This window comes from Macrotis lagotis, chromosome 3 (assembly GCF_037893015.1).
Source record: "Macrotis lagotis isolate mMagLag1 chromosome 3, bilby.v1.9.chrom.fasta, whole genome shotgun sequence".
Classification (NCBI taxonomy): Eukaryota; Metazoa; Chordata; class Mammalia; order Peramelemorphia; family Peramelidae; genus Macrotis; species Macrotis lagotis.
The window spans coordinates 260827414-260886144 of NC_133660.1; the positions used below are offsets into that span (position 1 = coordinate 260827414).

Genomic DNA, 58731 nt, shown 5'->3' on the forward strand with positions numbered 1-58731 from the left:
GTAATTCTCAGGTTGGGCCTGTGGCTTTCTCTAATTCTTTTTCATTTTGCTGAGATCTGACGAGTCTGAATCCCAGTGCAGTAAGCCAGCAAGACATCTGTCCATGGAAAACAGTAAACTGAGTCAGGCTCTTGTGACTATGAGCTCTCACTGCTTCCCAAGGTCGGTGTTGGGATCCTCATAAGTGGAGGAATCCACTTCTGGTTCAAAGTTTTAATGGCTCTGCAAAGATCACAAAAGCACATTGCTTATGGCAACTGGACCCCCAGTAGGGCAGGGCAGACTCCAGGAGATGAAGCAACCCATCCTACAAAAAGTAGTAGATTGGAAAACCCAGATTCTGATTTTTATTCAAAATGTGTACAAGAGAGGTGCGGAACAGGGGTGTGAACTGGGCCAAGAGGTGGAAAATCATTACCAGCTGAGAGAATTAGAAAACGGTTTAAGTGGCGGTGGTGGCATTTGAGAGAAGTATGCTTTTTAATTTTTTTTTAAAGGTTTTAATGGTAGGAAACCAGTGAAGAAAGGGATGGGAACAAGAAGAGGATTCTAAGCATAGTGAATAGCATGGGCAGAAAAACAGATTGTCATTAAATATTTAGTAAGTTCTTACTATGTTGACACATGTCAGTGCCTGACGGCACCAAAGAGACATAAAAGACAGTCTCTGACTTCAAGCTTACAGTCCAAAGGGGGAAATGTGTGCAAACATTGTGTACAGATAAGCTATAGACAGGAAATATTTGGAAATAATCTGCAGAAGGAAAGTGCCAGAATTTTGGGGGGGTGAGGAAAGGTTTCCTGTAGAAGGTGGGACCTTAAATGGGACATGAAGCCAGGGGAGCCAAGAGATGGAAAGGACAGAGAATCCAGGCATGATGGAGTCTTATTCAAGGGGCAGTAAGGAGGCTGTTTCTCTCTCTCTCTCTCTCTCTCTCTCTCTCTCTCTCTCTGTGGGGGGGGGGGGGGGGAGGGCATGTAATGAAGGTCTTTGGAAGCCAAACTGAAGATCTTATATTTGGTCCTAGACGTGATAGGGAATCATTGGAGTTTATGGAGTAGGGGGATGGGGGCGACATGGCCAAATCTGTGTTTTAGTAAGGATGGTCTAGAACAGGGAGAGACTTGTGGCAGGGGTGATCTACCAAGAGACATTCCAATAGTTCAGGTGTGAGGTGATGAGGACTTGCCTCAGAATGGCAGCAATGTCAAAGAATGTATTCAAGAGATAACTCAAGGGGGCAGCTAGGTGGCACAGTGGATAGAGCACCGGCCCTGGAGTCAGGAGGACCTGGGTTCAAATCCAGCCTCAGATGCTTAATAATGACCTAGCTACATGGCCTTGGGCAAGTCACTTAACCCCCATTGCCTTGCAAAAAATAAAGAGATAACTCAAGGACAAAATGGGCAGGCCTTGGCAACAGGTTGGGTGAGAGTGAGTAGTTGGGACACCTAGATCATGAGCTGAAGATGGGGGTGCCCTTGCCAGTCATGGTTTGAAAGGGGTAAGTTTTGGGAGAAATTATGAGTTCAGTTTTGGGGAAAATGAATTCAGTTTCGGACAAGCTTAGTTTAAGATCCAAGAGGTAGAATACAATGGAGTCAGTGGAGTCAATGGAATATTATGTATTAGAGGCAGAATAAAATGGAAATACAATGGAGCCAAGAAATCAGGGCTGGGTAAGTAGACTCGAGAATCATTGGCAGAGATCATTAAATCCCTTAAATTGATTAGATCGAGTGAAGCAGGACAGAAGAGAAAGAAGGCCTAGGACAGATCCCTGAGGGACACCCAGGTAGTGATGTGACCTGAATAATGATCCAGTGAAGGAGTCTGACGAGTGTCAGAGTAGAAGAGTCAGGAGGGGAAGGCAAAGGATTAAGCGTTTATTTACAATAATCCCTACCATGTGCCACACATCAGGTCAGACACTTTACAAGTACCTCATTTGATTCTCCCCCATGGGGAGATTTAATTAACCCCATGGAAACTCAGGCAGAGGTTAAGCGACTTGCCCAGGGTCACATAGCTAGAATGTCTAGGCTGGATCGTCTTCCTGACACCAGGTCAGTAAGAAAAAAGGGTGATCATCGGCGGCAATCATCAAAGAACCGGCTCCAGCAAGAGTGTGGCTAGAACACGGGATGACAGTGTGAACCAGAGCTGAAAAAGAGTGATCCCAAAACACGTGTGTATTAAATGTCGCATTAGGGGGTAAGCAAAGAATGAGCCACTGGAGGATTTTGAGCAGGGAAATGCCTTGCTTGTAAGAAATGTGAAGATAATTCATTCAAGATCAGTAACTAAATGGGTGAGGGGCAGACTAATGGAAAAGTTAAGGTGTTTCACTTCTAAGCTTCTCACATTCTGTTCATCTAAGAGCTATCTTCTAATCCCAGTCTATAAGAGGGCAGGCAGTTGAGAAATAAGAATAAGGCTTGACAATCCTCCAGTATCTGAGTCATTTTTAGACTATATATATATATATATATATATATGTATGTATAGTTAAATTATTTGCCTCAGAGTATTGATTTCCTTGGAGGGTCAGAGGCATTTTCAAATACAAATGCTTCGGGTTTCCCATGCTTGTAATTATTTATCATTGGTCTCTCCATAAGCATGACTAAAAAATTGATTCCTTATAATAACCCTATGGCCATTTAATTTTATTTGGACTTTTTAAAGTAAAAATAGCTTGAGAGTATTTTAAACATTACAATTTTTAGATGACTTTTCTTGGAACATTCACTCCCAAAATCTTGAAAAATTCAGCTTTCCTATGTCTTAAAAGTGTTTCCATCACTCAGGTCTAAAATTAACTGATTGTTTAAATTGAGGAGGTGCTGATACTTAAGGACTATACAAATGTGTCTCCCTGCTATGAAAGCAGCAATTCCTAAAAAAAGAAAAAGAAAACCTTAGACCCTTTCTAAAACAGTTCATGAATTTGGAGCTGTAAGGTGCCTTAAAAGTCTTCAATTCTAATCTATTAATAAAGAACCTGAGGCCCAGATAGATTATGAGGCCTGTCCAGTCACACAAGCAAATCATTAGAGGCTAGAACTCAAACCTAGATCTTTAGATCCAATTGAAGACTCTCTACTATATCACATCATTCTTGTCACGGCCAACTACTCTAGGCCTTTTTTCTACAGACACTTTCAATGAGTTGGATAGAGGATTGAGCATCTTTGAGTGCCTCATAAGGGCCTCACCATCACCTACTGCAGGACCCTGAGCTGTTCCTATACTCTCGACTCAAGCCTACTCTGTTCTGCAAGAACCCAGGACAGTGATGAATCCATTTCCACGAACACAATTTCTGCTCAACTCACAGGAGGTACAATGAGGGACCTGCAGTACAAGAGGTAATTCCAAGGTCTCTCCCCACTCACTTCTTCTGTATCTCTTCCTTCTCAATGTATTTGCATTGCCCCACCCCAATCATGACAACTCGATCAACATAAAACAATTTATTTTTTAAAAGTTTTCCAGAAATACTGGCTAAATTTTTCAATTACAAGGCAAAACACAGACAAACCAATACACGTATTTATTGTGGGACGAGTGCAATGGATGGACGGGGGGGGGGGGGGGAGGGCAGAGGTCCGTTCCCTTTGTCAGTGACACGTGCCTTCCACAAACATTCATCAAGGTGAGGTGGGCTGGGAAAAGGAGGGGGAGATATGCCAGTCACTGGTTGTTAGACGTCTAAAGTCTTAGTCCATCAAGTCGTGTGTAAATGTCCTATCCAAGGGCATCACGGTCTCTTCTGATTGAGATCTAGAAGCACAGGTTTCTTACAATGCTCACTAAAGGCAGGCGAGAACTGGGATAACTAATTACGGGGCTCCTTCAAGTCTCCAAATAAAGATTAAAACACACATATGTTTGGAAGGGATTTAGAAAAAATAATTTCCCCCCAATCTTGCCCTTCAAAATTTAAATCAGCATCCATCCATCCATCCATCCATCCATCCATCCATCCATTCAGGGGCTACAATCGGAGCCAGACGACAGACAGGCCCTGCCCAGATAGAGAGCACAACACTGTTCTTCCTGTGACAGGTTACTATACATAGGCAGCCTGTTCCAGGCTTCCACAGCCACAGCCTGTCTTTCTATAGTACTTACAGCCCATCATTCTTTTATCTTATAACGCCCTCAATCCCCTCAGAGGGCTTGTATGCCCTTGTTGACTGAGAGCAAATAAAAGTTTTATTTAGGGGATTTTAAGAGATCTAGAATGATTATAGCCTCAATGGGTTTTAACAAAAACAAGTTTGATTAATTCTGCATGTGATCACATATAGTTAAACACACACACACACAAGTATCTTTATAACATAAAATGAACAATTTGTAAAGGATTACAGGTAATACCTAAGAAAAATAGATCCCAGCAGTTTTGTGGTAAGTTTTATATAGAAATATGAACTTACAGGTATAGATCCATATAGCTATATGCCCATATACCTAAATTTATGTATATATAAATACATACATGTGCATATGTCTAATAACCCAGAAATTTCTAAAGCAGCAATCTCAAAAGATAAAAAAAATGCAATTAAGACATGTGATTGATCAATGGCCATTGGTGTGTTAATGTGCATCATTTCATTAAAGGACTGATCAATTCCTGGCTTTTCTCACCATTTATGAATTAATAATTACTTTTTAATTCTTTAGATTTATAAGGTGCCTTTTCTTTTAAGGGCATATAACATTTTCACAGGCATGTGAGTTCCTTGTTCAAAGGTCACAATCAAATCCTTTGCCTTTCAATTTGACAGTTTACCTGCTCAATTCTTCATTTCTCCTGATACAGGATTTGGAAACCTTGGTATTTTGCAAAACCAGTGCAACAAGCTCATTAAAATCATTATTCATGACCTAGAACAGCAGTTTACATCACAGTAATGTACAAAAGTATCTCTTCGTGCAAAAATATAAATAAAACCACAAAATGCATTAGCTATGTTAAACATTTTCTAAATTAGTTTTAGAAGCATTTAATAATATGTCAAATGTACATCCCTGTTATTTTCCCAAATAATAATCCTCTTCTGCAGAGGAAGATCAACTCTGTTTCATTTACATTAGCAATGGAATTTAAAAGAAGTTGTCTCATTGAAAGAAATCTTTGAAAATGACTAACATTTGCTTATGTGGGAAATTATGTGTCTCTTCTTTTTCCCTCTGAAAGTAAGATGGTGCTAAGTTCCATCTCTTTCTGAGTTCCAAGGAGGGGCAAAGTCTCTTAGAAGCAGTCTCTCTTTCCCCACACCTACCCCCTTTAGGCTCCCCCTGGAGAAGCCGTGGGGTAGATGCAGGGCACCAATAGGAAAACAATGACGATAAGCCTCCCCTTTCAGAGAACTGGTCTAGGAGTACCACTGGAGCATAGGGGAGAAAGTATGCCCTTTGTATTGAATATGTTGTGTTGGAATAAGAGAAAATAATCTTGCACAAGTCTGTTGATTAAGACAGAAAGACTGGGGTGGAATTAAAAAAAATCAACTAGGTATCTCTTTACAAATGTTCATTTCTGACTGAAAATTAAGGTTGTACTGCCTGGGCATAATATGGATCCATACTGATTTAATTAGACCACCCCACTTTTTTTTTTTAAGGCAGTTGGCTACAAGGTACCAGGAAGAGTGCTGCAGGAATGATGAATGAAAAATTCTAAGAAAACAGAGGAAAGGTGATATAAACATTATATATATATATAAATATTATATAGCATATATATAGTATATAATATATAGTCTTCGTAATTAAATTATATTTGCATAGACCAGTAGTTTACAAACTTTCACATATGTATCTTGTTGATTCTCATAATCTGTGAGCGAGGCAGGCAGCTAGCTGGGGGAACAAAGTAAAATTCAGGAGAGTTGTGCCTTTCCCAAGATCACACAACTACAAAGTCAAAAACATCACATAAACGATCTTCACTAATTAGTAGAAAAAATATTATATGCAAGAATCTTGTTTTAGAGAATTTAGAAAACGCCCAGTTGCTAAGGCATAATGGAAACAGGCATCATGGAAATACAGTATTGCAGCATCTTATTTATTTAAAAGAAAAAGAACTGGAATGGGCTTTTAGGGTATATTACTTCTCCAAAAAGACAAAGAGGGAAGAGTTTCAAAAAGGGATTGACTACATGAGTTCTGGGCCTCTGCAAGTCTGTTATCAAATAAATGGAAAAATGAAAAAGATTTTAAAAATTTGCTCCAATAACATAAAACATTTATTAAAAAAAGAGAAAGAAATGAGAATCCCTCCTGAGTAACTTGTAAAAATGGAGTGGGCAACTGGTGAGGCATGAAATTTTTGTTCTTTTTATGCTGACAGTCTGAGTGATTCCTAAACATAGCCCTAGTTTATTTCCAACTATTCTGGTTTGAAGATAATGTTTAAATCTAGTAAAGATTCTAGGTTTTGTGGCAAATGTACCTAGAGACTCATTTTTCCTCTTCTCATGTTCAATAGTCCTAGCAAAACTATACAAGTTTCCATCATCTTACCTTCCCTATTCTCCAGGAAAAAAGTTAATTTTGGTTATGCCACCAAAGTGGGGGTTTGGTAAGGGTAAAAGTAATTACCTCTAATTACACTTCTACAATGTCAGTCAATAGCAAAATGTGTGACTTACAGCAAACTGAATATAAACACTGACTTGGACAAACTCTCTCCAAAGAGGAAGTGGCATAAGGCGCTTTATTTAACAAAGTTCCAGATGATGCAGAGGCATAAATTTGAGGGCAGTGATCAGTCAGTTAATAAAACACAAATACCGCCCCATCTCTTTATATGCCAACTTGGTCAAACCAGGAAACTCCCATTTTTTTTTTTTTTTGGCACAGGAAGACTAATGAAGGAAATGAGCTTGTTGTTTATTGGGTTCTGAGTCAAGGTCAGACTGAAGCTCTTACAAAAGGATCTCTCTGTTCTGGATGATGCTTATATCATCAGCCTTTGTAATGATCCTCAAATACATTCAGCATAGAGTAATTAGCTAGCTAAGGGAAAGAGCATCCACCTAAATAAAGAGGCAGCACAGCTGATGGTCATTTAATACACTCAAAGCCATCACTTTGTTAGTATTAGCAGAGAGCAAAGATAACTCTCTCCAGATTGAAATGACCAAATTAAATAGTCTTCTTCAATGCTGGGATAGCTTAAAATGAAAATTGTCAAAGGGTTAGAGAGAACTTATTTATGAAATCACTGACTTCCAGCTGTAAGGCATCTTAGAAACAATCTACTTAACCTGGAGTCCATGAATTTGATTAAAAAAATATTTTGAGAACTGTATTTCAGCATAATTCATTTTATGCCAAAGGAATCCCTAACATATGCAGGGGTCCAACATACTGAAACCTCCTCATTTTAGAGATGAGGAAACTTGAAAAACCAAGATACTGTGGCAATAAACTAACATTTGGTGCCTTCTGGGGACAGAAAGAAAGGATGAGGCAATTCTATCACAATAATCACACACTGCCTCAATCCCTTCTGGCAGCCACTACTGTCTGATCAAAAATGCAGCAAATACATTCTTTGCCAAGTAGATAACAAAGACAGTGGGTGAGGGGTAACAAGAATGCCGTACTAACAACAGATCTGCAAGATGAGGAGGTGGTGGTCCAGGGTCATGAATTGTGTCAGAGATAAAAAGGGAAATCTAGACTTTCGTTTTGTTGCTGTTGCAATAGAGAAAAGTGGTCACTCTCCTAAGCTTCTTTCCCATCCTGAGTCTATAAATCCCAACAACATGAGGCATAAAGGAGAAGTCTGGGTTTGCCTGCAACTCAACAAGAACACTATTTTAGCCTCCTGGAAACAAACAGGGAGTAGACAATTATTGAGAAGCATTTTCTAGCACAGTCATATACAAAATCCTAGAGGGGGGACACCTGCTGCCTCTGGTTTCTGAGAGCCAGTTCAAAAGGCAGAAATGGGGAGGGTTCTATTTACCTTTCCTATCACCAAATGGTGATCCAGGTTGGGTAGACTAGACCACACCAGGCCACTTCTGAAAAGACAACATGGAAACGTCATTAGGCCACTAGAGTGACTGATCAATCCGTGAGTCTAGACACTGCAGAATTCTATCAATCCTTGGCTTTATCCTTAGTGACTTTAATCATGAATGGTATTGTCACAGGTACTTGGGGTATCTGTAAAGTTCCAATAAAGCTCTTTGTTAACTATAGCCATCAGCTGGAGCCCACCTATGTCTGGACAGAGGCAGTATCCTAGCAGCATTTAAGCCAACGACTTCATTTCGCAGAACCAAACCAAAAATGGGATCCAGACTGTAGCAGTGAAGACTCATGTCTTTTTATTATTTTTAGATGACCATGTCTACTGGGGGCTTGTACAGTATTAATAAACCCAGCTATTAGATCAAGTGAGGAGGACTACATCTCCACTTCTTGAAACTCTAGAAACAACTAGCACATCAGGAGCTTGGGAAATGGGTACGGGGGGGCCTTTTGATGGGTTTTTATTGATGTGATCACTGTTGGGATTTCACCAGCAAAATATGTGATCCCTAGAAAATTTAATACAAAATTTGGCCAGTGGTCTACCTGATCAGTCACAACCTGCTTCACTCAGCTACTCCTTAAGTCAGTACTTTTAAGAGGAACTTGTCATAATGACTAGTGTTCAGAACTCAATTTCGTTCCAATATGCAATGTCCAAGGAGTCTAAAATACTACTGAACAGATTTAAACAAGTAACTTTGATGGATCTCTAACAGACCCTCTCCTTATGCCCTTTACTATTGTCTTAGGAGAGTGTGTAAAGAAATACCATTTTAGGATTTCTTACGCAGATCCTATGGTTCTGAGGAATTAAGGCAACCATTTCATATATAGGTCTATAAGAAATGTCTCCACTGACAAATTCCAACTTCTACTTAATGATTCTCAGACTCTCTCAAAGGGGGTACTGAAAAATTATCAAAATTCATTTTAATCCACCTTAATGTAAAAAAATGTAATGCGAGAAGAGACATAAAAAATTCAGCCATAAATATCCCCAAATAGCTTTGAATCACTGTCTTACACTGGGCAGTGGGCATCCATATTTGTCAAAGATGTTACCATTTTGTGTGTTGTGTACCTGCAAAGAAACTTAGGGCAGTTATTAAATTTGTGTGTATGGAAATGCCTTTTAAAAGTCATGATAATTACATACAACATATGCATTTCTATACACACATTTTAGCCTCAAACTTTGGTTCAGATCACACAAAGATGCAAGTCATTCTTTACATGACCCTTGACACCAAAACCTATCATTACAGAAATATGCTTATATGTACTCAAGAAAATATGCACCAAAATTAAGACTCAAGACTATTCAGCAATGAGTTTTCAATGCTTAACATTCACAGGTACAGTGGGGAAAAGCTCTTTACAAAGTTCAAAGTCCTTTATAAAAATATATATACTTTCTTGGTGAAAAAAAATTTTTTTAGCCAAGTCTAAGACTGTTATAAATCATTGTGCTTGCAACTGGTAATTCCCTGGGAGGAAAAATAAGCAGCAAATGGGAACTTCACCCCAGATTTATTGACCGCTTAAAGGAGGTCAAAATTTTGAGAACTTAAATTTCTATCTCTTGTTCAGAGCACATAAGGCAGTAGTGATTCTAAGTTTACCTAAGTCTAATACCATTAAATCAACCTGGTTTGAAGGAAATTTCTGATTATCCAGGGAAAAAGAGGAAAAGGAGGCTTTCAATTGCTCTATTTGTGACTTTTGGATAATAAATAACATATCTTTTTGGTAAAGTTCACGGGAAAAGCCTTTGACATCAATCTTCAATCTTTGTCTGAGAACAAGAGATAGCCTTAGAACTAACAAAACAGCTAAAATATATTAAGGGACCTTGGATTCTAGCCTTTTGTAGTTGTGGACAAAGTGTTCATTCCTAAAGGAAAACTGTTTCAATGCAAACTGTCACAGAAGCAGTGAGGACTTGGGACAGTGATACAGGTTTTAGGCTTCTGATTGATGAATTTATGATAGAGTAATGAAGATGACCCCTTTTTTACTCACTGGTTTGTGTTTCTTTTTCAGAGGATTGAGACTCTTGAACTGATTTCTCAAGCCACCAGTAAGAAAGCTTGGACCATACCACTGTGATGTATAAACCTCAACCAGCAACCGGGACAGGAGAGACCTCCAGGGACTGCTCACTATACACCTGCGTCAGTACTGCGAGGCTGAAAGCCCTCCCTCCGTAGACTGGTCATATCTAGGCGTGTCAAAACCTCACAGCGCACAAGTAAAGTATCATCTTTAATGAAGGTTCTTTGCCTAAGGGCTTGCAAGTGCATGAAAGTTACGTAGCCAAAACCTTTGGGGTTCCGGGGGATGGTGGGCCTCTGGAAGGCCAGCAGCTCTGGTTTGGCATCCATGATCTCTTCATGATTCTGCCTCACCGGTGCTTCAGACTGATCAAGGATAGTAAGGCGGATAGTGCCCTGGAAGGGCCAGGGCAGGTGGCTGTCATACTCCCCTTGCATAGTGTGGACAAAGAGGGAAATGTAGTTAGCACAGCGCGCTGCACTGGGCAGCTGGAGGTGAAGGCGCATGCAGAGCTTGTAGCCAGGCTTGCCAGTATAGAACCCGGGGCTGTGGATGACCACAGGCTTCTCTTCTTCTTGAGACTTCAAGTGCATCCCAAAGTTGTTGATCTTCCAGATATAGATGCCATTGCACTGTTGGGCCTCCATCTCGGCGACTCTGTCCTCTAGGGTCCGGATGGTCCGCTTGAGGTCCCCCACGCAGGCACTCTGTGTTTCCATCTTGGCAGTCAGCTCACGGATTTGATGGTCCTGTATCACAAGGCGACTCTCCAGCTGCTGGATGGTCTCGTGGAAGTTTTTCACCTCTGGGGGGGCCCCTGAGGAAGGGGGTCCGGGGTCGAAAGCTGCGGCACTGATATTCTGGATGGCCCGGGCCATCATCCGCATGTGGGCCAGAATGTCCTCCTGTAGGTGGCGTGCCAGGTGATTCCTCTGCATCTAGAACAAAAACTTGTGAGAGTCAGTGACCAGAGCAAGTAAACTGAAAAAAGAATGAGGAAAAGTCAGAGATGATTCTAAAGGGATGAAAGAGGAAAAATGAAAATAATAATGAAAACATCGATTATTTTGAAGTTTGCAACCACCCCATGAGTTCGATACTCTGCTTAGTATCAACAGCACTTGAGAGAGGGGCTGCCTGGACCTCCGATCTCATGACAGGACTGGAACTTGGCTATTCCTGAACTCAGACTCCTGTCGTCTCTGGTTTACCTGGAACTTCTAATGACCTAAGACTAGATTTCTTCTTTGAAGCATCTGACTGGGTAATGGAAATGCCACAACTTAACAGAAGAGTTTTTCTTGATGGTTATAAAGAAACTCACCTTTTCAAGACACCCAAAAGCACTGAACGTACATGGAATTGGAGCTACTGGGCAATCTATTGCGTAGTGATTAGTCATCTGGAAAACAAAACAAAACAATTTCCATGCAAGACATGATTTTCTCTAGACAGTGAAATAATATTAAGATAGACTATTTAAATTTCCAATAAACTATTAATAAGCATAATTTCAAGGTCACATACTACAGGTGAAGTATTAAGTCCCACCTTATTCCAAGAGATTTCACATATAATGGATTTTTGGGAAGATAAGAAACTCAGTCCTATTGTAGGTCTAGACTTCCCTCTAGTGGTGTTCAGAGGAAAGAGACTTGTTTGCACTCACTAATCAAAATCAGAATCAGAAATCTGAGCTGTCTGTGTATGTGTGATAGGGCTCACCACCTAAAGCAGGGCTGTTCCTGACCAGTGCTGGGGACACTAGCCCTGAACACTAGCAAAGCTGCCCCCCCCCTTTTGTTTTCTTCCTTTGCCCTTGGGCCAGTCAGTCATGTTGTGGCCTAGCTCAGCTCTATTGGTCAATATGTAAATAGAGTTCCTTGCTGAGTGACTCAAGTTCTAAAGTTACAAGCCCAGTTCTTGTTTCTGATACCTTCATTTCAATGTAGCAGAAACCTTAACAGATAAGAGGCCTCTCTGAACAGTACCTGAATGGCTTCTTCTTCCATTTTAAATGAAAAATAAGACTGTATTTAGAAGTCAAGGTTGGTACAACCATAGTTATTTGTGAGATCTCAGAAGTGATACTTTTTTTTTTTAAAAGAAAATAAATTTTGAGAAGGGAATTGGGGGCAGTGATATGTGAATCAGGAAAAACTATTAAAATGAACATTGTTATCTTTTAGAGATAAACCCAATCGATCATTTCAGCAGAACAATCAATCAAATGGCAAAGTCTACTGAGTTTTCATTACTACATGCTGATAGATTTCATCGTTGTAATAAAATATCCTACCAATAATTCAATTTTTGCTCTTGAATTGCCCAAACATTTTAAAACAGAAATAAGGCAGAACTTTCTATCCAAACTGTCAAAGATACTGTCCGGTCCACCACAGTCATTCCATCTGGGATGCCTAGCATTCTCACAATACCTTAGAATGTCTTATTAGGCTTCAGGATCTACTGATGTCAGAAAATGATTAAATTTGCTTTATCTTATGCCTTCCTCTTTCTCAGATGGATACTAAATTCCCAAGGGACACTTACTATGGCAGAGGTATATCTGACATAACATTCTTAAATCTATGAGCTTGAAGATATGTTTGAAGATGGGAATGCTCGGTTCAAATAACCCTTCATTTAAAAATCACTGATGTTTTGGAGGGGAAGATAAAGACAGATAGATAGACAATAGATACAGATAGACATTTGTGTGGGTTTATGTACAGATAGAGTTGGAAAGGCCTTTAAGAAGACATTTAAGTCATCTAACCCAGCCCTCTCATATCATAGGAAGAAGACATTGAGGCCAGAAGTGAAGGATCTTGCCTAAGGTCATGGCACTTCAACTTCAGCCTTTTCTTCGTGGCAGAGATTTGGGGCTGAGTTTGTGCCTCTTCAGAGTTCTGAGCAATTCAACAAAAAATGACTGATACTGTTGACCTAGCTCAAGCAGGCTCCCTTATCACTCAAAAAGAATTCCATGACCCTGTGCCACACTATGGAGCATCTCTATTTAAAACATTTTTTTGGTATTTTATTCTCAACTCTGACACAGATCCCCTTCCTGAGAGATTTCAGTGAATGATTTGTATTTGTGAAAAAGAATGAAGTTGCCCTACCTGTTCCCGGATAAGCATGGTATTACAATATTCACAGAAGACTGTTGCCAATGGGCAATTCTGGTCATGAAACTGCATTTTGAAGAAAAAGAAAAAAGGCATAATCTATAATGTATATTTTATCTCAATCCATTAGCAATTAAGCAAGTGTGAGGTAGATTTTTCTCCCAGTCCACATTACACAGAAACAGTGAGATTTGTATAGCATCCACTACTTCAATAGTTTCAAGAACTGATTTTTCCCTTTTTCCCAGGGCACTCATGAATTTAAGTGTTCTACTTCTCTGAACAGAATACTGTTCAAAATGCAATAGTTTTTCAATTGTTACTGGATGACTAGCTACAAACAGCTGGGGCTAGTGGGATTTATGTTAAGCATTAATTCCAATTCCTCACAGACAATATTTTTCCACCAACAGCATGAAGCCACCTAACAAAGCTCTTGTATAATGGGATTATTAAATGTAATCGTTTCTGATTTTGGTATGTTGGTATCTTCATTGTTCTAAGTCAAATCCCATTATTAGATTTCCTCATCACCAGATAGAATCTCTAAGTCTCTATAGTTTGGAAAACCAAATCCCAGGCTTCAAGTTAAATGACTAGTCACAACACTGGGAAAAAAATCCACATTCCATGTTGATTCTATATGTACCTCGGTGGGGACAAAGTAGATGGGATTTTGCTCTAATTATGGCTTTTCCTAATTTCACTTGTCTCTCTTTCAAAATAATAGCCAACACTAACATACCACTTGCTCTTTGCCAGGTGCTCCAGAACTTTACAATCACGAGCTCCTTGAATCCTCACAACAACCTGGAAAGGGAGTTGCTATGACTCATTTTACAGATGAAGAAACTAAGGCAAAGAGAGAGTTACATGACTTGCCCAGGATCTCATAGCTAGCAATTCTCTGGGACCCATTTTTTTGAATTCAGATTCTCTTGACTCCAAGCCAGGCCCCTATCATTGGCTGCCCCAAACATTTTAAAGAGCAGCAAACTATACATAAGGAGAAGTTTGACAAAGTACATAGGGAGCAACAGTTACAAGATAATACAAACTCTCTGAGGCTTGGATCTTAGTTCTAATTTTGTCAATGGCAGCATAATCTTTACTCACACAAGCCTCTCCACTCAATTTCTTGCTATAAAGTCAAGAAACAACCTCCTTCACTATCAAGGCATTCTAAAAGTAAATGGGAACTGTTTCAAGTTTGGTACTTTATAGGCCTAACCAAAGAAATACCAAAGCATTATGAACTTTTGTTTTTTAAACAGTATTTCCTCTGTGTTCTTCACAAACTTGATCCTGAATAACCTAGATATTTCCAAGATGAGTCTTTAAGAAACAAGAGGTGGGAATATAGATCTAAACACCTTTCCTATAACTTTGTCCCTGTGAAGCTTTTCAATGAGAAAAAAAAATGTTTCAATGTGAATTAACCTTCTTTAAGTTAATATCAATGCATTTAAAACCTTTCAGTCACTCCAGTGAGAATATATTTCAGTCTTCTTAAGCATCAAAAGCTAACTTGCCCAGAGTGATAATGAAGTTAAAAGGTTCTATTACATGAAGGATATGTGATTTCATCAATGGGAACCCCATCCACCAGTGCAGACTGCAATCTTTCACACAGCAGTTAAAACCATGGAATTGCCTGGAGGTGAAGGGCCTTGTCTTGGCATCACAAAAATAGGTGACTGAAGCTAAATTTGAACCCAGATCTCTCTGACCCCCCAGGATCAATGCCCCACTCATTATGTCGTGATGCCATATTATGGCAAAAAATTTCCATCCCTTCATGGTCCTTCTCAAATGTAGACAGATATCGATTTCCAGGCCACCTGTAAAAGGTCAATACATACCTCTTTCTCTTCAAATGGCATTGGCACTGCACAATTCACACAAGACACTTGTCGTCTTGGACACTCCATGAGCATATGATTGTGAAGGACATATTTCCGAAAGGAAAGGTGGCACTGTGGGCATTCTGCAAGGGCAAACTCACAATGTATCTGGTGATCCTGTAAGAAGAGCAAAATGAAAATCAATTACTGTCTGTTAAGATGAAAGGTTCCACCTTATCCCAGCACATTGAGTTAGCCACTATTCAGATATGAGAGAACATGGATATGGTATGATCTAGCACAGGACCATGAACAATAAAGCTACTCTAACGAGTACTTTCAAATATTAGGATTTTAAAATTCATAGAGTAAGTGCAAACGGGTCATATATATGCAGAGGCAAAAGAGCTAACCCTCCAATCAGAAGGAACTGTATTCAAATCTGCTTCTGACACATACAGGCTACATGACCCTGGGCAGGTCCCTTTATTGATCAGTGCTGTGGGCAAAAAAGGTGCCAACCTGCACTGGCAGAGGAGATTTCCTTGCCCAGGAATTCTCCACACCCAGAAATCCCAACCCTAGTCTCTATCACAACTGTCACACATTCAGTCAGAAAGAGATTCAGAGTCACAGAACAAAAGTTCTCTCCACGTTCAGGTCTTCTCCAGTAAAGCACACTCAAGGAGGAGCTCCTCAAAGGACCAGTCATTCACCTTGGAGTGTGCAATCAGCCACTGGCTGACATGAGTGGTCTCACTTAAACTGACTTCCCAGAAAAGCAGATGCTACTGTTCATGTCATCACTTCATTAAATCGCTAGCTACAGGAGTATCCCATCTAACAAAGAAATGCACAAGTGCTGAAAGCCTAGAGATCAAAGTACAAGGAAGACAATGATAAAGGGAGGACAGTAAAAGATTCTCAGGACAAAACTGATTCCTTCTTTCAAAGTGGGAGAAACGGGGATGGGCGTTCAGTATGGTATTGTATGACCCAGACCAGCTTGGCTGCAGATCAGCATCACACAAAGATAGTTGTGGCAGAAGAGGAGGGAAAAAACATTGCCTTCTCTTTCACTGCTGGATCTCTATTTTTCTATGGTTATTTTCTATGGTAGACCACAATCAAAGGATTACCAAACTAAACTGCTTTGGAAATACTACAGAATAGAAAATAGATTTACAGTCCACCTCGAGATGCCTCAGTTCCATCTTCAGCAGACAACCTTCATTTGGACATTTCACCATAAGCGAGAGGATTTCCCGTTTAGCAAAGTTGTCAGGAAATAGTTGATTTTCCATCAGTATTTCATTGTCCACAGGACATTTGTGACCTGCGTCTCTACCAAAAATAAAAGAAAAATGGATACAATTATTAGTGGGCAATTCAAACTTACTTCTCATTCGACAAATTTTCTATTTCATATCTATTACTAAAACAATTGATGACAACTACTGGCAACAGGCCAATCCCATAGTACAAATCAATAAGGGATTTTTTAAAGTGGGGCTATTCAACACCATCAGAGAAGTGTAGACTTTGCTGGATAAGCTTACTGGCAGATGGTTGAAGAAGACTAAGGGATGACCCTGAGTAGTGTGGACAGTCACAACAGTGCCATTCCAGGTCGATTCATGGAAATAGTATAAGAGTGCTTCCAAGAGTTCATCAAACCAACCAGTTTTCCTGGGGCATGCTGAAGACTAGGCACAGCTTAAACCCAATTGGGGGCACAATGGAAGTGGCTTCAAGAGGACCAATGGAAAAAGAAATGGATTTGTGGAGTCAGCAGTACAATGTCAAATCCAGCTGGTGTCCAAGAACCCAAAATGTGAGTAGGTCACCAAAGGGTTCAAGGCCTGTTCCTTCATCTGAAGGACAGTGGCTGGGGGGAGGTGGGGTAAAACCTTTATTGATCTCCTTATCCTTACAGGGTCCTTGTAGTGAGCAGTCAAGTACCCACTTGGGAGCTATTCTCATCAGGGTGTATACATCCCCTGGTGCCATGGGGTTGCCCTTAGCCCTCAGTCTCAGACTACCTCATTCCTTATAAAGGTAGTTACCACTTCTGGCCTCACTTATCTGCTTATTATTATCTTCTAGCCTCTGCCCACTCATTCCTATCACAAGTTTTAAAATGACAAAGTGCTTCTTGATGCATGTTCTCAGATCCCTTTACCTAGGCAACACTGAGATTTCCTCACAGTGAATAAAGTGGTATTTGAGGCATGAAATTGCAGACCTTTATTTACTTTAAAATTCAAGGACTCTAAATCTGGGAGACCATATACAGGATGCCCACAAAACATATAGGATATCTATACAAAATATAAAACTGTTACCTGGAGTACCAGAATTCTTTTGGAAATAAACAGAATTAGATTTACAGGGACGGATATACTTTGTTGGTTAAAGGAATCACAGAGAGTTGGAAGGAACCATAGAGATCACTTTGCACTCCCTCTCATTTCATAGATGAGGAAACAGAGACCTAGTGAGATGGAAAGGATTTCCTAGACAATGAAATGGCATAACTGGGGTTTAAACTCAGGTCCTGACTCTAAACAGTTGTTGGTAATGACCTTACATGATATCACTTCTATGAGCATTAATATAAGTGGAAGTAGATAGCTGAAGTTTTAAAGGGGAATATAGAAAAAGAAAAACCTTCAAATTTCTTCCTGTGGGTTTTGCTTCCTTTTCTAGTTCCATCCTGTGCAGGAAAACCTCACTATATATTTAAAAAAAAAAGAAAAAAGTTTCAGCTAGCTTTCTAAGCCGGCATGACATTTGGTGACACATTCTACGTCACTAGCTTCATAAGAGGAAACCCAATACCCACACCCTAGTTCTATTTACTACATATATCTTGTGAAGAAGCACTGGGGGAAACGATGAAAGCAAAAGTTGAGCCAACAAGATTGGTTTCCCAGGGTTTTTTTTGTTTTTTTTTGTTTTTAGGTTTTTGCAAGGCAATGGGGTTAAGTGGCTTGCCCAAGGCCACACAGCTAGGTAATTATTAAGTGTCTGAGACCGGATTTGAACCCAGGTACTCCTGACTCCAAGGCTGGTGCTTTATCCAGTACGCCACCTAGCTGCCCCCCAGGTACTTTTTCAAAGCAATGACCCAACAGTTTCTCAATCCACAATGCTCATGTTTGTGTCACAGAAATAAAGTTCCTTGAAGTACTAAAGAATAAATCTTCAGCATAGTATTAAATTAGAAACTTAGAGAAGAGCTAGGTTTTATAGCTAGAACCCTTAATTTATTCATGTCTCAGGTTTCCCACTTGTAGATAAAGATACTAGTTATTCAACTACTTCACATGGATCTCAGAATTTAAAAAGGAAGAAAAGAAAGAGGGGGAGAGGAAGGAAAAGAAAGGAGAGGAAAAAGTCATCGTTGTAACAGCTGCTGCTACGACTACAATACCACGGCTGCTACCACATTTTTTTTAGTTCAAGTGATACAAATTATCCCCTGCAATTTGTAGTTAACTGGTGAGTTAACCATCTACAGCTGACTCTGTGTTACTGTAGATTTTATAAAGAAAAACCCCCTAAAAAGTTTAGAGCTACCTCTGGTATACATAGGTGAAGTAAAAATGAGAGATTTCTTAGAAACCTTTAATCCATTCTTGGAAATCCTCTCCCTAACCAGAGTATCACTTACAAATGAAAGGGTGTGAGGGCAAATCATTCTTACTGTTGTGCATAAACATGGCCAAGCTGAGTTAGATATTTAAAATTAAAATGATAATTCATTCCCCCCAAAAAACCCAATGGTTAGGAGTTTGATTTTTTTCACTAATGTTCTCAACTTGTGGCTCCTATTTTCTGTTTTGGTCTTACTGTCTGAGAGAAAAAAAATAAAACTTCTATGTCCTTTCTCAGAGTATAGTGATTTTTCTGTCAATCTTTATAACAAGATCTAGAAGAAATGGCTTTATAAAGAGGGGGGAGAAAGGCAGTTACCTAATAACTGTGGCTGGAAACAGAATCCAGCTCTCTCAGCTTACTGTCTGGTATCCTACATTACTCATGCCACTTCTTACCCGGTAAAATTACCTCTTGAGAAACTAAAAGCTCTATGTTTTGTTACCTTATTGACTTGACAATGCAGGCTTTGCAGAACCGATGGCCACATGGGGTTTGCACGGCTTCCCGTAATGCCATCAGACAGATGGGACACTCATATTTGCTTTCGAGGGGCGGATCAAACTCCACATCATAACCTTGAATCTCTTCAATCAAGGAGCTGGAAAGGTTCCCAGGAATGGTGCTCCCATTTACACTGTCCTCCTTTGCAACAGTGCCACAAGCATTGGCCATGGCAGCACAACAGTCGCTTTCTGACTGGTTGGCACCACAGCTGTCTTCACAGTTTAGCAGACTCATCTTTGCTAGATGGCCAAGCAACTTCTCTACAGAAACAGCAAGAAGAAAACAATGCTTTAAAACTAGATTTATTTAGCATCCATTCTCTTTGTCCAATTTTTGACTTTAAGCAAAGGGATTATTTCTTGAAATCTCAATTCAGATATTATTTCCTCCACTCAGCCTTCCCTGATACTGCCCACTTACCCACTCTTCCTCTCAAACATTCCCAGGGACCCTCTCTCAAATATATATATATATATATATATACATACACATATATGTATGTATATACACACACACATATATATTTAAGCTCTTTGACAGTAAATATTATGCATATCCGTAGATGCTTAATGAAGTCAATAAATAAGCACATGGTTCAGCTAGAGAAGTCCTCAATGAAGAGGAGGCAAACCTCACTGACTCACCATTCTGCCCTTTACTTGGGCCCCTCCCTCGATCTTTCTGGACCTCAGCTGAGGGGATTCAAAGGAGATTATCAGAAGTTCTGGTTCCAACATTGGAGAGCTGACACACAAATATATTATTTCATTGATGCTCACAGGAGGCCCACCTATTATTATTCCCATTCCAGGGCCCAAACTCCCAACAATCAGAGGACTTAAGTAACAAAGTCACTATGTCAAGTACCTAAGATGGTTTCTTGCCTCCAAGTCTATCAATTTTCTTTGCTCCCTCAGGCACCTTCATACATGACTTAGCTCCTTGAGATTTTGGACTCTCTTCATATTCTCAGCCCCCTGCATTGCCTTGTTGTGGACATGTGCATCTGTGCTGGTGTTTTACATATACATGCATTTCTGGATGTATTTTTAAATTAAGACCAGCTTCCCCAACTTGCCCAAATACCAACTTCCCCATAAGCCCATTCCTATTACTAACTGGAGGGAGCTTTTTATTGCAAACTCTTTTTTCCTTAGGCAGGCAACCTGATGGACTTCTACTCCTAGGGGCTCTGATGTCAAACTTTATGTGAACATCCACTCAGTTTGGAACGTATGTGCCCAAGGGATCCAGTAGTAGCTTTAGCTGCCCCTGTGTCACTATTAAAACTGCCCAGACAGTATTCACTAAGATCACTTAACCAGACATCTACTACTATGCCAACCCTAGGGACAAGAAGCCAGGCTCTCCCTCTAATGAGAAGAAACAACCTGAATACTGATAAGCTATATCTAAGGTACATACGAAACAGTGGGATGAGGGTGGGGCATTGATCATGAAAGGCTTCTCATAGAAGGGATATGCACTTGAAGGAATCATGGAGGTTCCAAGAGGCAGAGGGGAGATGAGGAATTATTGTTCTGACTCGGGAGCCAGAATGCTATAAAAGCACAGTCAATAGGCCAGTGTAACTGGAATCTGTGTGTCTTTCATTCTCAAAGAGAATCAGGGAGGTGATGCCATGACAAACATGTGAAGTGGATTTGAGTGAGGCAAGGTTGGGCTAAGTCACCAGCCTCACTTTCTCCTCCAGAGCCACTTGGGTCCAGTGGCCAGATATAGATCTGGACGATTGGAGATGGCCCAGGATTATCTAGAATACAGAAAGTGCTGAATGACATGTTTATAAATTTATATGGTATCTGTGTTTAAAAAGATTTTAAGGTTAATCTCTGAACTATTCATCCAGAGAACAAACTTATACTACAGGTGAGCATCTAGTGTATGACATCAACTGTAATGAATAACTGGCAGTCTCTTTTCCATAGTCTTTCAATCATCTTAAATCTAGGAAATACAAGACCAAGATTCTCTATGAAGTCACATAGTTTTGACTTAGCCTTATCTTACTCAAAAACAACAACAAACCCAAAATTTTATCTTTCACCTCTCCAGTGTTCTAAGAAAATCATCACTTATAGTTCTAAGAGCCAGTAAGTTCAGCAGTAAAATTATAAGTCACTTTCATTTTATTGAGAATATTTTACAGCAAGACTTGGCATTGAAGGTGAGAATACAATGATGCTATGAATCAAAAGGGGTTCAGCTCAGGACTCGCTGGCTACTTCACCACAGTCAAAAGGCTTCTCAAACTAGCAAAGCCTTCACTCTTGGCCCTTCCTCTTCCAACTGGTGAGTTCCTCCCTGGAAACCACCACCCTTTAAGGAAGTGTCCCTTTCAAATCTGGTTCTGCCACAAGACTACTTTTCACCTTCCTCCATCTTTTTCTCAGCTCTCCCTTTTATTTTATTCTATTAAAATGTAACCTCTTTGAAGGCAGGGACTGCCTTTGGATACTAACAGTATTCCCAGGGTTTAGTAAGATACTAATATTAATATTACAGAGTGCACAGTACACAGTAAAACCTATGTTCTTAATATTAAGAAAAGTTTTTTTGCTCTGTCAGTCTTACCTGGTGTTAACAGTTTGGAAGTAATAGTCACCAATAAATGATGTTTATAGTTTACCTTTTTAAAAAAAACGAGTACCTGTCTAAACAGTTTGTTTTGCTTTGACTGGTGACATTTTGTCCTTTGTTTACATGATGTTACACAATGTCTTATGAACCTGAAAGTCAATTTCTCTTTGTAAGCAGTTTATTTGTTGTTGAGCAGCTGCTTAGGAACTGGAATGAATTTTTAAAACAGATCATTAGATATGATCGATTAGTTATACAATGATGTTTCCTATAAACAGAGGAGATTTTATTTTAAAATGGTTAAATATGGAGCAAAGGATCAAATATGCTAGCTATTATTTTATGTATAAAGACAAAAAAAAATCTAATATTATTTCTCAAGAATCAAGAAGTCTAACCCAAAGAAACGAAATCAAAATCAATCAAATTGAAAGTAAATACATATCAGAAGATTAAAGAATCACAGATTTAGAATTAGGAGACAGGCCTTAGAGGCCACTGAATTCAACCCTCATTTTACAATTGAAGGCCCTGAGGTGCTGAGATGAATAGCTTGTGCAGCATCAATCAGAAAGGGTCTGAGGCAGGGCTAGGGTCCAGGTCATCCTGAATCCTGTTGGATGGTTTCAATGTTATTTCATTTCAGAATCAAAAAATATTTTAGGAAAGAAAGATGCTTCCAAGGTTGGGAAACAAAAGATACCTGTTTTGGGTAGGAGCCATCTTGTTAGTTCTCAGTATAGCTCTGTTATGAAAAAGGTGAATTTTTTTTTAAACACTTATGATAAAAACTATTATCTATTACTTTCAGGCTTGCAAAGAATGTCATATAGTCTCTCATCTCATTTCTGCCTCACAATCATCTTGAGATAAGTACTCTGGTGATCATTCTAACCTCTTTTTAAGTAGCAATATGTCACCAAAAGAAAACCCAACCCCAAATCACTCTGGTTGTGGAGTCTAAATACTCCGGATTCAAGTACTGGCTCTGCCTCTTGCAAGAGTGATTTGGGACAAATTGTTGAATTTCTGTGGGCATCAATTTCTATACCTGGAAAATGAAAGGGTCTGACCAATGACTTCTACCTCTACAAGCTAAGACCCCTGAAGAATTTGCAGTTCATCTGAAACTTGCCCATCATTACAGATATCATGAACTGAGGTCTCTCCTTCATGTGTACTTGCCTATCTATGAGACCCCTGGATTTTCATCTGTTACCTATTTGCCATTACTGAAATCAACATTTTAAAAAGTCAAGCAAAAATGTAATTTGCCTTAAATGGCATTTTGACGAATAAATAAAGCAAAATTAACAGGTAAATTCATACTCACATGCTCACTACAGGAGAATAACTATTTTTACTGGTCCTACTAAGAAACATAGTAGGTTATGCCATATATGACATGTGTAACTTCATAAAGAAATCCTGCTATATCTTAAACTGAACATGGTGTTTTATCCCCCAGGTGTATTTTATATGATTAAAAGGCAAAATTTTTTTCCCCTGGGGTGACATAGCTCTCTTTAGTCTTAAGAGAAAAATATGAATGTGCTTTCATATACATATGACTAATGTAGCACTTTATTGTTTACAAAGCAGCTTATATATATTATCTCATTAGATTATTTTTAAAGACAATAAAGGGGGAAAAATCAGCAAAACAGAGCAATATATCAAAAAAGCCTGAAAATACATTTAATGTACACCACTGGAGGATCTTATGATTTATAAAAAGCCCTGTTAGATACATGAGGTAACTGCTTTACATATCAAGAAACTGAGGCTCAGTGAAATCACACTGCTGATAGAACCTGCGTCCTTGGCCAGTGTTTTTTATCCACCAGGCCAGCAATGACATGCCCAATTTTTCATGAAATGTATCTGAGGTGGTGTTGCTGATAAAGCCCCAAACTCTGAAAAAATATTTGAAAATTAGTGCCAGAGAGTAATGTTCCTAAATAATAATTCATTCTTTAAAAACCAGCAGTTTTTTCACTGCATATGTTGTCTTCCCTCTGTTGGTACAGATTCAGACTTGTGACCCAAGAGCTGCTCTGGATGCAATATTCATGAGCCTTTAGCCTGGCTAATAAAACAACACTTCCAGACTCGTGATGCTCCCCCTCCAACAGTAAACACTTTGTCACCTGCCCTGGACCAGCCTTTCCAGCTTGTGCTCTGATGACCTTTGAGAACTCAGCATCATTTCTAGACCACAAGGAGGCACCCAAATATTTGAATGGGAGATACTTAGGTTTTTATTTCATATAAATGAAAGGCAACAATAAGCCACACAGCAGACAAAAGTTGCCAGGTATATAGTTTAAAGTATATAGAGGCCCTGCTCTTATATAGTGTACTTATCTCTTGCAGACAGCTATTTGTAGGTTGTCTCCTCCATTCAAACCTGAATCTCCAGAATGCAGGGATCTGTTTTTGTCTCTGGGTTTAGTGCGGTCCCTGTTAGACCGCAGGAGCTGACTAAAGGTCTGCTCACCTAGACCAAGAAGGAAGCCTACTTTCTCCTCCTCCCAATATTCATCTTCTACTCATTTATCAAACAATTCCTTTTTGGGGAAATCTTCATTTTCTCAGCCTGTGCAAACAAACTCATAGGTTTTTCCACAATTTAAACACATCTTTTCTGACTAATGCATTTCTAAGAAAGTTATTCAATCAGTTACAATTTTGGTGGAAAAAAATTCCAGTAAAAATGCAGTTTAAAGATATCAATCAAGCATTAAAAGAAAATACTAGTGACTTACATTTTCTCAAAAAAAAAAAATACTCCTTGCTTTAGGAATTAAGGCCATGTATCCTATCTATCACTGTCTTTTCCTGAATACTAACTCTCTTCATAGATAATGTTAAAAGGCTGTTTACTCCACCTTCAAGGGAACACTGGGAAAGGAAGAGGCCCAACCCAGAGCAGATCAGTTTTTGGTCAGTTTTTTTCCTCTCTGGTTTTCCTGATGAGCAAAATAATTAAGACTTGGTAGTTCCTTCAAAGAATGGAAGAATAAACCACCAGGAAGGAAAGAACCAAGTCTTTATGAAGTACTATGGGCTATGCCCTTTAGGTTTAGTATTTTAGTATTTTATAATAATGATCTCCACCTTCATAATCAACCTAGGAGGCAAGTACCATGATTAATTGTTCCCACTGCACAGTTGAGGAATCCAAGGCAGAAGGCAGGGAAGGATCTGCCCAGAGTCAAGCAATGAGTAAGTGTCTGAGTTGGTTTTGAGCTCAGGTCTTCCGGACTCCAGACCCTGGACCACTCCTGCTGCCTTTAGGCAGCGTAGGGCACTGGACAGGCCAAAGAAAGGGGGGAAGGCCACATGGGAGCTCTCCCTCTGGCTCCTCCGACAGTCATCCCTTGGGGCAGGTGGCTTCGCTTGTCTAGGCCCCGGTTTCCACATATGTAGAAATAAGGGACCAGATGAAATCATTTCCAAATTTTAAAACTATTTTGGAAACTGAGGTCAGGTTATGCACCTTTTAGTGATGAACTCAACAAGGAGACATTTTAGACATAACCAATAAGGAAAGTTGTTTTGCTTAACTGTACATATGTTACAAGAGTTTTTTTGTCTTCCTTTTGGGTGAGGTGATGGTGGAAGAAATATGTGCTTGTTAACTTTGAAAAAACAAACAACAAAGAGTAATAAAGAGAGAAAAGAAATAAAACTGCTTCTGATTGAATGGTTATTTTCATCTTCCTTTGTAGCTATCTTCTATTTATCTAAGACATACAGCCTCCTTCAACAGAATGAAACTAGAGGACCCAGTTGAGGAAACTGAGGCAAAGGTGAAGTTCCTTGCCCTGGGTCACCTGAGGCCACAGTTGAACTCAGGCCCAACACTTACTTCATCCTTGGAACCAGCTGTCTCCTAGGCAAACTGACTTGCCAAGGTCAGGAAATATTTGGAGCCACTTTTGAGCTCAGCTTTTTCTGCCTCCAGGCCCAGTCCTCTCCACTGCCCCACTGCTCACTCCAGCTGGACTGGGAGGTAGGAGGTTAGCCTACAAGACAGATCATTGGATTCAAGAGTCAAAAACACTTGGATTTGTGTTTGACCTTGGAAACATCACTGACCTTCTGGTAGTCTGCTTTTTTCCAACTAGAAAATAGGGACAATTTGTAGACTAGCACCTACCTCACGGTTTATTTCAAAGATGAAATAAAAGTTGCAGAGTACTTTGAAATCCTTATGGGTCTATAGAAATGTGAGACATTATTTTATCAGTAAAGCTCTGACCCCATTGTTATTCAGTTGTATCTGTCTCTTCATGACCCTATTTGGGGTTTTCTTGGCAAAGATCCTGGAGTGGTTTGCCATTTCCTTTTCCACCCCAAGTGAATAACTAACGGGGAGGGGAAATAACTCCCTTTCACCCTTTCACCGATCTGCTGGAACCATGAACTAGTGGTAGCTTTCTTTCCTGCTGGGTCTCTGGGTTTTTAGTTCTGAATTAGAGGCAAAAGAAAGACTTTAATTGGCTAAAAAGTTGTTAGGCAACCACTACAAGCTTCTTTTGGTTCCACTGTGCATAGAAATACCATTGAGAATATGGCCAGACACCAGAGGTTCCCATAAATCACTAAATACTGAAGCACCCAATGATACTTGTTAGGTTTCCCAGGTTGGGAAAGGAAAAGACAACTGGTTCATGCAACAAGAGCTGCAGGTAGGGATAAGGTGAAATAAAGGTCAAGAAAAGCTTCAAATAACACTTTCAAACATGATTTTTAGCTCAGATCAAAGTTTTCACAGGATGTTTTTTAAAAATATCACATCTGACATACAAAGAAAGAGACAGGAAGTAGAGGTGTAAACAAAGTATTGTCAAAGGACCAATATTTTTTTTTTTGGATTAAGACTCCTAGAGAAGTTGTTTCCCATAGATTATTCTATGATGAAAGGACAGATTTGATTAAACAATATGAATTTTTTTTTGCAAGGGCCACACAGCTAGGTAATCAGGTGTATACCCCTGACTCCAGGGCCAGTACTCCATCCACTGTGCCACCTAGTGGCCCCTGAATCTTTTAAAGCAATGAAGGGGGGGATTTAAAATTCAAAAGACTGAAAGTAAATTTCAAACTTGTGAGTTAAAATGAAGACAACAGAGGGAGAAGAATTAGAAATGATTGTCATCATCCAAATTTTGGAATAAGGCTTTCTTAAAAAATTTAAGTACGTGAGTATTTAATTACCTAGCTGTGTGGCCTTGGGCAAGCCACTTCACCCCATTCCCTCGCAAAAACCCTAAATAAATAAATTAATTAATTAATTGAGCCTAACTGTGCCAATATTAAGGCTGCTATTCTAAAGTATTCTGCAATGTGATGGTTGGCAGCGGGTGACCTGAGCTTGGATCATTAATCTGACCCATTGGAAATCGGTTTGCTCATCAGTAGCATGAGGGAGTTGGACTCCCCGAGATCTCTAAGGTCCCCTCTTGTGTGAACATTTTAGCCTTCGTGAAGGCTGTTGCTAAAATGTACATGTAATACGGCACAAAGACTTCAGGTCCGCTTCCCTCTGACAACCGGGTGAAGAAGGTGGCACAAGGATTATCTCTTTTATTTTATTTAGGTTTTTCTGGCAAGGCAATGGGGTGAAGTGGCTTGCCCCAGGCCACACGGCTGATCATGATCAAGCGTCTGAGGCTGGATTCGAACTCGGGTCCCCCGACCCCACCCCCTGCGCCAGCTGGCCGCCCCGCCGGGTGGGGCCCCCGGGATCAGAACAGTGAATGGCCTTCCAGGCGTCACCCCGAGGGTGCGATTGCCCGCGGCGCCGGGCACCTGTGCCAGCCCCGTCGGCCTCGGGGCGGCCGCATGGCGGCTCGCTTCTCCGAGACCCCGGGCGCAGCCCCGCCGGGCCGGAGGGCGAGGAGGCCGGGCCGCGGGCGCTCGCCCCGTGCCCCGTGCCCCGGGCGGCTGAGGCGGGCGCCGGGCCCGTCCCCTCTCCGGCAGGGCCGGGTCTGCCCCGGACGGAGGCCCCTCCCCGCCGCCCGCGGCCCCGCACTCACCCGCGCCGCTCCGGGCTCCCGCCGGGCCGCCCCGCCGCCGCCCGAGCTTCCGCCTTCCCGGCTCCCCGGGGCCGCCACCGCGCCTGCGCCGCCGCCGCCGACGGCGCCCGAGAGGGGACATCCGCTCCCCGGCGGCGCAGCGCCCCCTGCCGCCGCGGCGGTGCCGCCGCCCCGCGCCCCCCCCGGGAGTGCCCCCGGCGCGGCGCGGACGTGACGGAGCCGGAAGTGACGCGCGGCGGCCCGGAGCGGGGATTCCCGGGCTGGGGGAGGGGAGGGGGTGTGGCCGCGGCTCCCGACCCGGCATGGAGCTTCATTCGCGCCTCCTCCCCATGGCCAAGCGTCCCTGTTATATTAGTTCTTCTACCCATGATCATCACTTGCTATTAAATTACATTGTCCCCCCCCACTATCGGCGCTTGTCGAGCTTTATTAGCGCGTCCTACCCACGATCGGTGCTTATAACTTGAGTTCTGCTCCGCGGGCTCCTCCTCCCAGGAGCATCCCCCGCTACTCCTCCTACCTAGCACCAGGACTGGTTATTGGAGCTAGATCCACCGCTCTTGCCCATCAACAAGGCGTGTTCCTCCGGTCATTTACATCTACCCGGCGTCTCCAGACACAAAACCGCGTCAGACACCCATGGCGTGGCGCCTACAGCCGCCATCCAGCCGAGCCTCCTCTCGCCCTTGCTCGCCACGCCCACCGGCGCGCTCTCCCTCTCCTATTGGCCGCTCCCCCGGGGGCGGGACGCCCCAGCCAATAGCTGACCTCGTATTGTAACTCATCCGTGGAAATTAACCAGTCTGGAGAAGTCATTCAGTTTCACCGGGACAGCCTAAGGAGGGCACTGCCCGGGTGGGAGCATGGTGGGGTCTGGCAACACTCTCCTCCCCAACCTCCCTTCTGAAGGGCTCAGAACGTTTTTACTAACTTCCCCTTTTCCAGAATCTCTCTATTTTCTTCTTTATATCCTACTGCTAAACTAACGCCTCGGACAAAGGAGGGGTTTAATTTTTTATAATTTATGGCTTTTTAAGTTAGATTCATATGATACCTGAATATTTGAATCTCAGCGGATATAATCTCAAATCTTTTATGGCCTCTGTAGTCATTTTTTAAAGATTTTATTCATTTTCAGTTTTACAATGTTTCTCCTAATCTTACCTCCCTCCCCCACCCCCCACGGAAGGCAATTTGCCAGTCTTTACATTTTTTCCATGGTATATGTTGATCCAAATTGAGTGTGATGAGACAGAAATCTGAAGTCATTTTGAATGGAATTTCCCTTTGTACTCCTTCCCACTGGGTTTTGTTTGTTATAGAATAAAAATGCTGGTGATTTCCATGAGTTTATCTTCTTTTTTTTTTTTTAGGTTTTTGCAAGATAATGGCATTAAATGACTTGCCCAAAGCCACACAGCTAAGTAATTAAGTGTCTGAGGTCGGATTTGAACTCAGGTACTCCTGACTCCAGGGCCAGTGCTCTATCCAATGCACCACCTAGAAGCCATCCCCAGTTTATCTTCTATCCTGTAACTCTGAAGAAATCATTTTTTTTTTTTAGGTTTTTGCAGGGCAAATGGGGTTAAGTGGTTTGCCCAAGGCCACACAGCTAGGTAATTATTAAGTGTCTGAGACCGGATTTGAACCCAGGTACTCCTGACTCCAAGGCCGGTGCTTTATCCACTAAGCCACCCAGCCACCCCGAAAAAATCATTTCAATTAATTTTTTTCTTATTTGACTCTCCAGAGTTTTCAAAGTACACTATCACATGGTCTGATTAGAAGGCAACTTTTATTATTATTGCAAATGTTTATGTAGCATTGGAATTAACTTTTCAGCGTTTTCTAAAATTGACTTGTTAATTACTTCTGGTCTTGGAGACGTTTTTCCTTTGGAAATTAATTTTCTGCTTGTTCAACTTCTTTTTCTAATCTGAGATGATTTAAACAGCCTATTTAGGCTTTTGTGAATCTGGGTATTTTATATTTTTATTAAGTATTCAACTATTTCTTCTAATTTATCAATTTTGATAGCATATAACTGGACAAGATAATTTCTGATCATTTCTTTTATTTCCTCTTCCAGTATTATAAATTCTACTTTTTGATTTTTGGTATGAAAAATATGTTTTCCCTCTCTCTTCTTAAAAAATCAGGTCAGCTAGTTTAATGCCTAATTTATTAAATTTTTTAGCAACAGCTCATTTTACTTAGCATTCCAGTGGCACTTTTGTTTTTCAATTTTTTAATCTTCTAAATTTTCCTAATTTCTACTTTGCTATTTGTTGGGCATTTTTGATGTATTATTGTTCAAGCATTTTTTAAAATTGCATACCTAATTCATTGATTTGTTCTTTCTTAGATGAAAACATTTAAAGATATAAATTTTCCTCTGAACTATTTTAGGTGTATCCCATAAATTTTGCTTTGTTATCTCATTGCCATTTCCTTTGATGAAATTTTCTATTTTCTTGTAATTTGATCTTTGAAATGCTAGATGATTTTTAGTCTCCAAATACTTTTAAAAATACATTTGGGGGGGCAGCTAGGTGATGCAGTGGATAGAGCACCGGCCCTGGAGTCAGGAGGACCTGAGTTCAAATCCAACCTCAGACACTTAATAATTACCTAGCTGTGTGGCCTTGGGCAAGCCACTTAACCCCATTACCTTGCAAAAAAATTTTAAAAATATATTTTTTGTTTATTCACTGAACATTTCCCAATTACATATTTAGCAATTTTTAACATTCCTTTTTAAAATTTCTGAGTGCCAAATTCTCTCCCTTTCTCCCATACTTTAAGAAGGTATGCAATGTTATCACTTATGCATGTGAAGTCATACAAAGTATATCTCCATATTAACCATGTTACAAACACTCACAGATCAAAAATACAAAATCACAAAATATCAAAAAAACTCAAGCCTAGGAAAAAATAAAGTGAAAAAAAGTATTTTTCAATCTATAATCAAAGTTCATCATTCTTTCTCTGGAGGTGGCAGCATTTTTTCCTTCATGGATCCTTTAAAATTCCCTTAGAACAACTCCCTTGGATCAATTAAGCGACCAGAATGGCAAAGTCTTCCCCATTGATCATCATACAATGTTCCCACTTCACTTTGCATCCATTCATAAGACTTCCCAGATTTTTCTGAAACCATTCTGCTCCTTATGTTTTCTGGCATAATCATATTCCATCATAATCATATACCTCAGCTTGTTCAGTCGTTCCCCAATTGACCAGCATCCCTTGATTTCCAATTGTTTTCTATCACAAAAAGAATTTTTGTACATTTGTTCGTTTATATCTGGTTCTCTGTCTGTGGGAGTTTTTTTTGGGGGGGGGTGTGCTGCAAAGATATCCAAGTGGTTTTCCATTTCCTTCTCCAGGGGATTAAGGCAGAGTTTAAGAGATTTGTCCAGAGTTATACAGCTAGTGAGTATCTGAGAACAAATTTAAAATCAGATTTCCCCTAACTTCAGGCCTAATGCTTTATCCACTGAACCATCAAACTGATTTGAAACCTTCAGATTTTTGTATAGATGGGTCCTTTTTTTCTTTTCTTTGATCTCTTACCCAATTACTTTTTAATTCATTTAAAGGCTCTTTAAAATATGATTTTTATTGCATTGTGATCTGGAAATGATGTATTTAATATTTCTAGCCTTTTTGACTATTTCTGAGTTCTTTGAGCTCCCTTTGAAGCAGCAAATAAATGAAACTAACAGTTTTTACACACAATCAAGGTTTTTTTATTTGTTTATTTTCTCTTTAACAGGAGGAAGGAAAAGTAATGAGTTCTATTTTGGATATGGGTTAGAAATGCCCATGGAACATTCTTTAAAGAAAAAACCCCCAACAGTTAGAGATGCAGGGCTTAAGCTCTGCAGAGAGGTGAAGATTGAATATGTAGTTTTAGGGGTCATTTATCTAGAGACAATAGCTGAATGTGTGGGACCTGGAGACATAGGGGAGAGAAAGTGGAAGAGAGAGAAGAGAAGAAAGGAGGAGAGAGAGAGAGAGAGAGAGAGAGAGAGAGAGTGAGAGAGAGCAAGAGAGAGCCCTTGTTGAGTATTCATGAGCCTTGAATTGGTGCTTTTTGTAGTCACAGATTCAGGCCTAATCCTCTGTCCATTGAACCATCAAACTGATTTGAAACCTTCAGATTTTTGTATAGATAGGTTCTTTTTTCTTTTCCTTGATTTCTTCCCAAATTACTTATTAATTCATTTAAAGTCTCTTTAAAAATATGATTTTTTTATTGCATTATGATTTCTATACAGGTCTTCTGATGTCCTCACAGTTTTGCTGAGCCACTCCTTGATGGCCACAGGTGGGTGGTGGCTGCTGCCCAGTGACGCTCCATTGACCTTATGTCCCACTAGTCCCTGCCAGGCACTCCTTGGCTGAGCTGCAAGTTGTATTAGGCTTGCCAGCTTCCGCCTTCAGCTAAAGAACTCAACTGAGATGCCACCCCTTGGCATGGGAGGAGGAGCTGACTCTGTTATTGCATTTTGAAGGCAGAAATTCTGACACATCTAATCAGTGGACCAGGGAGAAAATCTTCTAGGGCTTTTCTTCCCAGAAGGAAGCTCTTTCTATATCTCCACCCATTGCCTGGAATGGGTCTTCATTTTTCAGGTGATTCGCTGTTCTATGATTCAAGCTCTTTGGAAGTCTAAGCCAGAGTCCCCTAGGTAATTAGTACCTTAAGGTTTAATGATATTTTTTGACAATGTATTATCTTGTTTCTGAGAGCCAGATCTCTATCAAAAGTCCTATTTTGGGTCAGAAAATCCATAATTAATTATCAAATGTTAAACTGCTCCCATTTGTCATCTGTTTTCTTCTAGAAAACTGCTAAGGATTTCCTTGGTTTTAGGTATAGGGTCCTCTCCAGTGTTTCAACCCAAGAATTCTCCTGAAAATGCGTAAGAGAGGAAAAGGTAGAGAAACAAATCTTAAACAGAGGAGTCAGGGCCATCATCAAACTTCGTTAAGATATAATGCCCAACTATCTTTGAGCCCTCTCCAAAATAACAGACAGACAAAGGAGATGACTCTGACAATGAATCTTAAAGGGAACTAAGGACAAAAGGGCCTTCTAGCCAAGAGCACCAGCCTGTGAGAGAGCCGGGGGTGAGAGAGAGGATTCCACTTTGGGGAACAGAAAGTAGACCTAAAATGCAGGGGAAGGATCAGCTGCAGCCAGATTGTCAAGAGTTTTAAATGTCAAGCTGAGACAATAGAAAGCCACTGAAGAGCCTTGAATAAAAAAATTACCTGATCAGCTCTGTGTTTTGGGAGATTTGAGGAGAATGAGAAGAGGGGAAAGACTAAAATCATCAAGTCTGATGAGGAGTTGATGACGTTTATCTGTCATTCTCAAAGAAGACCATGACATTGGGGAGGTGATGCCATGACAAGCACATGGATTTGATTTGAGTAAGGGGGGTACTATGCTAAGTCACCAGCCTCACTTTCTCCTCCAGAGTCATCTGGGTCCAGTGGCCAGATATGGATCAGAACTAGAGATGGCCCTAAATGGGAGGCAGTCAAGGTTAAGTGACTTGTCCAAGGTCACACAGTAAGAGTCAAGTGTCTGAAGTACTGTATTTAGCACTATGATAAAAACAAAACCCTATTTAAAATAAGTTGCCCAGTGGCTAGAGAGCCAACCCTGGAATCAGGAGGTCCTGAGCTCAAATCCAGCTTCAGACACTTGAATCTTACTAACTGTGTGACAGTGATCACCTCACATCATAGGATCATCTGCATTTGTTCTGATCCATATCTGACCATTTAAAAATTGTCTCCAAGTAGAGAGGAATGGATGGAGAGAAATACAATAAGCAAAAGCAACTGTGGGAAAAAAAAACATGGAAGTAACTTCTCTGATGGACTTAGGATAAAGAATGCAGTCCATCCAGAGACAGAGCTGATGGAATTCAAACACAGACTGAAGTACATTTTTTTCCCTTTTCTCTCATTTATTTTTCATGTGTTTTTTCTATTTTTGTGGGGGAAAGGGGGATCATATTTACTCTTACAGCAAGACTTTGGGTAATGTGTAAATAAATAAATTGGCTCAAAAACACAAAAAAATAAGATACTAGGCAACAACGAGGAGTTATAGATTGGGGGAAGGGGGTAAAACCTTGAATTGGGGGAGAGAGGGTGACTATGTAAATGGAATAAAAGGGTTGATCAGAAGGAATGATTCTGTGAAGGTAGAATTGACAAGACAAGCAGGTAGGTGATGAGAAAGAGGAGTTTTTCACCCTGGATGTGAGATTGGTCACTTGTAAGATTGGTAGTGGCTTCATTAGAAATGACAAAGGAAGGATGACATGGACAAGATAATGAATTTCATTTAGGAAATTTTTGAGTTTGTGATGACTGGTTCATCTAGGGGAAGATGTCTAACAGGTAATTGGAGATGGAGATAGGTTAGAAAAATATATGATTCTGGAGATAGTCACCTGAATAGAAATAAACATTAAACTTCTAGGGTTCATTGAATTTTAAAGTTGAAAGACTTTTCAGAAGTTCTGTGACTCTCTGCATGAATTCAACAAGACAAGAGGCCATCCATCAAAAGGTACTCACTACTTGCCAAAGTAGACGATCACGTTTTTAGGTAACTGATTATTAGGAAATTTTGATTTAAAGGTAATCAAAATCTAACTTTTTTTGGTAGCTTTCACCATATTCCTGCCCTCAGGTCAAGCCAAATACATCTAACCTCTTCTTAAAAAAAGTTTTTATTGATATCTTTTGTTTTCACATTGTCTACATTTCTCCTAAATAATTTCCCAAACTCTTCCAATGAATGAAGATAGTCATAATGTTCTTCCTTCACCCTACCCCCCACCTAAAACTGCTTTTCTCAGTCTCAACATTCCCAGTTCTGTCAACTGATTGTGGTGTGGTCTAGTTTCCAGGAACTGCAATCTCCTGGTCATAGTCTTTGCATTTTTCCAGTTTGTCAATTTTCCTAAAATTTGGTATGCAATATCCCATATGTTCTCTTATCGGAAGAGTTGCCACATCTGTCATTCTGGAAATAATATTTCCCTGAAGCCTGCCCAAGATCCCTTTTGAGTTTTTAACTGCTATGACATCTGCCCCAGGGTGCTAAAGGGGTGACCCAGTTTTCCCAAAAGCCAAAGTTCCTACCAAGCTGAAAATGCTTTCAACCTTTCAACCTTTCAACCAAGGACCAGTTAGCCTTGTTAAATGCTGGAAAGCTCATCACCTGAGGCTTGGTCAACATATAACAATTTCAATTTATTTTGGCCACAATTACTCAGTAAATTGTCTGCCAGCATATGGAGAGGGTTGTAATGTCTCTCAGCAAAGGAAAGACCCAAGCAGATGAAGTCACACAGCCCTGGAGTCAGTCACACTGTTGGGCTTGTGATGAGATTGAAAAAACAACAACAAGCCAGTATGTAAATGCCTCCTCACTGACAGGTAGTACATGAAATGTCATTTAGAGCCATCACTTCTTGTACAGACAATGTGAAAAGAACAAGTGATTTGGGAACTCTTCTTACAGATAAAACTGCTGATAGGGGGGAGAATCCTGTCCTTTGTTTTGCTGAATCTAATTGAATTCAACTGGAATTGCTGAGGACAGAGGTATTTTTCATTATCTGTTTTCTAGACTTAGATTAGTTTTTTACAATTAATCAGTTTTATTGACTTCTAACATCACTGTTTTTGTGGACAAATATTGAGAGATGAAAGCAACCTTGGAGGTTATCTAGTTCAATCTCTTTTTATAGTTTGGAGGAAATTGGGGCTCAGAGAAGGGATGTGAACTTGCCCACAACCACACACAGAGTGACAGAACTGGGTTGTGAACCCAGTTCTTCAAAAGTAGAACCAAGGAGCCGTGTGGAACCTGGAGTCCCGATGTTGATGTTCAGTCATATGGATTCTGGGACCCCCATTTCTTGGCAGAGATACTGGGGTGAGTTGTCCTTCCTTCTTTAGCTTACTTTACAGATAAGGAAACTGAGGCAAACAGTATGAAATGACTTGCCAGTAAATGTCAATGTTTGAGTCTGGATTTGAACTAGAGCCTTCCCAATTCCAAGTCTGACTCTCTCTCTTCATATATGTATGTGAGTGTGTTTATATTTAGACATATATTTATATATGTGAATATAAGAAATATGTATTATATAGCCTCTTTGTAATAGGCAAAAATAATTAAGCCCACCTCTAGACTTAGGTATGACCTAGACCTAGACCTACTTACTCAGTAAGTAATTTGGAATCCTGTAACCTGGCCTTAGACCAGGCAGGTATCACCTGAGAGAGAATCTCCTGGGGAAGGGGAGAGATTTTCTACATTCTTCTTCCCCTCTTCACTGCTCTGCATCCCCCAAGGGAACCAGGGGAGTTTAGGAATAGCCACCAACCTCAATGGAAGTCTCATTAGCTTGCAGGGCTTGGTAGCTCTATCTTGAGTGCAGTGAGCCAACCACTCAATACAGGAAGACCTTGTGACTTCATGGGATTGCTCCAATCTCTTGAATGTCTACTCTCAGTGAGCTACTTGGTATATGTTTGTAAATTATGCGATATAGACCAATACGTTCATATATGCATTCACATATTGTCATATATCTGCAGTGCCCACATGTATGTGGATATATGTCTGAATCCACATATACACATATATGGATCTATCTACACACATATATATTTACATGGACATATATAAACAGTAAATGTATGTGTAGATAATGATCACATATATATATATATATATATATATATATATATATATATATAAATATATTTGTGTGTGCATGTATAGATGTAGAGATAGATGTAGAGGTACATATGACTTTACAACCATTTCCTTCTTATGTTGCCTGCCCCCTGGAACCTTGGGCTCTAATTGATGAGAATTTACTTTATTTTTCCCTGGACTCTCCTTCCTGATCATCTGTGTACCATGGTACCTACCTGCTCCTCCATAACCAAATCAATTCCACCATTCATATAAGGACATGAATTCAATTGCCATTTGTGACATCTTTGACATCTCCAGCTACTACTCCTATCTTGTTGATAAGTATGTAAGCTCCTTGAAGACAAAGAATATGTTGTTTATTTTTATTTATATCCTTAGCTCTTAGTATAGTGCCTGTTATATAGTAAGAATTTAATAAATAAATGCTTTTTAAAATTTATTAATCAATTGATTCATCTTGTCTCCCTGAGAAAAGTGTAAGTTCCTTAAAGGTAAGGTCTATTTCATTTTTGTCTCTTTAAACCCAGAAACTAGCATACTTCTTTTTTTTTTTTAGGTTTTTGCAAGGCAAATGGGGTTAAGTGGCTTGCCCAAGATCACACAGCTAGGTAATTATGAAGTGTCTGAGACTGGATTTGAACCCAGGTACTCCTGACTCCAGGGCGGGTGCTTTATCCACTGTACCACCTAGCTGCCCCAACTAGCATACTTCTTAGCATATTGGAAAATTTGGTTCTGATTGATTGACTGAACACTTATACTCATGAAATCACAGATTCTTGAATGATAGGATTGTGACACCAGAGTAAGAGGCCTCCTCTCAGGCAAGTAGCACAGTGACCCTGGGCAAGTCTTTAGAGGCAATTGGTTACACAGAGGTAGACTATTAAACTTGAAATTAGGAAGACTAGGTTCAAATTAATCCTCAGATACTTAATAACTGTGTAGACCTGGGTAAGTCAAGGAGTGTCTGCCTACCTCGGTTTCCTCATCTGTAAAATGGAGAAGATAATAAAAACACTTCTCGGGTTTGTAGGGATTAAATGCAATAATTTATATAAAACCCTTTGCAAACCTTAATACTTGCTAGGTATCATCATTATTATTATCATGTAACCTTGCCAGGTCCCAGTTTGTTTGGCATTTTTTCTGTAATGTAGAGATGATACCTATAATTGTTACAAGCAGTTCGATGTAAGACTTGTATTAGTTAATATACATAAAATATTTTCCAAATTTTAATACAACATTTGGACGGAAGCAATTTGGAATGGAGAAAGAATCAGGTACCTGAGTTCAAATCTTCCTATTTACATTCGTTATCTAAGTAAATCACTTGCCCTCCCTCCTTATATTTCAGTTTCCTTGAAATGGCAAAGGTGGAGATAGGGGATAGGAGGGGAACTATTAGCCCTGAGAGGTCCCTTCTAGCTCTTGAACTGTCATTATACCCATTACTGATAATAATAAATTTATAAAAATAAATTTGGGACATTGTTTCTATGTGCCAAAAATTCTAAATAGCCCTCTTAGAAATGAAGATTTGGGTAAATAACCTGTCTGTTAGTTGAGAACTGCCTATACTGGAGATTTATTGTAAGCCTTATATAAAGTAAATAAGACCCTGACTTAGTCTATAGGGGGATCGAGGATTTTTATAAATAGCAGCCCAGACTTTGTCTTTGTCTCCTATGTAGAAATTTGCTCCCAGACCTCAAAGCCCTTTCTTTTGGTTGGCTGTTGCTACAGCTAATACCTGGAAGGGGCTTTAAAAATAAAAGAATTTAAAAATCCCAAATTGACTTTTCAGCACTCTGGAACTGGACCAAGGGAACTTCTCAATGAGGAGACACTCTGTTATGACATTATGATCTTTACTTCCTTACAGAAACCCCTCTCCTGAATCCTGACCAACTGCCCACACCTACCTTCATTGCCTTACAGGGATATGACACATTCTTTTTAGTGAATTTGGATCTTGAAGCAGAAATCTTTGGTTGAAGTTGTGGTTCTGAAATTTCCTAGTTTTGTGACCTTGGACATATTACCACCTTTCTTAGCTTTGGTTAATGAGGATAATGAGAATGAAACTACTTGTATTACTTGTCAGACAGGTTTTTGGTTGATTCAACTACTCAATTCAGTTCAACAATTAAGCAACAATTTGGTCTGTACTGTGGACATAGAGATGAAATGAAAACAGCTCCTCCCCTCAAGGAGCAGAGAAATGTATTAACCAATCAATCAACCAATAAGCATTTATAAGGTTTTATTAAAAACCAAACATGTTAGGGTAAAGAATGAAAAAATAGTCCTTCTGCCCTCAGAGAGCTTATATTGGAATAGTGAGGATGACATATAAATAAGTAGGTTAATATTTGGAAGATGTGTGTATAGATTAGATTAAAGGTAACAGAGAAGAAGGCTCTATAAAAGTAGGTGAAAAATAAATACAAAGTAAGTTACTTTGTAAAGAGGGCAGCTATCTGGCTATAGCTATAAGGATGCAGGAGGAAAAAGTTGACAACTCCATCCCACCCATCCAGTATAGCTCAGGTTTCAAGGTAATTTGAACAGTCTTGAACTAGTTGTCACTAAAAAGGAAATAAGAGTCAATCAAAAATACGGGTTTAACCAGAGGAGCTTTTGCTGAATTGACTTGGTGTGACTGCCAGTCTGACTCACAAAAGAGTTGGGTAGGGTCATAGCTCTAGACCTGCAAGGAACCTCAAAGGTCATTTAATCCACCCCCCCCTTCTTTTACAGAAGAGAAAAGAAGAGAGGAAAGTGATTTGCCCAGTTGTATATAATACATATTTAAAAGACATCAGAGATGGGATTTGTACTCAGATCCTTTAATTATATAACCATTAATATTTCTACTATACCTTAATAACCCTTGGGCCCATAGGCTGACTCACAAAAGAGCTGTAAATACTTTCCTCTGCATCAAGTCAATTAGAAGCTTCATTCCTTTTTTTAAAGAAAGATTTTATTTATTTTGAGTTTTACAATTTCCCCCCTAAACTTGCTCCCCTGCCCCAAGAAGGCATTCTGTTAGTCTTTACATTGGTTCCATGGAATACATTGATCTCAGTTGAATGTGATGACAGAGATTAGAATCTTCATTTCAATGGAACCTCAGGGAGCAGCAAATGGCAACTTCAAAGAGCGAATGGTATTCAAGCTGGGACAAAACCCTACTATCCCTGCTATGAGGGTTCCCCCAATTGTCATGGAGAATGTGTAGAAGACTGTACCCTCTATCTATAGGAAAAATTTCCTCCTGGTTTACCTTTTTTCTATTTATTTAAATGACTTTCTTTTAGTTAGTGTATACCCTGATTTGGTTTGGAAAAAGAAGAACATTCAATAGGGTTTTCTGAGATGTGCTTTTTGAAAACATACTTTCTCAAAAGATACCTTGACAACTTCATCACACCCATCCAGTATGTATCCAGAGTGTATCTTTTGTTTTTGGAGGTCTACATTTAACAAGAACTCTGGTTACTTATACAAAATCCAAGCATTCACTATTGTATTTTGGTTTTGTCTAACCCATTAAATTTTAAGTTACCATATTTCCCCATGTATAAGACATACCCTTTTTCAAAAAATTTGGGTCTAAAAACTGGCAGTGTCTTATACAGTGGTTATAGATTTTTTTTAAACTTACATTTCTTGATTTTTCCAAACTTCTTGTCTTTGTGCTCATTGTTTCACAATTGTTACTGATGAATTGTTACTGATGAATTAGGATAACATTTTTTTGCCACATTCTCTAACTTCTTTTTATGCATTATTTTTCCTCCATTAGACTATAAGCTCCAGTGTGGGCAAGAACTTTATTTTTGCTTTTATTTTCATTGCAATGTCTTGAACAAAGTAAGTGGTTAATAAATGCTTATTGATTTCCTTGACTTGTTTTGCCTTTTTTTAACTCTCTAACTAGATGCTTTCTTTAGTGAGCAAGTTATTTAACCAATCTGGACTTCAGTTTCCACATTGGTAAAATGAAGGGGTTGAATTCCTAAGATCTCTCTCAATTCTTCTGTACACAGTACTAGAGAGCACTAGGAAATGTGGTCTTTCTTTTCTTTGCCAACTGATATATTGGAAGGGGAATGTGACTTATAACTTATTGAAGTTGGAGAATTTAAAACAGGAAGGAGCCCACATGAAGAAATGAAATCTAACTAATAAAATTCTTCCCCACTCCTTATGATATCTTTAACTGTTAGACTAGATCATTCTCCTGGATTTACCAGGAGGCTCCTTGAATCTCTAGAGGGGTTCCTGACTTCCAGATGCAAGCATTTTTCCTCTTAAAATCTCAGGGAATAGATTAAAATAGGATGCCACAACTCCTTTGAGGAGGATGCTGAAATTGTGCTCTAGAGATGACCTTTTGTGGGCCATCTCCTTTCTGTCTTTGTGATACTGGCATAGACATTTTACCTTCTCTTCTGTATTCAGGGCAGATGATGTGGTGTTGTGAAAAGAACCTTTGGAAATCAGGATTACTTTGGTTCTACGTAGTTCAGTGATGCTGAGAATAGAGTGCTGGGACTGCAGTCAGGAAGACCTGAGTTTGAATCCAACATCAAATGCTAGCTATGTGACCCTGAGCAAGTCTCTCAACTTCTTTCTGGATCAGTTTTCTCATTTATAAAATAGAGAAAAATAATAGGGTAGTTGTTGAGAAGAAAATGAGATGATAATTATAAAGTGTGTTGCAAATCTTAAAACACTTATATAAATGCTATTTATTGTTATTACTATATTTACTCCTCTGCTTATATATTATAACCTTGAGTTTTATAAATATACATATATATATATATATATGTATATATATATATATATAACATTTATCCTCAGGCAGTAATGTCAATTCCTTCAAGACAGGAGCACTTTCATTTTTGTCAGGGTCTGGCACAAAGTGTTCACTTAGAGTTTGTAGATTTGAATTGATTTACCTATGTACTTATAACCTCCCAAAACCTCAATTTTCTTCACTTATAAAATGATGGAGTTAGCCTGGATTTTGATATTATGCAGTCATTTTTAGTTGTGTTTGATTCTTTGTGATCCCATTTGGAGTTTTCTTGGCAAAGATAATGGAGTGGTTTTCCAGTTCCTTCCCTAGTTCATTTTACAAATGAGGAAACTGAGGCAGGCAGCTAGTAAGTCCTTTGGCAGTCTAGTGAAGCCTATAAACTCCAATTTTTTAAGTAAATAGAGAAAATGCTAAATTTCAGATGCAGGTTGGTATAGATAAAGATGTAACTTTTCCCCCAGTCATTCACATACCCCCAGAATCTATCCACAGACATCTTGGGGGTAGTTATGAACTCCTAGTTATGAACCGCTGTTTTAAGGCTTCTTTTAATTATGATGGTCTGTGTTTTAGGTCAATGGATGCTGAACCTCCCAAGAAAAGAGAACTCCTTCTGGTTTGATCTCATCCTTGAGGGTACCATGTTGGATTTAGAGCTAGAGGACCTCAGTTCAAATCTAGGCTCTACTATTTACCACTGTATGACTTTGAGTAAATCAAATGAGTCTCAGGTTTCTTCTTTCTAAGATGAGAAAAGATTGAACTCTAAAGTCCCTTCTAGATCTAGATCTATGATTCTATGTCCATTTGCTGCTCTTCCTTCTCCTTTCTTCTTAGAGCCATATGTAAGTGGACAATTGTCATCCTGGCATTTCTCAGCATCATGTGGATTTGGTCCTATAACCCCTTAGAAAGTAGGTCAGTTGGACTCAATGAATCCTTGAAATTCTCTGATCTCTTTTCTTTTTTTTTTCCATTGAAGATTTTATTTATTTTGAGTTTTACAATTTTTCCCCAATCTTACTTCCTTTCCCCCACCCCCCATAGAAGGCAATCTGTCAGTCTTTACATTGTTTCCATGTTGTACATTGATCCAAATTGAGTGTGATGAGAGAGAAATCATATCCTTAAGGAAGGAACATAAAGTCTAAGAGATAACAAGATCAGGAAATAAGATATCAGGTTTTTTTTCTAAATTGAAGGAACTAGTCCTTGGACTTTGTTCAAACTCCATGGTTCTTTCTCTGGATACAGATGGTATTCTCCAGTGCATGTATGTCTCCATTGCAGACAGCCAAAATTGTCCCTGATTGTTACAATGATGAAATCAGTGAGTCCATCAAGGTTGATCATCACCCCATGTTGCTGTTAGGGTGTACAGTGTTTTTCTGGTTCTGCTCATCTCACTCAGCATCCCTCCAGGCTTCCCTGAATTCCCATCCCTCCTGGTTTCGAATAGAGCAATAGTGTTTTGCTAAGCCATTCCCCAATTGAAGGACATTTACTTGATTTCCAATTCTTTGCCCCACAAACAGGGCTGCTATGAATTTTTTGTACAAGTAATGTGTTACCCTTTTTCATCATCTCTTCAGGGTATAGACCTAGTGGTTGTATTGCTGGATCAAAGGGTATGCACATTTTTGTTGCCCTTTGGACAGAGTTCCAAATTTCTCTCTAGAAAGGTTGGATGAGCTCACAGCACCACCAACAATGTAATAGAGTTCCAGATTTCCCACATCCCTTCCAACATTGATCATTATCCTTTCTGGTCATATTGGCTAGTCTGAGAAGTAGGAGGTGGTACCTCAGAGAAGCTTTAATTTGCATTTCTCTAATAAGTAATGATTTAGAGCAATTTTTCATATGACTATGGATTGCTTTGATCTCATCTGTAAATAGCCTTTGACCATTTGTCAATTGGGGAATGGCTTTTTTAAAAATATGACTCAGTTCTCTGTGTATTTTAGAAATAAGTCCTTTGTCAGAAACATTAATTGTAAAGATGGTTTCCCAATTTACTACATTTCTTTTGATTTTGGTTACAGTGGTTTTTGTCTGTGCAAAAGCTTTTTAATTTAATGTAATTGCAATCATCTAGTTTGATTTTAGTGATGTCCGCCATCTCTTCCTTAGTCATAAACTGCTTCCCTTTCCATAGATCAGACAGGTAAACTAGTCTTTCATCTTCTAGTTTGCTTATAGTATTGTTTTTTATGTCTAAATCCTGTTGGATCTTATCTTGGTATAGGGTGTGAGGTGTTGGTCTAATTTAAGTTTCTTCCATACTAACTTCCAATTTTCCCAGCAGTTTTTATCAAAGAGAGAGTTTTTATCCCAATAGCTGGTTTATCAAACAGCAGATTACTATAATCATTTCCTGCTATTGCACCTAGTCTATTCCACTGGTCCACCACTCTATTTCTTAGCCAGTACCAGACAGTTTTGATGACTGATGCTTTATAATATAATTTTATCTGATGTCTTTTCTTCTCACTCCCTGAACCTTTGAGAGATTCTTTTGCAAACGTTCTTCTCCAAAGACAGTTATCTTCTTCCAAATACAGAGCTTTTCCTTGTTTAGATCTCATTTCTTATATCCCCAAAGTATTTCTTTGGCAAATCAAAGTCCAGGTAAAAAAGTCAGAGGGATGGGCAAAGTCTTAATGCTTCAAATTGCTTGCTTCTAAAATAGTGATCAAAATACTTAACCTCTTACAGGATTGTTTTATTGATTTTTTTTGGCATTGAATCTTTTACATTTTTATTGTTATAAATGGTAATGGTAACTTTTGTTTTTATTTTTAAAAAATTTATTTAAATTTAAATTTTGTGTTGATATCTTTTTGTGGTTCCTCCCTCCTCTATATCCTCTATACCTATAGATCTAAATTTTCAGGGTTGTTTTAAAAGCTAAATAGGCTAATAAATGCAAAAGCACTTTAGAGAAGCCTAAAGAACATTATACAAAAGAGATTATTGTCATTACTGCATATACCTGTCTTTTACTCAAGGTTTTTATTTCTTTCTTTTTATGAGGAATGCTATTAATTCTTATTTAGAAAGATTTGGCTTAGAAAAGAGAGCACTTGGGGAGGGAGGTCATGACAACTCTTTTGAAGTTATTTTTTTTAGGTTTTTCCAAGGCAAATGGGGTTAAGTGGCTTGCCCAAGGCCACATAGTAGGTAATTGTTAAGTGTCTGAGGTTGGATTTGAACTCAGGCACTCTTGACTCCAGGGCCAGTGCTCTGTTCACTGCTCCCCTGAAATTATTTCAAGAGCTATATTTCTTGAGAAAGAAGGATTGCTTTTGACCTTAGAATGGAGAACAAGAAACAATGGGTGGAAGGAGCAAAGAGGCAAACTTGTGCTCCAGACAAGGAAAAAACTTTATAGAGGAGAGCTATTCAAGTGATAGAGCTTGGCTATTGGAGATTTCCAAAGTGGTTTCACAGGATGTCCTCAAGCAGAGATTGAATGACTACTGACCAAGTATATGGCAGAAGCCACTCTTGCAAAAGTAGGGACTGGCTTACATATACATATTTCCTTATTAGTTATGTTGTGAAAGAAGAATCAGAACAGAAGGGAAAAAACATGGGGGTGGGGAACACAAATCCTAAAACAAATTTTAGAAATGGAAACTAGAATGCTTAGGTCTATATTCAGACTCCATAGTTCTTTCTCTGAATGTGGAGGGTATTTTCCATCACAAGTTTTTTAGAATTGTCTTTGATCATTTTACTGTGAAGGAGAGCTAAATTGATCATCACACAATTTTGCTATTAATGTGTACAATGTTCTCCTGGTTCTGCTCATTTTACTCCTGCTTATGATTTCTTTTTTGTTTATTTATTTTATATTATTATAATAAACTTGTTGTGAAAGTAATCATAAGCCCCCCTTCCCCCCAAAAAAAGATGAGAAACTTCAGTCTGTGTTCAGACTCCAATGACTCTGCCTCTGGGATGAGTTGCCTTCTTTATCATAAGTCCACCAAAGAAGTTGCTTCACTATTTCTCCCACAGTTGCTATCACTAGCTGTATTTCTCTCTACTCTATTCCTTCCCACTCCCATCTATTCCATTCTCTCTCTCATTTCACCCCATCCCTGTTCATAAGTGTGTTGTATCTGAGTACCCTCTTCCACCATCTTCCCTCTCTTTAACCACCTATTACCCCTTCCCTCCCCCACTCCCCCTTTTCCCATCCCTTTCCTCTCATTTTTCTCTAGAGTAAGATAGATTTCTATACCCCATTGAGTGTGTATGTTATTACCTCTCTGAACCATTTCTGATGAGAATGAAGGCTCACTCATTCCCCCTCACCTTCCCCTATCCCACCCCATTGTAAAAGCTTTTTATCGACTCTTATGTGAAATATCTTAGCCCCCTCTTTGTCTCCTTTCTCTTCCTTCAAGTACTTTCCTTTATCAACCCATTGACTCCATCTATTTGCTATATTATACCATCATATTATTCACCTCCTTCCTGTGCCTATATATGCTTCTTCTAACACCTCTTATAAATGAGAAAGTTCATATGAGTTATCAGTATCTTCTTTCCATGCAGGAATACAAACAGTTCAATATCATTAAGTTCCTCAAAATTAGTCCTTGTCAACCCCCCACCCCCAATGGTTCACCAGAGTCCTGTACATAGAGATCAAACTTTCTGTGTTTGATAGGAAAGTCTAAAAGTCCCCTGTTTCATTGAAAGTCCATACTTTCCCCTGAAAAAAAGATGTTTAGTTTCGCTGGGTAGTTGATTCTTGGTTGTAAACTAAGATCTTTTGCCTTCTGCAATATCATATTCCAAGTCCTACAAGCCCTCAATGGATGCTGCCAGATCCTGTGTAATCCTGACTATGGAGCCACAGTAGTTGAATTGCTTGTTTCTGGCAGCTTTTAGTATTTTCTCTTTGACTTGGGAGTTCTGGAGTTTGGCTATAATATTCCAGGAAGTTTTTCTTTTGGAATTTCTTTCAGGGGGTGATTGGTGAATTCCCTCAATTTTTATTTTACCCTCTGCTTCTAGGATCTCAAATCTTTACTGTATTATTTGTTGAAAAATGAAGTCTAGGCTCTTTTTCCTGGTCATGACTTTCAGGTAGCCCAATAATTGTTAAATTATCTCTTCTGGATCTATTTTCAAGGTCAGTTGTTTTTCCAATGAGACATTTCACATTTTCTTCTAATTTTTTTGGAATAGTTTTATTTCTTCTGGCCTTCCTGCCTTCTTCTTCAGCTTCCTTTAGTCCCATTCTCCATTTGAAGGAGTCATTTTCTTCAGAGAGCTTTTTTAATCTCCTTTTCCAGCAGGCCAATTCTGCTTTTTAAGGCATTCTTCTCCTCATTTGCCTGTTGTGTTGCTTTTTTTCCATTTGGCCTAAACTGATTTTTAACATTATTATTTTCTTCAATATCTTTTTGTATTGCTTTCACCAAGGGGCTGACTTGATTTTCATGATTTTTCTGCATTGCTGTCATTTCTCTTCCCAACTCTTCCTCCACCTCTGTTAATTGTTTTTCAAAGTCTTTTTTTGAACTCATCCATAGCCTGAGCCCATTTTCTATTTCTCTTGGAAGTTTTGGATACAGAATTGGATATAGATTTTGTCATCATCTGAGTATTTATTTTGATCCTCCATGGAACCAAAGCAATTTTCTATGGTCAGATTCTTCTTTTTCTGTTGTTTGCTCATCTCCTCAGCCTATGATTGATTTACTGTACTTCCAGGCTCTGGGATTTTTTTGGCATAGCCCACAGGGACTTTCATTCCTCCAAGTTCTTATGAGAGGCTCTGACTCCTCTCTTGCCTTTGCTCTGGTATGTGGATGACTACAGGCCCTCCCCCTGCCCTGGAGCTGTGAAGAGAGTCCCTGCTCAGCTCTGGTGGTATTGTGGGGGCCCAGATTGTAACCTGGACCTGAGTGTGGCCAAACAGTTGAGTCCTGGCCCAGGGAGAGAAGAGAGACCTCTGCAATCTCCCCTGACCCCCTTACTATCTGTGGGCTGAGAGCTCTGGATGTGCTGCTGATTCCCACTGTAGATTCTCACTGCAGGGCTGCTCTGAGGCTAGATCTCTGCTCTATACTCACTCTGGTGCACATCTCTCACCATCCCCTACAGCTGTCCCCAATGATTCCTAGGCCAAGAGGTCTGGAAACTGCCCCCTCTGCCATGGACCCAGGTACCCAGCCTGGCTGTGTTGCAACTGTGCTGCAGTTTTTTCCAGTTCCTGGTCCTGTTGAAACAGACTTTTTCTTTGGAACTTCTAAGTTGTCTTGGACTGGGAAATTGCATCACTCAGACTTTCTATGGATTCTGCCCCTCTACATTTTGGCTTTTGTAGTTTTTTTGGGGGATCAAATTTCTGGGAATTCCTGCAACTCACCGTCATCTTGGCTTTGCTCCCCCCAGTGATTTCTTTTAGAATAATAATACTCCATCATATTCATATCCCACAATTTGTTTAGTCATTTCCCAATTAATGAGCAATCCTCAATTGCTAATTCTTTGCCATTAGCAAAAGAACTGCTATAAATATTTTTGTAGGTGTGAATCTTTTCCTTCTTTTTAATGCTCTCTTTAGGATACAGACCTAGTAGTGGAATTGCTGGAGCAAAGAGAATACATAGGTATTATTCATTGGGAATATTTCCAAATTGCTCTCCAAAAGGGTTGGATCAGTTCACAACTCCATCAGTAATGCATTACTGTCCCAGTTTTCCCATGTCATGTCCCCTCCAATTTTGAACATTTTAACCAATCTAATAGGTATGAGGTGATACCTCAGAGTTGTTTTCATTTGCATTTCTCTATTCAATAATGATTTAAAACATTTTTATATGACTTCAGATAACTTAATTTCTTTATGTGAAAACTGCCTGTTCATATCTTTTGATCATTACCAATTGATCATCTCAATTGTATAAATAAGATTCTTATAAATTTGACTCAAGTTTTCTAAATATTTTAGAAATGAGTTTTTTATTAGCAATCAATGTAATCAGAAATTACATCAATGGGGTATGACTAAAAAAGCTATTATATATGATTGTAATAGAATATTGTTGTGCTTTAAAAAAAATGACATGCAGGATGATTTCAAAAACCTGGAAAGACTTACATGAACTGTTGTATAGTGAAGTAAACAAAACACTGCTGTATAAAGTGAAAGCTATATTGTACAATGATCATCTGTGAATATCTTAGTGGTTCTCAGCCAAACAATGATCCAAGACAGTCCCAAAGGACTAATGATGAAGCATACTATCCTCCTCCAGAGAAAGAACTGATATTGATTGAATATAGAATGATCCATACTATCCTCTTTCTTCTTTCTTTTTTCTTTTATTTGAATCTTCTTGTACAAAATTATTAATATGGAAGTATTTTGCCTAATTATGAAAAAAATCCTCCTCCTTCCCTTTACCCTTTAATTAGATGTTTTCCTGCTCACTAAACCACAACAAGGGTTGTAGATGAAGAGACAGAAAGACCATCAGAGGTCATTCAACTTCCTTTTCCCAGTATTTTACAAAAGAGGTGAAATGTCTTGTCCAGGGCTACACACACACACATACACACACACACACACACACACACACACACACACACACACACACTTTATTCTACCACAGCATGTTGCCTCCAAGCAAGTAATACCTGTGGGAGAAAACAGAGTGGTAGAATAGTCATTGTATTTTTGTGATGGATGGAGGGGCAAAAGGTAAAGAACTGGATACATCTTCATAGTGTTTAGGGCTGGAAGAGACCTTGAGATCACTGAGTCCAAAGCCCTTATTTTATAGATGAAGCTAATTGTGGCCCAGCTAAATTAAGTAACTTGTCCAAAGTCACACAGGTCAGGACAGAGACTATATATGATTATAATTAGATCTATGTCTTCTATCTCCAAATCCAATTGTTTTTCTTTTGACTCTATCCAACTTTCAGGAGGCTGCCTTCCTATTCTGGACATGCTATTTTTGATAACATATATTAGTGTTTCAACAAGTAAAGTGGTTTGCCCAGTTACCAAATATTGCCCTTATACTCCCACCTTGGTCAGTGCATGAGGGACAGCTTTTTCCTAGTCCCAGGGTTTTAGAGAGTATAGAATTAACAGAACTGGGAGGGAACTCAGGCCCTCATAGAGTCTAACTCTTTCATTTTACAAATGAGGAAACTGAGGTTCAGAGACTCTCCCATGGCTCTCCATGAGGAATCTCCTCTACCAATACAGCTGGCATTGAATGTCTGGTTGTTAAACATTTACCAGCATTCTGCTGATTTAAAATTTCAGATGTCGAGAGGCAGTGTAGTGTGGTGCAAAACCAGCCTCAGAGAAAGGAAAGGCTGTGGTTTATGTTGGTCTTTTGGGAATACTATCTATGTTATCCTGGGGAAGTCAGGTAGCCTCTCAATGCCCCAGGCAAGCCTCAAATCTTAAGTCACAGGCTTTCTTTCATTAGAAGAGGGAGTTTCCTTTACCAAGGTGATTAGTGAAATTATAACCCTGTTCCAATTTTTCTTTAAAATTTTTTATTTCAGAGCAGAAGTTTCTATGAGATGATTTGAAAATACTAGGATCATTTGACTCAAAAGAAAACAAAAAATTACTTGGGGAAGATAGGAGACAGTTGGAGACAGTTGGAGGTCTGGGGTTTAAGACCAATCTATGACTATCTCTGTGACCTTGAGCAGCTCACTAATCACCTCTCCTTCAAACTTTGGTTTATGAAATGAGAGGGCCAGGCTAGATGGAAACTGAAGCCCCATCCTCCTGACTTCTATGATCCTATGTTAGAGCAGCTTAAATATTTAAAGGGCTATCACATAGGGAATAGAAAGATCACACTTGATCAGACTGTCCATAAAGGATGGAAGCAGGACCTATGAGTGGAAATGACAAATGGGACAGATTTTGGCTTGACATCAGAAAAAGACTCAAGGACCAGAACCCATCCCAAAGTGGAGTGGGGGAGCAAGTTCTCCCTCACTGGAGACCTTCACCTAAAAGCTGGTTGACCAATTGTAGGGTCAACAAGGAGGGATTTTTGTTTCTGGGCAGATGACCCCAATTAGAGCCTGGTCCACCTCCAAGATTCTGTGAAAATGTAGCCCACAATTTGTACTGGTCCTCAGATCTAGCTCATAGGTCCATATATCTCTACATGTAACTGGCAAGGGTCTAGCAGTAACAAAAAATTGAAAATAAATTTTCAGTTTGGTCAGGGAATACACTGTTAGCCCAGCAACCTTAGATTTTCTCTCCCAGAGCTCAACAATGTAGAATTTTCTTTTTTTCCACTTGGTGGTGCTACTTGTTCAAGAAATAGTTCTGCAGGTTCCTTAGTCTGCTAAAATTGCTAGGAAGGAGCAGCCCACAAGTTCTGTTGCAATTAATAAAGCATTTTTATAGATTGCTTTTGCTATCAGAGATAATCCACATTGACTTAATGAGGAGGCAGTGTCCAGGATGGGGGGATTTGGTAGGGGGAAATGGAAACAGGAATATGGGGATGGCTGGATAAATCCCCAGCTCTCCACTCTTTTGTTGGTGTGCAGGGAAATTTGAATCAGCAAAGAACAGTCCTGATGATTATCTGTTGGGGTTCTCCAGCTTTTGGCTTGGTTAGGAGAGGCAAACCAAGCCAGTCTATAAAGGGAATTTCCACTGACCTGAGTCAGTATCATGTCCAGGAAATATCTGGAGTCAGAGGATTTGACCTTGGTTCTTGAGGTAACCCCTTACTAACTGAATGAATAGTTCATCTGTAAAATGAAGAGGTTGAATTAATGATCTCCAAAGTCCCTTCTAATTCTAAGGTTAAAGGAAGACTGATATTGTAGGGAATCTATCTAATCTGTATTTAAAATAATACCATTATGATTTATGTTTTCTCTTTTGGAATGGTATATATGAATAGGAATGGTATATATGAATAGGAAATGGACTATAGACACTTAACAAGAGGTCTACTTTTGGGGCGGCTAGGTGGCGCAGCAGATAAAGCACCAGCCCTGGAAGGAGTACCTGGGTTCAAATCTGGTCTCAGACACTTAATAATTAACTAGCTGTGTGGCCTTGGGCAAGCCACTTAACCCCATTTACCTTGCAGAAAAAAACCCCAAGGGATCCACTTTTGCTCCAGAAACCTTTGCCCTCTAAGGTTCTTATGACTGACCACCTTGGGTTTTTCTAGTTCTATACATTAGAACAAGAAATCTGATTGTCATGCTGGCTCTGCCACTAGTTAACTAGGTGTCCATAAGATATAGGATCAGATAGCAGTTAGGTAGATGAAATGGAGGTAGGCTGAAAAATAGATATAGGAAGATGATAAATAGATTTATGAGTGGTAGAAAGAGGTGATAGATGATAAAAAGACAGATGAACAGATATATGATAAGTAAAGAGATGATAGATAGACACACATAGAGGATAGGCATAGAGACTTTAGAAAACTGAAAGAGACCTTATAAATCATCTTGATCCAACTGCATCATTTTATAATTGAGGCCCATAAAGATTACATTGTTGACTCACTGGACAGATGAAGATATCGCAACCCAGAGAGGTGAAGATTGTCTGAGGGTCACAGAGGCAGAGTATAGATTGGAACCCAAGTCTGAATCCAAGACTTTTTTTTTTGCAGTGAGTCTCTTCACCTCCTCAGAACTCAGTTTTCTTTCTTGTAAAATGAAAGCATTGGAGGACTAAAGTTCTTTCTAGTTCTGAGATTTTGTGACAATGGAGCTTGGAGAAAGTGTACTGGCTTGGGGTGTGTGTGTGTGTGTGTGTGTGTGTAAAGATACAATCACACTGTCTATAGACTGCATCTGTGGGATTATGATAAGCTTAGAAAAGGCCACACTGAGGGAGAGCCGCTCTGCTGGTGTGAGATTTTGATTGGTATCAGCAACTGGAGTTCACTGCAATCTGTGAGGAAAATGTATTTTTAAAAAGGTCTCTGAAAGGGCTACTGGGTAGATAAGTCCTGGGACTTGGGGCTAGGAGGAGCAGCTGGTCAACAGCAAGGCAGGGGGCATGAGCCTTGAAGAATAGCTCTTGTTAAGGGGCTGTCAGTATTTCCAGGATTATCTAAAGTTAATAACTCAGCTTTGAGGGCTTTGCTTCTGGCCAAAACTTGGCAATGAATTTCCCAGCCTCCAATTTGCCCTTTTCCATTCTTTTGCCTCCTGCTACATTTGGTCCTTGTCTGCAGGCAGGTTTTTATTTTTAATTTCCTGGAAACAGCATGACATCCCTAGGTAGCCCGACATTGCTGGTGCATAGAGGAATTCCAGGTGGGGCTGTCAGCATCTGCCAAACTATGGAAATGTTTCAAAAACTACATCCAGGGATATTAGTAACCAGGCCTTGATGACTAATAATGGGAGTTCCGATTTGGAATAAGAAGATAAATTCAGTTTGCCAAAACAGCTACATGACTTTGGGCAAATCACCTCAATTTTTGGTCCTGTTTTACTCATATGTAAAATAAGGGGGTAATATGGTCTAATGAATAGAAAGCTGGCTTCAGAGTAAAGATCTCCATTGGAGTTTAACCCCTGACACCTATTGATTTTGTGACCCTGGGCAAGTCCCATAACCTCTCACTGTGCCAACCAATTCTCTTACACACTAAACTACAAAGTATTTGCTGATCTGTGGTACCTGAAGCAGTTATCCTACATTTCTTATACCAGTAAAATCATCTTCTAGTACTAAAATGAATAGATTAGAGGAGGTAATTCCTAAGGTCTCTTTCATTTGTCATCACGTGAATAATATACAAAGTTTGAGGTTGGGAGAAATCATTTAGTCCTGGAGTTTTTAACTGCTTTTGCATCCTAAACCCCTTTGACAATATGTTAAAGCCTATGGTCCCCTTCCCTCTAGAATGATGTTTTTAAATGCATAAAATAAAATATGTAGACTTGCAAAAGAAGTCATTCCTTTTAAAATGTTCTTTTCAAAATAAGTTTCTAAAAAAAACAAGTTCACAAACCCTAGGTTATGAACCCCTAATCTAGTTTAAAGCTTTCCTCTAATCAGTGAGCAAACTGAGGCTCAGAAATGGTAAATGACTTGTTCAGGATCACATAGCTAATTAGTAATGGAGTTTGAATTCTTCAGGATCAAATCCAGAAATCTTTCAACTATACCAAATAAGGTATTATTGAGGTTAATTAAATTGAATTCAAGCTGACATTTCCTCTCTGTAATAAAGTTCTTGTACAAAATTGTTTTTTCAGTCACTCAGTTAATCTTTAATATATTGAATTATCTTGTTCTCATAAAGAATCAGAACCTCTCTAAGAGCAAATGTTCTGATCATTTTTTTCCCACCTTAAAAAAAGCAAAACAACAAAACATCATTTTTTTGTTACATAGACCAAGAGAGAAAAATCTTTGAGGCAAAAAAAATTTATCATTTGATAATCTTTTCTGAATAAAATACTTGTAAATACAGCAGCTTTGTTGAATGAATATACAGTGTTTATTTTTTATTTTGACCAATTTTGTTTTACATGAGACTTTACAAATCTGGAGCTAATTTGGGATAGAAATGGAGGTGTGCTGGTAAATATTTAATAATTTATTTAATTTAATAATAATTTAATAATTAGCTCTCCAAATATATATATTCTTTAGTTTAACCTGCATTATTGCCATTTCTAAGTTTAGACAATCAACAAAATAATAAATCAAGCCTTGATTTATAGCATTTGTTGATTTCTGAGGTATAAATGCTTGCACTGAAAATTTAACAATCAGGGCGGCTGGGTGTGCAGTGGATAGAGCACCGCCCTGGAGTCAGGAGTACCTGAGTTCAAATATGACCTCAGACACTTAATAATTACCTAGCTGTGTGGCCTTGGGCAAGCCACTTAACCCCACTGCCTTGCAAAAACCTAAAAAAATATTTTTACAATCAACTTTCAATATTTGGTCTTAACTGGTTGCATTTTAGCATTAGCAGTGTCTTTTGTAAGAAGTTTGTACATCTTTTCAGAAACTTTGGTTGTGGTACCTTCCACTGAAGTGTATAGATACATCAAAGAGTATTTTTTCCACTATACATAACATTGTGTTTTATAAGTGAGTCTTTGTTCTGATTTGTAACCATGTGTATATAAAGTTAAAAAAAAATTTCCATTAAAAAATCCTCTGATTTCAGTGAATGCTAGTGTATAATTGGCACTAAAGTCAATCAGTCAATTGATCTGTTTAATAAGCATTTGACACGTATGAAGCACTGAAGATACATTGAAAAACAAAAACATGATCCTCACTTTCAAGAAACTCACATTCTTTTTCTTTCTGCCCCAGTCAATCAGCAAATATATATTGAGGTTCTTTTATATACCAAACACTGTTAGTCATTGGAAATTTAAAGAATGAAATAATTCCTACTCGCAAAGGAACTCACATTGAAATTGGAATGTTTTCATTTCTTTTTCAAGTCTGCTGACCATGAGGCTTTGGGAATTTCTTGCTTTAAATTGTTTTTCTACTTTATACTATGGTTACCGGGTGGAAGTTGCATCCTGAAATTGAGATGGCTGAGTCATAGAGCCAGAGTGGAATTCCCCTATATGGAGACCAAGATATGAGCATTTTTTACATCATGGTGGGCAGTTATATGGTCTCCCACCAAATTTTAAAAGAATCAGGCAAAGTCCTCTAGCATTTTATGGACATCTTCTTTGAAGGATTTAGGGAAAGACATGGAAGGGGGCTGAGAAGGAATGGGGATCTGATATTATCAGCACTAGTGCAGAAAGACTCCACATTGGTGAAACCTCTCATTTGAAGGCCTGGAGTATTACAGCATGATACAATTGTGTCCAAGATAGGAGTTCTTAAGGTTTTTTGGTCACAAGGGAGCAACTTGGTGAAGTATATGGATTCTTTCTCAGAATCATATTTTTCTTTTTTTTAATTTTTTAAATTTTATTTAAGGCAATAGGGTTAAGTGACTTGCCCAAGGTCACACAGCTAGGCATTTATTGTGTCTGAGGCTGGATTTGAACTCAGGTACACCTGATTCCCAGGGTCAGTGCTCTATCTACTGTGCCACCTAACTGTCCAGAATCATATTTTTTCAACACATAAAATAAAATTCATCATATTGAAAGAAAACCATTTACATTGAAATAGTTATTACCTATTATCTCTCTATTATTTTTCATCAATCAGTCATCTATGTTTCATTTATCTATGATCTATCACATTTATCTATTATCCATCCTTCTATGTATCTGTATATTTATGTAACTATATCCATATGTATGCACTATCTATCTATCTATCTATCTAAACCCAGTTCACAGATCCCGGGTCCAAAACTGTTGATCTAGACTTTGAGAAAGTTTGACCTCAGCACTTTACACTCAACTAAACTTCTGTTAGTTTTCTGACATGATCTTAGGGCATGCCCCACTTTACAGATATGCTGAGGATGAACTCATTTTCATTGTATGACCCTAGTCTGAAATTTGAAAATGCTCAAAGATAGAGAGGCAAGAATTGGGGTTCTGAGCTCATCTCTACCACTGACTTGCTATGTGCACACATGAAAGTCATTTAATTTCTCTGCCACTAAAATAGGGTTAATCTCATCTACTCTTCCCTACATTATGTGGTTGTTCTAAGAATTAAAAGAGGGAAAAGAGACTGTGTTTTATAAATGGCAGACACCCAATAAGCAATTTCTGAATATACAGGCACTATGGACCTAAAAATACCAGATGAACACAACTTTTAGAATTCAATTCAAGCAATGCTTGACAAGCACCTCACTATGAGCACACTAATCAAAGATAAAGATAAAATAGTCCCAGCCTGCCAGGGGCTAGCTATAATATGTTTACAGGTTAATAATCACCAAGAACACACAAAGTAATTTTAAGACCACTAACCATTGGGTGGGATCTGGAAGACTTCCTTTCAGAGGTGGCATCATATTTATGCTTGGAAGGACTTTAGGGATTCTAAGAGACAGAAATGAAGAATAAGCACATTTCAGACATGGCAGAGGAGGGCTTCTGTAAAGAGATGGAAAGAAGGAATAGAATGTGATTCTTAGAGACTAGTTTTACTAGAGTAACATGTGTGAGAAGAGAAGGAAGAGGACTTAATATTGGAAAGAAATAGGAACCAAATCAGGGAGGATTTTAAGATTTGAGAAGTTTTTATTTTTCTAATTTTCCCAAAGAATTGAGTGAGAGAATGAAAGGATAAGATCTCTTTTTTTGGAATATCTCATTGTTTGCTGTGGATGATAGCAGAGAGATTGGAAACTGAGAGACCAAGTTGGAATTGACAATTCTTGCCAGCAGGACCTGCCAAGATGATATGTCTCCAGTCTTAGTGAAGTTTTAAGCTAGACTAAGACTTTATGTTTATATTTTACAAAATGTTCCAACATTTTGTATGAATGTTCATTAAATGAATGATGATGATTTTGACTCTCCTAGAGTTGCACAATTTGTAGGAACCCCTTTCCCAGTATATAAAAGCCAGAACAAAATTCAAAAGTTCAAAGGAACCCACATAGAGAATAGACCCGCAGTATTGACCTGTTTCCCAAGGGGACCACAAACCAACCCCTCTGCCGGGCTCCCACAAAACTAAGCTTCCTAGAGAGCCAGGCGCCAGCTGGAGTTGGGACTCCCAGACTCTGATTGGCTGAGTGCAATTTGTGGTTACCCCCACTGGGGTGTGGGGGGGCTGGAAAGGACAGCAGAGGGCTAGATAAATAACACAGCTGCACTTTGCTCTATGGAATAGGTAAGAGTGTGATGGAGAAAGGCATTGTGTTTGCTTCTGAGATACTGTAATATCGGCCGAATCACAGACTGACACCAACCTTTACCGGGCAGCTCCTCTTGGAAGGTAACATTCTTTTCTCAAACTGTGAATGTAATGTGCCTCTTGACTCCACTTTTATTATAATTTGATTTTTCTCAATAGAAGTAGTTGACTTCTAACTTGGTGGTGCTGGTGAGGGACTGAGGATTGATCTAAAGAAGGGAATGAGAAATAAAATGTTTTAGTTTATGGAGATGAACTCTATTGATGATTGCAATCTAGTACAGCGCAAGTATATAGAGGTTGCTTAACAAATGTATATTGATTAAATAAATTAATTGGGCAAGTTTAAGACTTTGTTGGAAATTACTGCTTAATCTCAACTATAGGGAATAACCCACTACTGTGGAATTTCAGAAGAAAATGATATTGGTCCTCATGTCTTTTTTGACCCAGAATTGAACAATATCTGACACATAAAATGCTTTAAAGTATGTGAAGGTATTGTCTTATACATCATCTAATTTATGCCATCCAACTTGCCTTTAAGGTATATTTCATAAACATTATGGACCCCTTTTAATAGAGAGACCTGAGCTTCAGAGAGGCTGATTGACTTTTCATGATGAGACAATTAAAATGTCAGAGATGGGATTTCAATCAGGCTTTTCTGATTCCACGGTCAGAATTCTAACCACCATCCATACTGCCTTTTCATCAAACTTTTATAAAAGATTCTATTCTAAAGGGATGATCTCTGAGGCAATATCCCTTGCCAAGTACCTTAAGGGAGGATAACTCTGTCTTCTGACTTGAATGACCGTTATGAAATGAATATTAGATTTTGAACTGAAAAGCCTATAATTGTACCACTATGTGACTTTTTCAAGTTATCCAAGCTCCCTGAAACCCATTTTATTCTTCTGTAAAATGGAAAGCCTAGGATCTTTGATTTAGCACTGGAAAGAACTTGATAGGTTCAACTCCCTCATTCTACAGATAAAAAAATCTAGGACTCAGAGAGATGAAGTTATAAACTTGGAAGCAGTAGGGAAGTTGGAATAAAGATAGTTCTATAAGTAATAGGGAGCCATGGGAGTTTATTGAACAGAGCCTGGGTATGATCAGACCTGTGCTTTAGGGATAGTCTTATATTTATTTGGTGCTATGCTGTGGCTAGTGTTAACTAAAATGATAAAAAGTGAAGAACCAGCTTTTGGTGATTTTTAGAATGATCATGGATACAGTTCTGTATATACCAATTTCCAGTGGAATGTCTCAGGGATCTATGCTTGACTCTTTGGTTTTTCACATTTTTGTCAAAAATTTGGAGAAAATACCTGCTGATTACATTTGCAGGTGACACA

At 39.2% G+C, this 58731-nt stretch overlaps 2 protein-coding genes across 6 annotated transcripts in view; one reads left to right on the forward strand and one right to left on the reverse strand.

Moving 5' to 3' along the window:
- Positions 1–3462: 3462 nt before the first annotated feature.
- TRAF6 (TNF receptor associated factor 6) lies at positions 3463–28591 on the reverse strand. Of its 5 annotated transcripts, XM_074230493.1 has the most exons (8): positions 27920–27945; positions 25747–25903; positions 19210–19531; positions 16298–16448; positions 15123–15281; positions 13255–13326; positions 11451–11528; positions 3463–11064 (listed from the first exon to the last, which is right to left on the reverse strand). In XM_074230493.1, the coding sequence occupies exons 3-8, from the start codon at positions 19503–19505 to the stop codon at positions 10234–10236; spliced, it is 1587 nt and encodes a 528-aa protein (XP_074086594.1). In that variant the 5' UTR covers positions 19506–19531; positions 25747–25903; positions 27920–27945; the 3' UTR covers positions 3463–10233. The 5 variants fall into 5 exon arrangements, with proteins under 5 accessions (XP_074086594.1, XP_074086595.1, XP_074086596.1 ...); XM_074230494.1 differs by lacking the exons at positions 25747–25903; positions 27920–27945 and adding an exon at positions 28440–28591; XM_074230495.1 differs by lacking the exons at positions 25747–25903; positions 27920–27945 and adding an exon at positions 28363–28421.
- A 28773-nt stretch (positions 28592–57364) lies between these two features.
- RAG1 (recombination activating 1) overlaps positions 57365–58731 on the forward strand; it is a 9455-nt gene continuing 8088 nt past the window's right edge. Inside the window, exon 1 of the mRNA XM_074227578.1 lies at positions 57365–57448. The gene's annotated coding sequence lies outside the window, so the exon portion shown is untranslated. The remainder of the gene's footprint in view (positions 57449–58731) is intronic.

Coding starts and splice junctions, on each gene's coding strand:
- TRAF6 (XM_074230494.1), bottom strand. CDS start 19,505: ATGAGTCTGCTAAACTGTGAAGACAGCTGTGGTGCCAACCAGTCAGAA. Junction 11,529..13,254: donor CCATGCTTATCCGGGAACAG/GTAGGGCAACTT, acceptor TTTGTTTTCCAG/ATGACTAATCACTACGCAAT. Junction 11,065..11,450: donor CTTTTGGGTGTCTTGAAAAG/GTGAGTTTCTTT, acceptor TTTTTGTTCTAG/ATGCAGAGGAATCACCTGGC.